A 72,089-nucleotide genomic window follows, 5' to 3' on the forward strand; every position below is an offset into this window, starting at 1 on the left:
TGATTAGTGCAGGTTGGACAGAGAGCAGTGATGCAGATATTAAAGCTGGGAAATGAGGTTTGAGCCCTGCTGTCAATCGCAGGTGGGCTGTGCTCCTGTGCCACGAGGATGCCATGGGATCATAATGGTTACAGCCATTGGAATTGGGCTCTTTCAGAGAAAAATGTAGCAAGCTGGATAAGAAGGCTGAGATTTATTGCCTGAGAACATCCTAATTTTGGAAGTTCTCATTTAGAGATTATTCAGGATCCAGAATCAGACAGAAATCAGTGGATGCAGGTCCCTGGAGTAGGAGCAGTATCCCCTCCAGAGCAGGTTCAGTCACTAACCCAAACACAGCTCATCGACCGGGTTGTTTGCAGAAGGAAATAGCTCACCAAAGCTGGCATCTGCCTGGTGTGCTCTAAAGATCATGGCATTAGCAGTTTTCCATTTTGCCTTTTGTTGTTTAAAGCAAAATCCTAATCCCAACACAGATGCCCTCTTTGTGCTTAAATATCTCCACGTGAAAGAATACACAGAGCACCTATATTATTAGAAGTATTCAAACTTTAACTGCTGCCTTGAGCTATTTTGAAAACATGCTTAGATCCTGCTGTTGTCGAAGTGCTGTTTTCTAAACAAGGATTCCTGAAAATGGGAACAAAGTCAAGAAATGCACTCTAATACAGTCAGGAGGATCCTGGTAATTACAGGCTGGTTAGCCTGACCTCAGTATCCAGTAAGGTCATGGAACAGTTTATTTTGGGTGTCATCACTTACAGGATGGCCAGGATAACAGACCCAGCCAGCAGGGCTTTAGGAGGGTTAGGTCATGTTTGGCCAACCTGATCTCCTTTTGTGACCAGGTGACCCTCCTGGTGGATGCAGGACAGGCTGTGGATGTGTCTACTTGGACTCCAGCAAGGCCTTGGACACTGTCTCCCACAGCACACTCCTGGAAAAGCTGCAGCCCACGGCTGGGACAGGAGCACTCTGTGCTGGGTTCAGAACTGGCTGCATGGCCGGCCCAGAGAGTGGTGGTGAGCGGTGCTGCATCCAGCTGGGGACAGTCACCAGGGGTGTCCCCCAGGGCTCTGTGCTGGGCCAGTTCTGTTCAATATTTTTATTGACCACATGGATGAGGGGATTGAGGCTTTCATTAGTGAATCTGCAGATGACACTGAGCTGGGAGCCTGTGTCCATCTGTTGGAAGGTAGGAGGCCTCTGCAGGGAGACCTGGAACGGTTGGATGGACGGGCAGAGTCCAAGAAGAAGAAGTTTAATCAGTCCAAGTGCCCAGTCCTGCATTTTGGCCACAATAACCCCCTGCACTGCTATGGGCTGGGGACGGTGTGGCTGGGCAGTGCCCAGGCAGAAAGGGACCTGGGGGCACTGGTCAACAGCTGACTGAACATGAGCCAGCAGTGTGCCCTGGTGGCCAAGAAGGCCAATGGCTCCTGGCAGGAATGGTGTGGCCAGCAGGAGCAGGGAGGTCATCCTGCCCCTGTCCTGGGCACTGGTGAGGGCACACCTCGAGGGCTGTGCCCAGCTCTGGCCCCTCGGTTTGGGAAGGACTTTGGGATGCTCGAGAGCATCCAGAGGAGGCAACGAGGCTGGGGAGGGGCTGGGAACACAAACCCTGTGAGGAACCGCTGAGGGAGCTGGGGGTGCTCAGCCTGGAGAAAAGGAGACTCAGGGTGACCTCATCACTCTGTACAGCTCCTGAAGGGTGGCTGTGCTCAGCTGGGGTTGGGCTCTTTCTCCAGGCAGCACTGACAGAACCAGAGGACACAGCCTCAAGCTGTGCCAAGGGAAATGTAGGTTGGATATCAGGAAGAAGTTTTTCACAGAAAGAGTGATAAAGTTCTGGAATGGCGGCCCGGGGAGGTGGTGGAGCCACCATCCCTGGATGTGTTTAACAAAGCCTGGATGTGACACTGGGTGCCAGGGTTGAGTTGAGGTGTTGGGGCTGGGTTGGACTCGATGATCTTGAAGGTCTCTTCCAGCCCAGTGATTCTGTGATCTGACTGTGCTGGTCCATGATTTGGAGCATTTGGAGCACCATCTCTGGTGATTCAGCTAGGTCACATAGAGCTGCTGATATTTTTGTCTCCAGAGGCCACTTTCTGAGCCTCAGCCTCAAAGCACATCAAAGGCACTGGGATTCACTGGAATGTGCACCCTGGTACAACTGCTAATTTCCCATTAGTGAAGTGTCCCTCAGTAACTGGTGCTCTTTAAGAACATGGGTTCATTCATTCAAAACCTTGTGCTGCAAAAGAATATTTGAATTTATTTTTCTTCCCATGTTTTCTTTTTCTCATTATTAAATTATTTAGTTGCCTTAAATTTATGTAAATACTGTCTTTTATATTTCTCCAGCACCTGCAATTCTAATTTAAAAAATCTTAGCAAATTTGGTCCATGTACCTGCTGCAGTACTTTCTTTTGTACATTTACAGTGTAAAGCTTAAATTTTTACCTTGGACTTCTGGGGCCAAACTATCAGCCAGTAGAAGTTTCTGTGACTGCCCCTGTCTTGTCCTAGTTCTACTCTTCCACAAAGCAGGGTCACAATCCTAAGGCAATTTCCCAACAGAATTGGATGCTTTCAGACAGTAATTGCAGCACGTAGGTGACAGGATAACATTAGACAAAGGGGAAGTCCTGGGTTGTCCTGGTACCATTTGGGTTAGCTCAGTTTGCAGCCTCACCTGAGGTGTCTGAATCAAAGGCTGTGAAGTGAAAATCTTCTAAAAACGGTTCTTGTGTTCTGAATTGTGGTGCTCCTTTCTTCTGAGTCAGCTGGGAGAAAAACACAGGGAAAAAAAACCTGTCTTTTTTCTGCCTTATGATTCTGGTTCCTCTGGATTCAGTAAATGCAGAGACTCTTGAAAATGGAAAATAAGAAAAGGAGATTTTGCCCTTTTTTGTATATCTAAATCAAATAAGGATTGTCTTGCTTCTGGGAGTGCAGAGGAGACCCTAGAGGGCCTGGGCTCTCTCTGTGATGGTTTCCAGGGTAATTCAGCAGCTCCAGTTGTTCCTGTGTAAGGTTCATGTTGTGAATACTGTGGGCTCAAAGATGCAAAGACAAAAATTCCTCAAATACCTTGTGCTGCTATAGATTAGCAAGGTTTCACAAGGAAATTTATAGTAAATTCTAACAAGTCAGGTTGTCTTCCAACTGCTTTCCTTTGTGGGTCTGGTACTTCTGCAGCTTGGTTAGATTCAGAGATCTGTGCTAGATCTGTTACCTAAATCTGTGCTGAGACCCCTGTTTCTCCTCATTGTACTGATACACATTGTGTGTCTTCTGGTCCTTTAAAAATAATTTCCCTGTTGCATTTCCAGAACTCTCTGGACTACTAATGCTTTTCCTGTTGCATTCATCTTAAATTTCCACTGAGCCTGCAGCACTTAAATGTAATAATTTGTGGGGTTGACATCTGAACCTGAGTCCTAAAGCATTTGAGTTCACTATATTTAGTGTAGGAATGCCTGCAATTTATTTGAAACTTACATCCTAATTATCAAATCCAGTTTATTTTCTATTTCCCAGTAGTTTTTCATCTGTGCTTGTGTGGCAAACTTTAAAGGAAAAATAGAAGATTAATTTTTGAAACATGTTCTTCGTGTTCTTTGTCTTTGAAAGTCAGAAATCTCCACAGATTCCCTCACTCATTTTACTTATGTCTTTATTTATACTTTTAAAATATCTTTCCATCTTTTAGCTGTAGTGACAACTTCTGGGCTGTTATTCTCTGCCCAGAGATTTGAAGCAGTTGCCAATAGCTGCTATTCTGTTTACAATCTTTCATTTCAACCCAAACCCTCGGCTACTACAACCCAAATATTTGTATAGGAAGAAACGGTGGCACACTCAAGATAGATTTTTTTTTTTTTCCCCAAAGCAATAATACAAAATTGTGTGTTGGCCAGCAGCAAGGGAAGATAAGCAAAGTCTTTGCCTGACACTTCTGTGAGTGTCAGAGTGGCAGGCTGGATGGGCTCCTGCTGGTGGGGAAATGAGGGAGAGGCGTTGGAAAACTCTGCCTTTGCTGGAAAAGTGACAGAGGGCAGACACAGCTGCTGTGCTCCACACAGGGAAGAGCATTTGTGGTGTGAGGAGCATTTCCTGCTCTGTGGGCACACAGGGAGAGATGGATTTCTTGTGGAGCCTCAGAGAGTGCCTTGTGGGACACAGGGGAGGATCCACAAGCCAGCCCTGCAAGCCCAGGGAATAGTTGGGAGGCTTGGCCTTGCAGGTGCCCTCCCTGCACACCTGTGCCACGGGACATGGGGATCTGGGTGTGGGTTTGACATCTCCTGCTGCTGCTGTGCTTCCAGCACACCTCACCTCCACACACATCCACCCCTGCCTGGAGCCCAGCTGCCCACTGGGATGGAGGAGTTGCTTGGTTTTTGTCACCCGTGGCTCCAGTGAGAGATGTAAGGGTTTAAGCCCTTCATAGATAATGATCTACTGGATCAATCAATTGGTATTCTCAGTTATACAGAGAAAAAAAACCACTGAGTACTATCCTAAATATGTACATTCCAATGTAGGTCTGCTGTAACACTTGTTTTGTTCTTAGCAAATGTCTTGGAAAATGGCATCAACTCATGTTAGTAATGCCAGTTCCTTATAAATTTTGGTTTTACAATGAAATTTCCTTTCCCTTGCCAAAGAAACTTCAATGGAAATCAGGCCTTCTCACATTTAAGAGAAAACAAGTTAGTGATAAATAGTTATTCAAAGTAATTATACAAAATACTCCTTTAGAACAACCTGTTTCCAGGCCAGGAGTGAAACCATCTCCTTCTACTACCTGAAATTATCCACAGGAAACATGCTCCAAACAAGCTAATCCATCTGTCTGTGTCAGAGTTAAAAGCAGGGGGGAAAAAGTACTCTTGGAGGTTGAAAAGTGCAAAGCAAATGTATGTTACAAATTAGCTTGGCTCAATGTACTTAACAAAATTTTGCCTTATTATTAACATGGTTTATTAGATATGCAGAGCCACTGATTGCTTTCTGATAATGGAAAATACTAAACATCATTGAAACATCTTGGTTTGGAGTATAAGACAAGACTTTTCACTGTCAGTCTCTTCAGATGTTTTTTGTTTCAGCATTTAGATTTATAAAGAATTATGTTTACTGGGGTGTATTTTCTAAGGGTGTCTGCAAATTTCTATGAAACTTTTAACACTACTAAGAGTAATTCACACAGATTTAGTGCAGCAAAACTTTGTGTATAAAGACATCTAAACCTGTCTTGTTCAAAATCACATTTCTAACATTGCTCTTGAGAGAAATATTTTGAATAAATTTGCAGAATAAGTGAGTGGTTATTGAGGGATCTCCTCTAGGAAGGAATTACATGGAGCAAAACTGAAACTGGTCAAAATCCCCCTGAGGGCTTCTGGCAGACCAAAGCCATGGCAAGGTTTAATTCAGTTACTCAAGTGCTCCATTGCAGCAGCAGAGTCACATTCCACAGGCAGGTTGGACAGGGCTTTCCTAGGATTTTAGGCTCAGCTTTGTCCTTTCTCCTGTTTGCTAACAGTTTGGAGCAAATTGGCTCTAATTACTCCAGGTAATTTGAGTTAATATGTCACCTCCAGGCTGCTAATCAGTCAGCTCTGTGTGTGCTCCTCAATGATTACAAGTGTAAGTAAGAGCCTGGCTTTGTTGCTCATCAGAATCCCTTATTTTCAGCATCTGTGCATTGTTTCATTGGGGAGTAGAGGCTTCTGTCTGTGGGAATTCATTTATGGTAGCTCTTGAAGGATTTATATGTCAGGGCATTGATTCAGCCAAGATACTGCCTGATTTTAGACCATCTGATTCCATTTTAGGGCAGGTATTTTTATTCTGAATAATAGCATTTGATGGGAAATGTCAACTGTAGTTATTCCTTCTTAACATAAGTCTGAGTTTTATTTCCCTTTTGGCAAGTTCTCTGTAATCTCTCTGCAGAGATATAGGCAGTGTGAGATGGGTACTTGCAGAGTTTTGGGGGAAAAATTTAATTTGGGCTCAATCATGCAATCTTTTCTAACAGAAGTGATCTTACTGAAGCCACTTACTTGTTAATAAGGGCTTTGAGTCCAGCCTTCAGATCATGAACAAAGGAGTGTTTTGTTTGTTTGAAAAACCCTCCACAACTCCAGAACAAAGGGGAAATGAAATGGGGAAATGTTCCCTCTTGCAGGTTTGTGTCACTTCAGCTGACACCTGCACAGCACCAACTGGCCAGACTGCAGTGCCTGCTGTAGAGGTGAGTGCAGTTCAGCTTTAGACACGCACAGAAATTCCAGATCAGAGGCTTTTCATTAACGTGCCTTTCATCATGCACTTCAGTAAGTCAGCATTAGCTGCAACCCTGAAAACACTGGCAAAAAAAAGCAAAAAGATCCACTCAGGAGGGTTTCTAGGGGTGTGTGGCCAGGGAAATGAGGCTTTGCTGGGTGGGTGCTTTGCTCTGGTGCCTGGCTGAGCTTGTAAATCCCTCCAGTCCAAGTCCCTGACATGTGGGAGGTATTTTGGGAGTGGTAAGAATATTCCTGCAGGAAAAGATGTGAACCAGCTGGCTTGAACCCAGCCACAGAGGGACCCTCACAACTCAGAGTCAGCCCCAGTTCAAATCATTCAAGAGGGTGACTCTGCCTCTGGGCTCCAGAATAGAAGAGATGAAACTTTGCTCTGGGTGGTTTTTATGCATTTTGACTCTCCAGAGAGCAGGGGAGAAGGGAATGATGGCAACACAACAGAAAAGGAAACTCTGGCATGTTAAGGTGGTTACAGCTGAAAGCAAAAACCTGCAGAGCAATATGAACAGTATTTTACTGGGAGACAAAACTCAGGTGCTTTGGTGGAGGAGGGAAGGGTGTGCCTGGGATGTCAGGGCCTTACACTGGACTGACATGAATTCTCCTTTGATTTTTCTAGAGCTTTTTCCTGTAGGTATCTGCATGTCATTAATTTTAATTGCTTACAAACCTGCTGGAGGAATCAAGCCTGGCTAGAATCACACTGGTGGAGGTTCACAGAAATGGTGTTGAAGTCCCAGCTCAGCAGCAGTTACAGGCTGCAGGGCAGCACTGCTGGCAGGGTATTGCTCATTTGTTGTAGAGCCATTGTATTGGGTGGGAAGGGACCTTAAATATCATCTTGTTCCAGCCCTGCCATGGGCAGGGACACCTTTCACTGTCCCAGGCTGCTCCAAGCCCCGTCCAGCCTGGCCTTGGACACTTCCAGGCAGCCACAGCTTCTCTGGGCAGCCTGTGCCACACAGATCCCTCTGGATGGCATCCCCTCCTCCCTGTGTGTGTCAGCACAGCTTGGTGCCCTTGCCAGGCGTGCTGAGGGTGCAGTGATCCCCCTGTCCCTGTTGCTGGTCCCAGTGCTGACCCCGAGGGACAGCACAGCTCCCTGCTCTGCACTCGGACATGGAGCCACAGCTCCGAGTGTGACCATCAGCCAGCTCCTTCCCCCCCAGTGGTGCCTCTGTCAGATCCATGGCCCTCCAGTTCAGAGACAAGGGTGTCACGTGGGATGGTGTCAATGCCCTGCACAAGTCCAGGGAGGTGAATATCACTCACTCTCCCCTAATTTGCCACCTCATAGACAGCCAGAGGATGTGCCCTCAGTGAAGCTGTGTTAGCTGTCACCAATCACCTCCTTATGCTCCTTGAGACCTGCCGTGCAAGCTCATCCAGCAGCTAAATGGGGTCGAAAGTTTTGTCCCTTTCCAGAGCAATAATAAAGCTATAATGTGCTCCTGAATCTCAGGAGAGTGTAAAGTCTAATTTGCTTCCGAGCTCGGATCGAAGGTGGAACCTTTGCTGAACTGAAAGGAACTGAACAGTTACACTCAGCCATAATAAATCTGGCTTTAGTTCATATTAATAGATTGAAAATTGACTGGTTTCTGAGGGAGAATGCTGCTCTGGTGTTGAGTCACCCTGAGTGTTTGTATGAAACCAAATTTCAACAAACCAACAGAACCCCGGAGCGCCTTAAGCTGGTATCAACAGGCTTTATGGCAGATCAGCCATCAATGTGACATCAAGTTTCTGCTGTTTATCCTTTAGCATAAATTCTTACCCTATGTCTGGGTATTATGGCTGGTTCTGACCAAATAAATCCTGTGAGTGATTCAGTATTGCCCAGAACTGGCACCCATTACTGTGGGATCATGGCCTTGCTGTGTGCTTATGGTAATTGATGTCTGGCTTAATTTTTGCCTTCTTGGCCTTGTCCAAGAAGGTTTTCATTGCTGCTTGTGGTATGATGAAATGTATGTTGAACTGCATATTGAAAAGATTAGAATTCAAATTAATCAAACAGCTTTGTTAGTATATCTGTGGGAAGGAAGAGAGTGGAGGCAGAAAAACCCCAGGACTTGAGTGTGACATTAAGATGTATAAAAAAGGAATTTTCCTGAGTGTTGCAAAAGTTGAGAGAAATTGATAGCAAAATCAACATTGAAAAAAAACAAAAACAAAAAAAAAAAGAAGGCTTGGCAGTCCTTTCAGTGTCAGTATTGCTTTAAAATTAGTTTTGCAAATCTATATTTAATTAGACAGTTATTGTACTGTGTGCTAAATAAACACTAATTATTAAACATAGGATTTATTGAAGTGTAATAGGAATTTCTAAAACTCTTAATTTACTTAGCCTGAGTAAACAAATTCTAAATGATCAACATTGCTTCCTGTACAAGAGCTACCACTGCAACTAATACATGCCAGCATTCAGGAGCCAGGATTACAGAATATTTTCCAATAGGTATTTTATTCCAAGGCATATGGAATATGCAGGAACATGGGCTTGTCTATGTGATTCATTTTAAGATCAGAATTATTAATTATTTGTAGAACCTTGTGCCTTACACACTCAATTCCAGTTGCTACCTAAGTCTTGAATGCAACAGGTGAACCCATAGGGGATAAACTCAGGATTTCTTTAACTGAGCACCTTGCTTAAACATTCTGGTTAATAAGGTTCTAGGCAACACCACTGAAACTGGAAAACAATGACCATTTCCCTGTCCTTTCCCCCCTCTGCCATCTTTGCTGGCATAGAGAGACACAATTTACACAATTACAATTACACAATGTGATGTAGTGCAGTACATTCCAAGCCTGTCACATTTTTGTTTTAACTGTCCTCAGAATTAAAGGTCAGTCTGCAACTCAATAAAATGCACTTTTAGCTTTCATGAATTTGGGAAAATTGAATGTTGTTTAAGCGAGCTCTTCAAGTCAATGCACAATTTGATTTGAAAGCTACAGCTCAACTAAACATGCCCAAATAGCTTGATTTCTCTCTTGAGTAATTTGTGTTGCAAAAGCTTGTTTTGGGTATGAACCCTGAGGAAAATGTCTGGACTTACAAGTGTGTGTTACTGATGGGAAATGGAAGCTGCTGTTCCTGTTGGGAGCCTGGCAGAGAAGTTTGTGCTCAGGTTTCCCCATATACTTAAATCCTTCATGGAATATCACCTGCTCTATTAGGTGTCCACAAAGGATCACGAATGCAAGTCTGGGAAAATATATGGAATATGTTGAGATCTTTCTAGGAGCAGCATCTGGGCATCCATACTTCCTGCCAGAGCATCCAAGACTTACATCCTGGAGATAAAGGGAAATTCGAGCCTTTTTTTGGAAGAGCTCTCAAACAGTCCCTGACAGTCTTTTATCTTGGGTATAAAAAAGAGCCATCAATAATTAGCAAGCTATATTTGGAAAACTCGATGTCTGATGTAATCAGAAGGCTTGGCAAGGAAGAGTTTGCATTCAGCCCAGAATAAATATAGCATTTCTAAGTGCTTTGCATCTTCTCTTTGCAGTAGAGCTTTTTGTCTTTTAATCCTGCTTTTAAAAAGCAGGTTTGAAGATATTCTCCCTTGTAGGTTTTTTCTTCTCTGTTTCTCACTAAGCTCTCTGAATTGCCTTTTTTTTTGTTTAGTTTGAGAGTGATTTTATTATATCCTGAAATGAAGCATCCTTCTGAATTAGTCAAGACCCAAAATACCATGGAGGTGCCTATAACTGAGCTTGCAAAAAGGAGGTAAGTTACCTGAATAAATGCTTTGCTGATTTGAGACCAAATGATGGTAGTGAGCTCTAAGTGGGTTTGAACTGCCTTGTGTTTGATTGCCACTTTTTTATTGAGGTGTTCAGGTGATGAGCAAGACTTTCAGTGCAGATCTTTGGACCCCCTCAGTCTCAGGCAGTGGTGGCTCATGTTTTTTGTACTCTTCATTTTTTTGTACTCTTTTTTACTACTTCAGTATTTGCTTCAACTTCTTGTGTCCAAGCATCCAAATTTTTTTTTTAACAGATCCCATTGAACATGGATATGAAGAAGATAAGCCCCATCTTACCTACTCTTCCTTTAGGCCAAAGGAGCCGGCTCAGAACTGGTGTAATCTTTAAGAGTTTGAGGCAAATTTGGCTATTATTTCCTCCTCCTGCTAAACTTGAGACTCTGCCTTGTTCTCTTCTGTTCTTAACTCTTTTAAGACTTGGTGTCTTTATCTGGACACAAGACTTTTGCTGGCTGAAGCAGCTTATTAATCTCTTTGGAAGACAGATGCACAATTAGCTTTGAAGGAAAAGGAAAGCACAGCTTTTGAGACTGGAATCTCCTTTATCTCTAGATTAACACAGGGAGAATTCTTGCATGGAAAGGGACCTATGTTAAATCTAGGAGATAAATTAGAGTAGCTATTGCTATATTTTTCAGATGGCAAAGTAATTTTGTGATTATTCCCATTTTTGTTCAAGCCGGGGTGCAGCATTGCTCAAGAAAGGAGGGTAGCAGAAGGGATTTTGAGAACACCCACTTTTCTAGACATTCTACATAATTAGGTGACAAAAAATATAAGAAATAGATTTGTAAAGAATTCTTTAAACTTAGTAAAAGGTTCACATACTATACATTTATATGTAAGCTTTGAGATAAGAAATACTAACTTAGAAATATTATAGAGTAAGACAGACATTATTAAAAAAGAAATAAAATTTAAAAATAGTCTTACAAATAAGATTAAATATTTTAGAGAAATAAAACTATAAGAAATAGATTATAGTAAGACCTACAAGAAGTAATTTAAATGATTAACTTTAAAACATTTGCAACATAATGTAGCTAAAACTGATAAGCCAAAAACCACTTAAATATATTGTAATTAAGAAACAGTTAGCTTCTAATTGTAATAGCATGAATGATAACATCTCTATTGTCTCACCCTTCACATAAAACTAAAAATAGAATAAAAGTTTTTAAAACACCTCTCAGTTGCCCCATCTTTAAATAAATAAATAAATAAATAAAACTTAATCCAACAAAAAAATCCATTTGGGACATTCTACATCCTAAGGTGACAAAAATCCATTTGGGACCTCAAGGGAAAAGTGGGAAATGTGGAATAAGGAAGAAGAGGTGGTGCTGTGAAGGCAGAGCTATCCCAACAACCACAAAGGGTGCACATTGTGCTTTTAAGAGACACTAGAATGGATAGTACAAACAGAGACAAAAGCCAATACAAAGCTGTGTAAATCAAACCAAGTTAGAACTGAGTCTTAGGAGCTGTTCCTGCCAGCCCAGAAGGGCCACAAGCCTGCCCTGGCTGTGCTGGCTGTGCTCAAAGAGGTGACACCACAGCCACAGGGGCTGCAGGAGCTGCTTGTGATACATGGAAAATGGTGCAGGTGTCAAAATAAATATCTGCTGTGGCATTAAACAGCACTTAGGAGCTGAGGGATATTCCTGTTAGCTGTGGGTAAGAGAAATTAGGGGGCCTTATCCTCCTCTGAGCAATCAGATCTCAGTAAATCACCCGACCTTTCTGTGCCTTGGTTTTCCTTTATGTGAGTGTGAGCAGTGGTGGCTCCTTCCTCAAAGTGACACAGGAGGAATGCAGTGCAGGGTGTGGAAATGAGCCTGGCAGTTTGGAAACTTCTCAGAACCTGCATTGCTTGGGAATAACCAGCACTTGTCCCCCTGGGAAATCAGCAGTAAAGAGAATTAAGAAGAAAGTGAGGTTTAAAGCTTCTGTTGGATGAACCAGTTTGCAACATTTCTCCTTGGCTAAATTCTTAACATCCAGCCTTTATTTGATACTCAAGCAACCTTTGTTTTGCACCCTGCCAGAAATTCCTTTAATCTGATGTGGTTTTGCTTCCTGTTGCTTAATGGGGTTGAGTGCAGTGGAGTGGTTTCACACTATTCCACCTACAAGGTGTAGAAAAATGCTGGATAGTGATTTCACTCTTGAGGGATCAAAAAAGCTGAGAAATAAGCTCGTGAGTGTGCACCCTAACTCCCTAAAAACAACAACAACAAAAAAAAAAATCCAAGGAAATTGTTTTTACATAATATGTCTTCAGAGGAGCAGCACTTCAGCAATGTGCTCATGCAATTCATCACTGAGGTGACAATACTCTAAAGATTTATTAGTAATACATCACTGCAATGTTTTCCCCCCAGTGATGTATTGGAGATCATAAAGCACAGAGAGGGACAGCAGACGTGCAGACTGGAGTGCCTGCACAGCCCTGCCCAAGCCTGTTCCAGGTATTTTATTGAGAGAAGCTGTCAGCAAGAATGCCGAGATTTTTCCATTCCTGGAAAAATCTGCTGGGGAGGGGGGTCTTGCCATGAAGATTCCTGGATGTGATGACAGCTGAGGGCTGCAGGCTCTTGATCTGTCTTCACATAGTGCAGAAACTCTTGATAAATGGTTTGTTGACTGATAGTCTGGGCCTTACAGCAACTGTAAATGCTTAGGGTTATTTACTTTTGGTTTGTAGTGCCTCTGGACACTGAAAGGCACCAGGAAATGTCTTTGAGCCTTGACATCTCAGTGTGCAAAGACTGGGCCATGTGACATTCTCACAAATGTCACAATAGGAAAACAGTTCTGTCTCCATGGCAGTGCTGCTGTTCTGCTGTCAGCATCACAGGCTTCCTCTCCCTCTCTGGAGATCACCTTAGAGGTTGGTCAAGAAAACTAAAATACAGCCTTTTCTCACCATCCTGATTTCTGCTACTTCATGTACCTTATCCATAGTGCCAAGAGTAGAGGTGCAAATGAAATAGATTTGATTTGATTTGATTTGATTTGATTTACCACCAGCTTGCCCATCCTTCAGCAGTCCCTCAGAGCCTGAGCCCAGCCTGGGTAACCTTCACCATCACCCAGGAATGAGGCTGCCCTGCTCCAAGGGCAGCGTGGTGCAGGGAGGTTTCCTGCAGCAATTGCACAGCTGATGTTGTGCTCAGAGCCAGCTCACTGCTACCTGATATTGTTCCAGTTGTTTGTTTTCATCTCTCTGCAATTACCTCCTCACTTCCTGGAGAGGCACCAGCTTTTCCTTTGTGTGGCAATAGGAACAGGCAGCTGCTCCTGCTTGCAAACACTGCAACAATACAAATTATGGCAAAGCTCTGCCACTGGCTAGAATTCAAATTGAGTTTGACTTCAAATTTTTGCAAGGCTGAGTTGATGCCTACATTGAATAGAAAGTGAAGGTGGTGTCTATAATATGAAAATAGATTTTTCAGTATTTTGTGAATCGCTTTGCTAGGATGAGATGTGTTGTGAACCTGGGACTCCCAGCCATGAACCCATCAAGGAGGCTTTAAACCCTTTGAAAACTTCCTGGGCCACTCCTCCTTGGCTATTTCTATTTCTGATAAGAGTATCAAGGCATTTAATTGCAACAAACACTGCCTGAAGGCAGTAGTAAAGCATAACCCACTTTATGATCAAGAACAGAACTCAAAAATGGCTGGAATTTTATTAGGTTTTATGGAGGCTTCACCAGCTCTGCAAAAGGCAACTGGGGGCAGAAATACTCAGCTTGAAGCATTTTACAAATCTAGAACCAAAGGCTTGGCTCTGCAAATGCAAAAACCTTTCCACTGCCTTCCCTGGACCTTAGCTATTGATGAAGTGATGTTGAGTGAGGATCAGCATGAGCAGGGAGGAGTTTTGTTGCTTACAGAGAAATCAAAAAGCCCAGAACCACCCTTTGGTGTTTTTGGGAGTTAAGAATGCAACCAAAATCCTGCTTTGTGGCCCCTCAGCTCCTGCTTGGGAGCTCATGATGATGGATACAGTCTATAATCAACTAATTTGTCCTTTTATTGGAACTTCCATGTGCAATTTAATGCCATTTTAAAAACCACATGTCTGTGGAGACTGAGCTTTGCTGGTTTGGGTTTTTGTCGCTGCTTTGCTTGATTTTTATTGTGCAAATGCATTTGGATGGAGAATTTCTGGCCCTTCTCCTGCTGAGCAGCCTGCCCTTGTCTCTTTGGCACTGTGGGTGCTGTAGATGTGTTTTGCTTTCTGCCTTTCTGAGCAGATTAATTATCTGTAATTCAGAGTGGATGGACTCTTAAAGCACCAGCTTTATTGGAATGAACCTGCTGGAAGCACAGCAAAGTGCACTTATCTCTGTGCTAGTACCAGAGCTCCTCAGGGCATGGAAAAAGAGCTGGGGTTCCTCAACCTGATCCAGATCAAATCCTTCCATTTCAACACTTCTCCGAGCCCTGCTGCAAAGGAAGCACCTCTCACATCTGTCTGCAATCCAAGCACTTTTTTAGTATCCCAGAATGGAAGTGAAATTGTATGGGTTGGGCTGTGAATGGCCTCAGAAGCCTTTCCAGCCTCACTGAGAGGCACTTTGAGCACTAAAGGCTGTACAGACTATTTCCTGCAGGTGCTACATAAACAGCATCTGACATTTGTCTGACATAGCTTGATTTTTCAATGTGTTGGTTCACACCTGTGGCTGTGAAGGTGAACAGCAGCTGAACTGGGGAAATAAATGGAGGGTGGTGTTTATTTTTTGGCTCAAAGACAGTCTAATTATAATATTAAAAAAGAAATACAATATTATATATAAATAATATAAATATATTTATATAAATAATAAATATATACCAATATAATTATCGTCTATATAGTATAAAATATAAATATTTTAGTGTGCTGAGTTGCATTTCAGCTGTATCCAGAAGACAGAACCAGGCAGCCTTTGTGTCCCAGACCATGTCAGGCACTCTGTGCCAGGCAAGTGAGCCCCAAAAACAAAGAGGCTGCAGAGTAAATCAGCAGGAGTGGATTAGGAGAAAGGTTTCTACTCAGAGGAAGACAGACAAATGAAAGGATCAGCCTCAGGTTGTGGAAGGAGGCTGAAGCTGGGAATTGAAGTCAGATCTTTGGCATTATTGGCACATTCACTGGTTCAACAATGGTGCCTAGCACAGGCTCCCTTTCTTGCAGCTCTTCCAGTGTGGAAGATGTTAGAGAAAAAAAAATCTCTCAATTACTGTTCCTTCAGTTTCTCCTAAGAATTCCTGAAGTCCCATTATAGAGAAAATGCTGAGGCCATCATTAAGGTTCTAGAGAGAAGAAAGAAAATGAACATGCATTTCACTCTTAACAACTTCCTGCTTTGAATTTTTCTTTTGAAAAAAGACTTTTCTCCTTGCCTTGGTGGGAAAAATAGAAGCTGTCAATTGCCTTTTTTTTCCTGTGTATCAAATGAATTTATATCCAAGTAAACCTTTTGCATCCTGAAGCAAAGAATTCCACAGTGCAATTGAGGGCAGCATGAAGCAGAATTTGTTAGCTGATAATTTCATGCTGATAATTTTACTACTTCCTCTCTAGTTCTTGTGTTAATGGACAGAGTGAGCAACCATTTCCCCCTTGTCTCTGCTGCTCCCAGGTTTATATTCCTCTTTGCTTTCCCCTCCTCCCATGATTAAGTGAATTTGATTTAAATATTCTTGAGTAATTTTGATTATCATCATTGTTCTGCCCTCTACTTTAATTTTAGTTGATTCTTTTGCAGAAGGTGAAGAACAAAGCTGCACAAAATGGTGAAATTGTGGACTCACTGTGGATTTATTCAATGCCATAATGATGATTTCTGTTCTGTTCTCCATTCATTCCTAACAATTCCTAACATGCTATTTTCTTTCACTTGAGCATTGAACTGACACTTTAATTGACCTATTATAGCTTCAAGATATCTATTATTTTTCCCCAAATGCTAACAAGGTGCCAGATTTTGTCAATCCAGGATGGCTTTTCCTCTTGTGTGCATCACTTCCCATGGATCAGCACTGAATTCCATTTTTTGTTCCCTCACTCTGGACCCCTCCAGTCCATTGCTTGCCCTGTGCAGTCAGATCTCACCAGCTTGAAAGTCTTGCTAAAACCAGTTCTCTTTGTCATCTGGCTTTTCCAGAAACACAGAGCCTGAAGCCATAAGGGTTTAAGAAACATAAATTAGCTATCCAGAAAACTCGTTAATTCAGAATTAAGGTTGCTCACCTGTGATCTGTTCCATTAGCAGCCCAATCCTTCTGTGTTTTACACAGAACAAATGCAAGTGGATGAAATCTCTTACTCAAATTAGCAGGCAGCAGCCAAATATTTACTGAGTCACTTATTCAACTTGATTAAATGAACAGAATATTAAAAAAGCAAGAAAAAGGGGGAATATATGCAACAAAACCATCCAAGCAAAACAATTCTATTAGCCATTCAAGGAACAGGCTTTTGGCATTAGGGGTGTTGTTTACTAATTGGATTTTCTGTAGCAGTGATTACTTAGTGTCTCACAGTTTTCTGTACTTCAACATTCACCTCCTGTCTGAATAAAATCTCTTGTGCTTATGGCAAGATTCCCATTTCCTTCAAAGACACTTGGTCTGGCCTCTCTTTTGTAAGAGGTTTTTAAAAGATCTAAGTAGTATAATCTTGTTTTCCAGCTGATGTTAGGGCTACTGTGATAGTTCTTTGTCTGTGCTTTTCAGGAGATAACAGACAGATCATGCAAAAACCAGTTTGAGAATTTTCCACTCCATGTAGAGTAGCCACAGAACATCTGTGAAATGATAAAACCTGCCACAGTAACCCGAATTTTCAGATTTCAGATGTGAGTAGCTCAGGAATGAATGAAGAGCTGAGATTGTGTTATAGAAGCTACAATGTACTGGATAAAACAATATTTATTTCTCCAGAGTAGCTTACAGTAGGTTCTTCTTCTCTGCAAGCTTAAAACCAAAAGGGAGTTTTCTCTTTCTTTGTGTTTATCAAGTTTAGTGTAGGGACTGATTTGACTCTTAAGTCCTTCCAGGACCACCTTGTCTAGTTTGTAAGTGTTGCTTTGTTTTTTACCTTTTCCCCCTCAGCATTCAGCCTGAATTTCACTGCTCCTGATGGTTCTCCCACCACTTCATAAATCTCAAGTATGAGACTTGTGAATTTTGAGTGGTACTTTGATGTTTTACAATTATTCATACCTTATATATTGATATTGTATTTCTCATTCAGAGCATCTTCAATTCCTCAAATTCATGTTCCTGTTTCCCTTTGATCTGTATCATTAGTGAGTTCTTATTCTGTGTGCTGACACTTTTTTCTGTCCTCTTTTACAGATCTTGCCACTTCACTATTGATTTTCTTTTCTCTTTTTGTTTGAGATATCTTCTTTATCCTTTAGGTTTGAGGTTTTTTTCCAATTTATGGTAATTGTTTACTTTTTTCCATATATTTGATCTAGTATCTTTCCCCTAAACCAATGGTTTCCCTAGAAAGCAGCCAGTCAAAAAGAAGCAGAGAAGAATAGAATTAGATCCAAGAAAATTTTGATTTAAAATGAAATCACAGGAAAATCCAACCTGTCTCTCCATCACTCTCCCTCCTTAGTGTCTCTGTCTCCCCTGTCCCCCTGCTCTCCCTCCTCTCATTCCCTCAGGACAGCAGCCCTGCTGTAGCTGTCTCCTCTTGCTCTAGCTGGGCTTTAGGTGCTCTGTGTCCCTGATTCTCTGGGCAAATTCTGTCCCCGTGGTGTGCTGCTGTCTCCAAAGGCCATGCTGGTCTGGCAGCTGTGACTGTTTCTCAGAGATGGGTTTCCAGGCACAGAGAATTAAGCAGATTACAAAAATTTGTTTTCTAGCCTGGTGCCCAGCAGACAGGGGATCTCAATTCTTCTCTCTTCCCCAGACTTGAGTGGATGACTTTGAGACTGCTGTGTAACTAATACATGCCAGCATCCAGGAGCCAGGAGTATAGAATATTTTCCAATAGGTATTTTTATTCCAAGGCATACCTCAGGAACATGGGCTTGTCTATGTGATTCATTTTAAGATCAGAATTATTAATTATTTGTAGAACCTTGTGCCCTATACACTCAATTCCAGTTGCCATCTAAGTCTTGAATGCAACAGGTGACCCCATAGGGGATAAACTCAGGATTTCTTTAACTGAGCACCTTGCTTAAACATTCTGGTTAATAAGGTTCTAGGCAACACCACTGAAACTGGAAAACAATGACCATTTCCCTGTCCTTTCCCCCCTCTGCCATCTTTGCTGGCGTGGAGAGACACAATTTTCACAGTCACACAACCACAATTGCACAGTGTGATGTAGCTCCTGTGTTTCACCAGAAGCCTCCTGAGCTGTGCTGAGATTGCAGCGCTGGAGGCCACACAAAACCTCACGTGGCCTCTGCATTAAGGGGTTCTTGGCTTCCTCTCTGGGATTGTTTTATTTTATGAGGGCTGGCAGCCTTGCCAAGAGTTACCTCATGCTCTGTGAGCTGTGCATGGGAGAAGCAGGGGCTTCTCAGGCGTTGCTGACCCAGGGGTGGCACAGAAAGTGTCATCCCTGCTGCAGCAGCCACTGCAATAAAGGCTCAGGGCAGGACTCAGAGCTGCATCCTGCAAAGATCAGCAATGCCAGCCTTGCTTCACACTCTCCAGATTGCCTCTTTGACACATTTTTCCCTTTTTTCCCCTCCATCCTTCCATCTCCTTTCTTTCTCATCAATCAGAGCATTCGTGGTCTGCTGATGTAATTAGGAAAACAGGGTATTCTGGCCAGAGGTATTGATCCAGTACTTTATAATAAAAGTTAGTAATGTTTAATTTCTTGTTGTCAGCTTTCATTGTGCTAAAGAAATCAATTCACTATTGTCTCTTCTCCATTATTCAATTGTCTAATAAGCTACTTTGCAGTCCCCTCAAAATCAAATTTTAATGATAAATCACTGTAGGAATGGAGAGCACATGAACCCATGTACATGAGGATTATCCCAAATCCATAGTAGGTGGGATGCACTTCTTTCCAATTAGAAATAAATGTTTTCTTGTCTCTTTTTAACAGTCAGTAAGACAGGTTTTCTGTTCTTTAACTAAACTCCACAAGATGGTTGTTGTAACTTTTTTTCTCTCTTGAGAAATATGCTATCAAACCCCCTCTGAATGTTGAATTTCACTCTCAAGGTGATACCTCTCCTTTTTCCCTCCCCACCTCTCTCATCCCACATCAAATTAGTGATAAAAAGCAGAGTCAGAGTGGCCTTGGAGGAAAGAAGAATGTGCTCAAAACCTCTCTGCTCTGGCTCTACCCCAGCTCGCAGGGAAGCAAACGCTCCCCTCTGAGAGCGGCCACCAGAGCTGTGTGTGTGTCAGGAGTGCACAATTCCCAAACCCCAGAGCTGTGTGTGTGTCAGGAGTGCACAATTCCCAAATCCCAGAGCTGTGTGTGTGTCAGGAGTGCACAATTCCCAAATCCCAGAGCTGTGTGTGTGTCAGGAGTGCACAATTCCCAAATCCCAGAGCTGTGTGTGTGTCAGGAGTGCACAATTCCCAAACCCCGGAGCTGTGTGTGTGTCAGGAGTGCACAATTCCCAAACCCCAGAGCTGTGTGTGTGTCAGGAGTGCACAATTCCCAAATCCCAGAGCTGTGTGTGTGTCAGGAGTGCACAATTCCCAAACCCCGGAGCTGTGTGTGTGTCAGGAGTGCACAATTCCCAAACCCCGGAGCTGTGTGTGTGTCAGGAGTGCACAATTCCCAAACCCCGGAGCTGTGTGTGTGTCAGGAGTGCACAATTCCCAAACCCCGGAGCATGGCTCGGTCAGGAAGGGCTGGAGTTCTGCTCCCTGAGGCTCCCAGGGCTGTTTTTATTTCCTGCTGGCTCCGAGCTGGCTTTTGCTGCTTTCCCAAGCTGGGGTCTGTGGGTTCTGCTTTCCATGGGACGGGGGCTGCGGCTCAGTCCTGATCCACTGCCTGAGCAATAAAGCTTAAGAGAGGGTTTAATTGAAACAGAATTTTAAGAGAAATTAAATAAGTGTATTATCTGTAAGGGAGGCTGCTCTGAGAATTCTGAGGAAGGTAAAGGCACTAATTTTTGGTATTTACCTGGAATAAAAAAAAAGCTGAATCTGTCTTTCACGTTTATTAATACATGAAACTGCTTTAAAGCATTGTGACCTCTTTGAAAATAACTTACATATATATTATGCCCAACAATTATCTTGTAAAATTCATTTTCATGGCAAAGGGTGCTGCTTGGACATACCCAAGTTTTAACTCAGACTTGCCCTACCTCTATCAGCTGAACACAAACCCCTCCCTATTCTTGGGCCCACAGATAAACGAACCAACTTTACAAACACCACGAGATTCAGGAAACAATGTGCCTGAACGCTTGAGTTTGTGCATGAAGTCATGAATCATTTTTACATTAGGGAGGCTGTACCATAGGTCTCAATAATGCAATGCACACTGAGCTGCTGCTTTCCTCTGCTCATAAATCAGGTCACAGGGCAGCCACCATTCCATTTTTGCACTTGCAGGGCAGTAAAGTAAGAAGTTTATTGCAAGTTGGTAATAAGAAAGGAAATAACAGCCTGGGAGGCACAAGGGTGAACGAGTTAATGAGTGAGCAGTTTGAGTTTTCTTATTGGTTTTAACCCTCTATAAATTTAATGGCTTCCTTTTAAATGCCTCTTAATGAGAAAAAGCAAAGTGTGAGTTACTTAATGGTGTTATTGAAGGCTTTCCCTTGTTATTGAAAGGGAATGCTGTAGTTTATCCAGGGTAAATCTAGAGAAAAATAACTTTAGATCAGGGCAGGGATGCTCTGTGGGCTTGGTGTCAGCAGGAAGGACAAACTGCAGGGGTGTTCTCTGTCAGGGAAACTGCTGGAATAGATAATTAGTGATCTTCATTAGTTTGTGGAGACTGTAATGAGCTCAGGAGGCTTGGAGATGTCTGTGTGCAGAGGAGCTGCTTCTCCTGAGCTGGGCTTTGCAGCCCTGACCCCCTCCTGGGCCCGGTGCTTTATTCCACAGTCTGTGCCTCTCCTCACCTCCTCAGCTGCTCCTGGGACACGGGGAGCTCTCACAGGAAATTATCCCCGTGGGAATACTTTGCAGGAATGGTTGCACGGGATCTGTCAGCTGCCATAAACATAATTCCAGTTCTAGACGTTTATCAATAATCCTTCCTAAAAAAACAACAACAACAAAAAAAGAGAGCGAATTCCTGAGGGTTTAGTACCAGAGTGTCTGAGGTTCTTTGGAGGGGCTGGTAAATAATATTTTTACTAATGCAGGATATTATGGGATATAACTCTAGAGGTTAAAGCATTGCAAGTTTCTCACTATTTACAAATAAAAGCAAGGTATTTAAATAAATGGGATTTAAAATAATGGTGTTTAAAAATATGTTTTCAGTCCATTTTGTATGTGAACCAAATCAACTAAAAGCAAGTAAAAACTATATGGAGAGAACACATATTTTCCTAAATTTTTCATGGAAAAAAAATTGTCATTTTTTGCTTTTTTCTAACCAGTCATATGTTGCAACTGCAAAGATTTTCCAAGGGTAAAAAGACAACTTTTCTTATTCCAGTTAGGAATATAGGAAAAAAAGATTAAAAGAGGGCTATGACCTGCTTTCATTAACACCACTATAGATCAGATTTAAAATACCAATTTAATTAGATTTGGCCCGATTTAATGTTTAAACATAAGAGATTATGGAATGTGCTGAGGACAGTGGTGATGTTCCTTTTCAGGACACTCAGAATGGGGGATCCATGTGTCTCTCATAGAATATCCTGAGTCAGAAGGGACCCACAAGGATCCAAATGGCTTTAGAAAAAAGTGGGGAGATGTCAGGGAAAAACTCTATAAATGTTCTCTGCTTTTACCACAGCACATCTCAGAAGAATTTCTGGGGATGATGTCCCACCTTTCTTTGCCTCATCCAGCTGTGCACAGGGCAGATGTTTCCTGTCCCCAAAGTGCCTCCTTTAACAAACCCTCGTCCATAACTCTTAATTAATCTACAAGAATCTGAGCTAAGCCTGCTAATTACATTTTCAGTGAACACTAATATTAACAGTAAACATATATATTTGTATGTTTTGGTGATTCCCCTCGTTGTTAATCTTTTAGCTGCTCCAAATGAAGCCACTTTCCTACACAGTCATAACAGACCTCTTATCCTCAGAAATCTGAGCACTTGGTATGGCTAACCATGCACTGAATATGTAAATGATGCTCCCAAAGAGCAAGAAGGTTAGATACTAATTAGATATTACACTTAGGAGACAGCAAACTCATAGAAATTAAATAGTCCAGTGGCATTTCTGTTCTATGGAGGGTTTGTCCCCTCCTAGGCATGGAGCAGGAGATGTGATGCCTCGAAAATTGGCTGGATTCTACTTGACAGCTCCAATTCCTGGCACTGTTGGTCAGGTGGTTGTGACACTGTGGGTGCTGAGCTCTGGCATCTCTGCTGAAGTGGCACAGCTCTACCTCTGCCCACAGCAAAATGCATTCCCCTGGTAAAAACCACATCAGATAGATTTTTTTTTTTCTTTCCTTCTAATCTTTTTAGAAAGTATTTGCTGAAGACATGAGGGCTGACCTGGAGAGACCTCACTGGCACTTCCTGGCTTTTGAAACCACCCCAGTACAGAAGTGAGGTGGAGGTGAGCTGGGTTTGAGGGTTTCTTGGTCAGGAGGGTGCTGTCCCATGGCTGCTCCCTGCTTTCTCCTCTGGCACCCATGGGTGTGTCACCTGTCAGGGCTGGGACCTGGAGGCAGTGAGACAGCAGGAAAATCTCTGGGATGTGCTGTCTGCATGCAGGAGAAGCCTTACACCTGCTGTTAAACCAGCCATAAATGCATTCCTGGGAGAAGGAGGAGGCTCAGCAATGCTGTTTCTATCAGCTTCCTAAGGGCACAGGGCTGCAGGACAGAACCTACTGTGTGTAAATCAAACCAAGCTAACAAACCTGAGCTCAGGGATGTGCAATGTGCACACAGAGCTCTGGCACTTCAATCTCCTGCCTACAGGGACTGGAACTTCAGTATTTTATAAATCAGTACATCAGAGATGAATATTTTGACCCGGACTCCACTCTTATTAATCAAGGCAATATGGGGATGTGTAAGATGGATTGTAAAGAATTGCTGTTCATAAGCTCCTGAAGCCAGAAAAGACCATCATATGTATCTTGTTGACCTTCTGCCTAGCACAGATCACAGAATTTTACTTGCCATATCAGGGCCCAAATCCATCAAAAGCTCAGGAAGCCTTGCTCCAGTGCACTCTGGCCACAGAACCTGGTTGTTTCTTCAAGAAGGTTTTAAAGAAAACATCAATTACACTGAGAGCTGTGGCTGTCATCTTGTAAGTAAGAATCATAGAGTGATTTGGCAGTGCAGTGTACCTTTGGGAGGGATTTTCTCTCCTCTTGGAGCCTTTAAAGCTGCTCTAAAGGCCATTTAATATGCTGGGGGGGGACATCCTTGACTGCAGGCAGTGTCTGGCCTGGCTCAGATTGTGCCCTCAGCAGGGACAGCCAGGGGGTCTGAACCCTTTGTAGTGTTTATAGGTGTGTGCCTGGGCAGCTCCTGGAGGCAGCAGAACAACCATCAAGCAGCACTGAAAGGGAAATGTGCTGCACTTTAGCAGAATTTGGGGTTTTCCCCTGTTTCACTTTATGCTGAAGATCTTACCTGCTCTTATAAAAGTCCAGACTATGATGTCCAAGATGGCTCAAAACAGTTTTTATTCCTTCATTCCTCTGAGGATAAAAAAGGTGTCCTGTCTTTTTTCCCTTTGTGAATTAATCTATTTATCTTACTGCAAACAGTACACTAGAACCACTCCTCTGTAGTAGCCCACTAAAATCTCCCTTTAAGCAAGAGTTCCTTTGAATTGCAGATTTCCCCCTGCACATCCCCAGGGTTTGTGTGCACGGTGCTTTTCAGAGCTCAGCTGTGGGTGCCTGGCTGTCTGCAGAGGAGATGTCAGTGCTGTGCAGGGAGCAGTTTCGGGCTCCCATGCCATGCTGAGTTGCCATTCAATTCTGCACTGTCCATTTTCCTGATCACAGCCCATTTGGAAGAGCAGGTCCCTGGGTGCTGGATCTTGGCTTTGTTTTCCTTTCTCTGTCGAGGTTGGGATTGAAGGCACCTGAGATGATATTTCACATTCAGGCTTGGATGTTTATTATTTCTTATCTCTATTACAAGTGGTGAGTTCCTACAGCATTCTACTATCAAGCTACAAAATGGCTAACTATCCTTCTCTACAAGGTCTTTTAAGGCTAAACTACCCAATTAAGACTGACACCTAAATGATTTTCACTTTTAACCCAATAACCAACCACCTGTGTCCTGCAATGCGGACTTTTCTGTCCAATTACAGAATACTACCCAAACCCATGAGGAAGAAGGTGGAGAAGAAAGCCCTAAAACCTCCACCTTGCCCCATATATATTTCTATATTCCAAACCCCCAAACTCTAAATTTCCCACCATGTGATTTTACACACTTCTAATCAAACTACACACCTGCAATCCCAGTGCTCTCAATCCATTTTGGAAGCCTTTTCCACACCCTCAGGTCAAATATAGCATTTTCCTGTGGGTCTGTGCCCTTCAGCACAGAAAGTTTAAAATTCTCGGCGTCCAGGATTCCAACACCTGGATGTAGCTGGCATTTCTTCTTTGAAAACCAGACAGTTTTTAGCTCTGCTCATTGCTCAGTTCTGATCAAAATGCAGCACTGTGAGGCTGAGCAGGCACTTCCTGCACCTCTGAGTCCTGCTGAACCTAAGTTGGGCAGGTGGCCCTGGTGAGGGGCGCAGGGGACCTGGCTTCACTCTCCAATCCCGCGCTGTTGCTCCTGGGTGACAGAAAAACTGTGGGAGATGGAAAGATAGAAACTTCTACAAACACTGAAGGGTTTGAGCTGCAGTTTTAAAAGAAGCTTGGATTGATGTTAAAATAAAATACACAGACATCAAGTAGAAAAACCATAAACATATGTTTCTATAGTTGTAAGTAAGAATATGCCTTAGGTAAGTGAGAAGCTGCACTGATAAGATGGAGAAGGGTTTCTAATGTAGGGGTGTGGTTGTATAGAGTAAGCTGAGGGTTCAGAAGTTATAATAGAAGCTTTTGTGTGTATGTGTGATAGCAGCCCATTGGATAAAAGTGTCTGCAGTGCAGTGGAAGTAAGTAAAGGTGTGTCTTAGTTTGCACAGACAGGTGTCTGCTAAGGAAGGCAGGAGTCTTCCTTGAAATGGAAAATGTAAACCCCCTCCCTCCAAATTAGGAAAATTAAAATAGAAATGCAATAGTACAAAGAAAATAAACCACTGCCAGAGCCAGAATAGGAGGTGACACCCTGTGGGTCAGGGTGGTGGCAGCAGTGCCATTCCATGGGGGCTCAGCCCTCCTGCAGTGCCAGCTGTGCTTCTGCTGGAGCAGGATCCTGGACAGGGCTGGAGTTTTCCTCTGGAGCTCCAGGGCTGCTGGAGATGGGCCTGGGCTTCCTCTGGGAATGCAGTGGGGCAGAAAGCTGCTCCTCTGGGAATGCAGTGGGCAAAGGCTGCTGTGGTGTTCCCAAAATCTCAGATTGTATCCAGGTAGGAATGCTTGGCTCCTCCCCTGGGTGGAGCATCTCCCCATGGGATGATGGCATTTTCTCAGCCATGCAGGGACACTCAGTGGCCATGAACAGAAGAGATCTCCTGGAGGGAGGATTGGCTGTGGGAGAGATAAAGAAAACTGCCCAATGAGCAGAGATAACTGCCCCAGCTCTGACAGATGGGAACAGAATACACACACACATTTCAAACCTAAGACGCAGGTGATAGGTTAGAAAAGCAAAATAAATTTTGTGGCAACTTTCCATTGGGTTAGAAAGTTATATCATGCCTTGTAACAAAGAACTTGTGTCTACTTTGAGCTATGGCCAGCTGCTTGCTCTCATAGATCTCACGGCCTCTGAGACTGATGTTTGCCTGAGCAATAAATCCTTCTTAGCCCGATGATGGTCCCATCCCTTCATTAAAAGCAGTGATAATAATAATAAAAAATAAATAAAAATAACAAATGGGTATAATAATAAACCACAAGCAGGATTTGGTTTTCTTTCCTAATTCCTGGCTCCAGCTGCCTGATTTGGCTCAGCTGCACCCAGCCAAGGGTCAGATGCTGAGACAAGAGGTTATATCCTGCCACTCTTATAGACTTTCCTGCCTTGTCCAGAACCTGCTTCTGTCCTCAGTAAAGCTGAGGAGAGTTTTGCTGCTGCTCTAAGCTGTACTGAAGAGTTTGGCTTTCAGATGCTGGTATTTTTCTCAAATGGAGTGATGCAACCAGGATATAGAAAACTGCCTGGATTTAATATTTTTAACTTGAGCAATGAAATAAAACTTTTAATCCTCTGTGTGTATGGAGAATTTAGGTTTTCTTGGATATCAGTGATGTCTACATGGCCCTTGGAATGAAGATATATGATTCCCAGAGTTGAATTCAGACACAAGATGGCAGAATCAGAAAGAGGAGAATGTATCACTGTCACAAATACTGCTCCTCTGCTGCACTGACAAGGGAAGATAAAATGGAATCATTAAACAGGGAACCACTTGCAGATTTGAATTTGGATCTCCTGTACTGAGAATAAACATCTTTTTCCCTCAGTACTCAGTGGGTTGAGCATGTTTTGCCATTGTATTCCAGCACTGGGCATTATTGCATGAGTAAGTGAGTAAATACAGAGAAGAGGGTGTGAAATGTCACCTTACAGCAGCATTCTTCTAAACTGCAGTCCTCCTTGCATTCTGAAAGTAGGTGTTTCTCAGTGAAAATAAATTGTTGTATTTCTTTCAGCAGTGGAGCATAATTAGAGCCATGCAGGAGGTTGATTACATTCGGTGTGTGAAGACCATTTAGAAACTGGAGACAGAGGGAGGGAAATAATTTAGACTGATGACAGTTTAGGCAACTTGCCTGGTTTTGGACAGTTGTAACACCTGTAAGCAGGCTTGGGTTTCTGATCTTTCACCTTTGCAGGCAAAGGCATGAGGTGACACATCCCCTAATCCTGCAGCTCAGGGTGCAAAGGAGGGGAGGATGGGTCTAAGGAGCAGCTGGGAGGGAAGGTCTGGCTATAATCACTGGGTACCTGAGTGATGGTGGGATATGAACCTGAACTGCACATTTCCCTTAGACACGAGCCACAGCATATTTTCCAAAGGCTTTTCAACCCCTTAATGTAATTCTAATTTATTTTACAAACAATGACTGTGAACAAAGACTGGGGACTTGTGCTGACTTTGCCACAGCTGATTGAGAACTCTGAATCTTGAGCAGCCTGGTGAGCAGAGCAGGGCTGTGTAAGGTAACTTGCTGTGCCTTCTTCCTGTCCCCCTGGGCCTAAAAAGAGGGGAAAAAATATTTAGAAATTTTGAATTAAGTCACTTCATCAAGTGTTTTACCTTCCTGTCCTTTTCCTTCAGGTTAATGTGGTTACAACAGGTACAACTGTTTATTGTGCATGTTTCTCTTGCTTGTTTTTTTTTGCCAAATGCATTTTTTCTGATTTTTCAAGGAATGTTTTGCTCTGACCAAAGCCTGTCCTGTGTTTGTATTTTCCCTTTTCCTCACTGCAGTGACAGGGATGACATGGAGCAAGGTGCAGCCCATCACACAGGCTATTTTCTGGACAGGATGCTTCTTGTCCTCTTGGTGTTCATTTTCCACCAGCCTCATAACAGAAATCAATAAAAAAGCAACATGATAGCAATGATATTGTAAATTATTAGAAGGAGGAAAGGTCTTGGTGTTAGAACTAGGGCAAGGACTCAGCAGAGAGGCTTCAACTTCCTCCAAGTTGCCTTTGTAGAGCTGTGTTGTACTTCTGTTTATCCCTCCTGACGTGGTAGTGTGTTTTCCATGAAGGGCTGGAATCACAGGGATGACCTCTGCAAATGCAGGGAATGGATTCTGCCCCGGTGGGTGACAGTGGATAATTATCTGTGCTGGCACAAAAGGACAGCCTGCTTTCCTGCATCATTAGCTACAATGTGCAGTTGAAAGAGAGAAATCTTCTGCTCCTTTTCATTCATACACTTGATGCACACTACCCTGGCTTTGTATTCAGGATGAGGTGTAGTTGTGTCATTCTCTGAATGACATTGTTCTTCTCTGAGTTTCTTTTTTCTCCTTGAATTATTCCAGTCTTTTAAAACCATCAGTGCATATATATCCTGCAGCTGGACTTCTCTGCAAACATGTGTGGAAAATAATTTTTTCTCTCTCAAACATGATGATTACTCAGTGGTAATGGCTGTAATAAAATAGTTCATCTATGCAGGCCTCTGTGATCCATAAACATTATAGCCCAAAGAACAGCACAGGAACAATCAGTTGTGAAAAAGGTCAGAACCAAACTCCTTTTTAGGGCTGTGTAAAACAGGGCAAGAGAGCATGGCTGGCCAAGTGCAGGTCATGTAATAGCTTACAACAGAGCTGAAAAGTCTTTAACTGACAAAGCTTCTGAGTTGGAAGTCAAGGTTACAGCCTAAGGTGTCTCTGGAGCACATTGGTATTGGATATGAGCCCATGCTGAATTTAATGTGTGCTGTTTGCAAACTGACCTCTCTGAGAGGAAATCTTCTCCATCAGGTGTTGGGAAACTCTTTGACATAAACCCAGCCACAAACAAACAAGGCAATTCTTATTTGTGCATGAGAAGACAGACAGCAATAACTGGCTGAAGTTAATGAAGTGCTCTGAACAGGGAACCTGCCTCTGCCTGTGCTTGTCAGCGACAGGAGCTGGTTGGAATTCCAGCACTCCATCCCTGCTCCTGCCAGCATTCAGCTCTGCTTCTCTCCCAGCCTCACTTCAGCCTGCTGCCCTCAGCTGTATTTTAATTGAGGCCCATAATATTTTAAGACGGCGTTGTCTTCCCAGATCTCAGAGCAAATGGGTTTGCAGGTCCCTTGGCTCCTGTGCTATACACACAAGCTGTCTTCCCACAACTTGGGGAGGGGTAAAACAACCAAAATGTCATTCACACAGGGCTCAGCATCTGAAGGAGCTCAATATTAATTGCCTAGAGGGCATTTTCTAGGAAAAGAGACTTAATACCATGACATTCTGTGCCTTTCTGTACAGGGTGAAAGAGCAAAGGGTAAAGAACCTAAAGCTGTTTAAAGGATTTTAAACAAAGTGAGTCTAAAACATTGAGGCAGGTGCGTTTTCATGAAGTACCCACAGAGGGTGATACAAAATCACTGCAGGTTGCTGGGCTGCAGCTGGACCCTTGGATGTTCAGCCAGTTCTGAATCCAGCTCAGTCTGCTCACCCAGCCCCTTTATCAACAGCTCCTCTGTGAGGATCTGCTAGGGACACGGTGACAGAAGTGCTGCTGAATTAAGGCAGGCAATACCCACTGCTCCTCTTGCCTGCCAGCCATCCTTCAGCCCCGTTGGCCAGCATCACTTTCCCTTGGTGAATCCATGGCTACTCCTGATGTCCTCCTTGTCCTCCATGTGCCTGGAGATCTTTTCCAGGGTGCTTCCCCCACCACCTTTCCAGGTGATGAGGTGAGGCTGTCCAGCCTCTCACTCCTTTGGTTCTGCTGCCTGTCCCTTCAGAAAACAGGAGTGGCACTGGATTTCCTCCAGTTCTGCTGGTTGGTGTGTTTTCCCTCGAGGTGTTCTGCAGTCAGCCTAGGTAAATTTTTATTTCTAAGGAAATAAAGAAGAAACAAGTGGCTTTCTGCAAAGTAAGGTGCTGCTTTAGTAATGCTTCCAACAAAGTGGGGAGAGAGGCAATTAGCACTTGAATGATTCACCTAATCCTCACTGTGTAAAAGATGCAGCAACCTTTTACAGTGACAAAGAACAGCCTGAACACTTGATTATAAAACAGAAATGCCTTCCTTGTATTAATAAAGCAGCATGTCAGGGTCCCAGCTTGCACATGTAAACTCCAGGTGTTAGACAGTGATTTTCCTTGCCCTGCCATGATGATATCTGTTTTCCACAGTGGCACAGGAGCAGCTGAGAGCAGGGATTGGCTTTTGTGCAGCACATAGGAAACAGCACAAGGCACCCCTGCCATAGCCAAGGTCTGTCAGACCCAGAGTGCTGCAGCTGCAGCAGCTTTGCTTCACAGCATCACCGTGTGAGATGGAGAGACCCTCTGGATGTGCTTCACTGCCAGGGAGCGTGGCAGGAGGCTCCTGCAGCTTGGCAGGATGGAAAAGCTCCCCCTGACTCTGCCAGTCTGGGGCATACAGAATCATCCCTTTCAGATCAGTGGTGTGTGTTTTCCCAACTGTGTAAAGCTCCATGGGCTCCTAGAAATAGAGTAATGCTTCCTAGTTGTTAAAAATAAAACTTTTTTGAGAAAGAGCCTTGGATTCTGCAATTCTTTGGAAACACAAGATAAAAGTTTCAAAGGTCATACAGACAGTAGACATCTGAATCATACAGGTATCATGATACAGAATCATTCTGCATCATACAGACAATAGACACCTGAAATCCCCTTAGCAGGCATTCATTTTCCAGGCTGTATGACTGCAATTATGATGTTACAAGGGGAACAGCGGGAGTTAGGAAAACTGGAATTTTCTCCCCACCACGGGTTGTTAGTGTATTATGGGAGAAGGGTTATGGTGTTTCTGAGGCTGTTCTCTGCATGTTGGGTAAGGCACACTGAGGCTACATCCCTGCAAATGGGCTGAAGAACACACATGGTGCTGGATGAGGAACAGGGCTTCTCTGCAGAGGGAGAATTCATTCCTATTTGCTGAGGCAGGATGCTGGCATCAGCTGATGTAAAGGCTTATGTGCATAGATAAGAAGATGGGAGATTAAGAAATATAAAAGGAAAAGGAGGAAAAATGAGATTTTCATCTTGATCTTCTTTTCATACCCTTCAAAAAACAGGCAGGTCCTTGAAGTCAGAGATACAGTGGTTGGCCATTTTGGTGGCAGCTGTCATTGAAAAGATAAATATTAATCAAGGTTTGTATTACTCAGAGTAAAACTGGGAGTAGAGGACTGGTAAGAGAAGGGGCAGGATTCATAAAGTCAGAATCTACAGCACAGTGATGCTGTGATCTTCTTTCCTTAAAGAAACCAAGCATTAGAAGTTGTTTTCTTGCTCTGTTCATTATTTTTCAACACTTTCATTTCCCTCCTACACCAAATGCTGCAAGCTCCTCTCACTTTCCCCACCATAATTTTGGTTTGAATCCTTGTGTGATTCAGCGTGGTCACTGGGGAAACATTGCTTTAATGATTTGGTGTTTAAGTGCTCAGTGTTCCTTGCATCACAGAGGAGTGGCAGTGCTGACAAAGTGCAGGCTGCCCATGGGGAGCTCTAGATCACTGCAGAGACGAGTTGCTATGGTAATACATTACAGAGCAATGAGGGATTTGGGAAGATGCATCTGACAGTTCGAGGTATAGAATCATCATTTCCTTGCAGCTTGCAAAAAGTGTCATCATCGGAATTTCAGTTGGCTTATTTTTCTTTTTCCTTTGCTTTCGTGAGGTGACATTTCTGCATAGCCCCGAGCATGCTGCAGCACAACAAGGAAAAGGCTCTGTCCTCATGTAGGCAAGAGCTGAAATAAAACCAGAGGGGAGAGGTCACTTCTGAGGCAATTAATGAAGAATATGGTTGAATAACTGCACAGGTTCTCTGTATGTCCTTGCCTCTCTCTCCCTTGAATACACAAATCTTTGTTTTATAGGCATGAAAGGGAAATATGGAATTTGGGAAAAGTAGTTTCTAGACATAAGACATACTGCAAGATAGAGTCAGTATTCCTGAGAATAAGGGCCAAAAAGAGGAAAGTCAGCAAAGGAAAAATTAACAATAAAACCCCCCCACCCTCAATTTGTCTCTCCAATGCGCATGGAATTAGAAAAAGAAGACTCAGTAATGGCACAACTTGAAAAATAACAGTAATATTTTCATTTGAAAACTGAACAGTAACACAAACATGTGTGTTTTGTCTTTTCAACTTTCTCTTCAGATATTTGTCTAAGTATTAACACCTACATTTTATCTATGCATGGAGACAGAAGTGGGATATTTTATGTAAATAGATAAGGGACAGTAAAGGAACTCCCTCCAGGACCAAGACAATGGCTCTTGGGTCAGGTATTTATATACTTTTTGAGCAATTGCACTCCCTGTCTCTGAGAGGTGTAAGAACTCCCCAGAATCTAATTAATCCTGAGACTTCCTTGTTTTGTACCTTTGGATAGAAATTTGTCTGTGCTGCACACCAGAGGAGTATTTTCACTGGAACATTTGGCATGTAATTTTTGCTTTCAGTAGTTTTGAATTCCACCAAACCTAAAGATGTTTCTCTAGGGGAGGTGCAGGTGCAGGCACAAGAATTGCATTTTAGTGTGTCTCTTTGGCACTCTAGAAGCTTCTGTGGTGATAATTTTAATTCATCTTCTGGATAGACACCTGCAAGATGTGGCTTTCCAGTTCTCAGCCATCCACAGGTTTATAACTCTGGAAGTTAAAACATCCATGGGCTGTAGGACAGGTTTTGTTTATTCGGTTTTTTGGTTGGCTTGTTTTTGTTTGTTTTCAAAAAATGACCCAGCACTGGTTTTAGAATCCCCAATCTCAGTGCCCGAAATCTATTAGCTTTTAAAAGGACTTGTCTTCCTGAGGGCCTTAAACAGTTCTGAAAAACACAAGTCATACTTCAAAGGTAGAAGGAGTACTGAAGTAACCCATTCCCAACCTCAGGTAAAGTCCTTCTCTTAATTCAGATATCAAATTAAGGGTTGCTGTTCAGCATCTTAGCTCCAGGCAAGATTAGAAGCTTGAGCTAAGAGCAGACATCTGCTGTTAGGGGAGCTACCAACCTAAGCTGTGTTGTGTAACAAATAATTTCCTCCTATTAGATTTGTCACAAATGCATGAGGAATGGTAATTCCTTGATCTAATATCAACCCTTTGGGAGCAATGTGTTTGAATGATGTCATTACATCATGTTTGAAGCTGTTAATGTGATTACCTGGAATCACTGGAGAAACACGAGGCTTGAGGAGACTGCAGAAGGGTTTGGCTGTGCTTGTTCTCACAGCCCTGCTGCCCTGAGAGCCTGTGTGGCACAGCTGAAATCCCTTCCTTTTCTAGGATTGGTTTTCATTCTTGCTGCTGACACTTGTGGCAAATGCTGGTTTAAAAATCAGGAGAGGGTGAGTCAAGGGGTTGAGCTAGGAATGCAACTAAGAGAGTGAAAACTATATGAGTTTTAATTACGGGTTTAATGAATTAAGGGTTAAGTTAGAAATGTAGTTAGCAAAGATCATATACTGTGATTAGAGGTTAACAAGGAAATGAATTGATACCGGGGGGATAACTGAAACAAAGTTGGGAATGACAGGTGATATATGAAATATTGTAAGAGTGCAGGAGCCATAAATACCACTGGCTTCTAAGAATGAGAGGAGGTTTGGGCTGTGACCAGCAGGCCAAGGAGTCCTGCCAGCTTGACACAGGTGAAGAGTTTACCATGAGGAAGAGGTCTTACTTCCTCCCCAGAAGCCCACCAACCCAATTAAAGGGGACAATTGCACAGCCATAATGGACATCCAGCTAATTATAATATGAAATGAGAGGTAATGATTATGTATTAGGTGTTGTAGAAACCATCCTGGAAATCATCTGAATATGTAAAACCTTCTTGGATAAATAGAGAGCAGGAGTTTGTGACTCTTTGCACATGCCTTTGGGAGGTGACTCTCCATGTGTCCAGTGCTGTAAGAAATAAACAAACCCTCTTTTCAGCTTTAATTTGTTGAAAGTCATCTGGCCATGCTTCAAGGGGAGGAACCCAAGTGTCAAAGCAAAGGATTTTCAGGCTGCAGAAAACGGCACAGGGTCAGAGAACTTGGCTGTGGTCAGCCAGATGAGCTCTCACTGTCCTCCTCATGATGTTTGCACTGCAGGGCAGTCACCTCTGGAGGCTGGGCTTGGGTTGGATTTTTTTGATTTTTAGCAATTTCTGGAGCTGCCATAGAGGATGATGCAGCTCAGTTTGTGCACAGAATAAAGGGGGATCCCTGCAGGCAGAAGAAGTGTCCATCAGAGCCTCTTTGTGTTGCAATGAGGCTCTTTTTCTGCAAATGTTTGATTGCTGCTCATTCTGCTAAAAATGCTGACAAATAAAAGTAATTGTTATTTTCACTTCCACAGACACCCTGTTTTCATTTCATACTTTTGTCCTGATTCCTACACTTTAATATGGATTTCCTGGTTCTTCCACAGAAGTGTTGGTTTGTATTTTAAATAAGAGAAAAGGAAGAACACATGGGTTTTTTTCTTTTTCCTTTTTCATGATGTTCTAAAGTGACTAAATCTGGCTTTTACAATTTCTGTCTGTGTGATTCTGCTTAAAAATGCATGAGCTGTTCTAGGCATATCTGTAAAACCCTCTGAGCAGTGCCTGGAGTACAAATGATGTCATGCGCTCCCAGTACTTGTCTGGTGAAGATCAGAGACAAATTAATTAAATTATGTGTTTATCAAAATAGAGCTTTTTTCTTCCTTACCAGACAATTTTCAGTGAAAACGTGTAGCACATCTATTGATTAGGTGTGATCTTTATGACAATAGAATCTGAGCACATTTTAATTTGGGGGGACTGGATCTGACTGAAGTTTTTCTTACACATTGTTTATGATGTCCTCTGGTCACAGTGCTCTTAGGTCTCCATCCCAAATGGAAATCCCTCTCGTCTGAAACTTTCATACAGAGCATACATTACTCAAATATTCCTCTGCAGACCCCTGCTGAGGCACTGGGGGTGTCCAGCCTCTGGAAGAGGTTAGAATACATGTTTGCTTCCTGGAATATAAACCCTGAAAACAAAATATTTGACCCAGGGCTTTATGTGTAGTCAAACAGGTACTTGTATGATTTCTTTTTCACCATAAGTTCATTGCCCACATTTGAAAACTGCTGAGCCACTTTCACTGGTTCCTGGTACTTCTGCTGAGAAAGGGAAGAAGAATTGTGCCCCTCTCCCCACTTTGGTTCTTGGCATGTATGGATATTCTCAGTTCAGTCCGAGAGAAAAGGACAGGTTTCTACAAGGCTGGGCCTGGGAAGGAGTTTCAAAGGAATGTAAATAATTCATTCTCTCTCTTGTTGTTCACATTGTTTATAGATAAGTTCTGCCACCTTGAGTCATTCACAGCGCACCAATGGCGTGAGATGTTTTTACTTTAAGACCAATGAAACTGGTCTGCACGATGTTCTCTATAAAAAGAGCGATGTATTTGAAATAAATCAGATGAGTTCAGTTCTCTTCTTGCCTTCTGAATTGGAGTCTCTCTGTTCCTGTCCTGCCTCAATGGCGACAGGCATGGGCTGAGGCAGGGCGTACACCACTGCCTCAGTGGTCAGGTGCTTGAGATACAGAACAGAAAAAACGCTGCTCTGTCCCTGATACCTTTGCTCTGTCTCCTCTCTAGAGCTGCTTTGCCTTTTTCAGAGCTGTTCAGAACCAGGAAGTGAGGTCTGGGACACTGAAGCCTGCACGTGCAGCACAGATTTCTGTGACCTGCTGTGGCTGTTTCACTGATGAGGATCAAAGTCCCATAACCTACTGTAACCAGCTTTAGGCTTTCTTTGGGTTGACATGCAAACACTTTCTTTGCACTTAACCATGATTTCAGGTTGATCAAAACCACTCTGAATGTGGTAAAATTGATCTGAATTTGTAAATGGCTGCTTATGGTTAAAGTATTAGAAGAGATTTTTAAAGGCAGATGTAATAGTAAGAGTTTGTGTTCAACAGGAATTCAACACTTTGCCTTTTATGACATTTGCATTAAATTTCCTGCTCATTTAGATGGCATATTTCAAAAATATTTTGGTCTCCTTGTTGGCATAAAGAAAGCAAAAGAGGTTTTAGGTGTTACAAGTGTTAGGTTCTGGCAGTGTTAAATCTGGTTTAGATATTGAATACATGGTTGTCTTCAGGGACAGCTAAAAATACATCTTTTGTTCCTTTTTAATGTGGGTTTTTTTGTTTGTTTGTTGTTTTTTTTTGTTTGTTTGTTTGGTGTTTTTTTTTTTTTTTTTTTGATTGTTTATGTTCTGGGCAACAAAGATGCCTTAGCTTATCAATGAAGTATCAAGTATCAACAAATGGGTCAAAAAATTTTCCCACCCTGATGATAACTCCCTCTTGACTCCATATATATGCCTTTGTAGACTGAGATCTTAAGGCAACCTTTCATTAAGGACAGTCTGCTTTATTTATGGCACAATCTAAAAATCAGGTGGAGAGAAATAGCATTGACCTATATATAATTATTTGATCTAGATATTGGAGGCTGAGTCAACTCTGGGACATTTCTTTTCCCTTCCTTCCTTCAATTCACTGCTACTTATCAAATCCAGTCAACTGTAAATTCAGGAGGAGACAGGAAGCAGACTAGAGATCCACCTGAGCATTATGAGCTCCTGACATTAAACCCTGATGATCTGAAAAATCCAACAACCATTAGCAGAATTGTTTCATCTCTCTTTGGGTCTTAAATCCAGAGAGAATCTACCAGGTTTGTCCTGTTCATCCACACTGCCTTCTGTTGTAGGTTCCTTTTTTTTTTGTACCCAAGAATTTCTGCTCTTTAAAGGTAAGGTAGAAGTTCTTTGGTTTCCAGTGCCATCAGCTATAGGTGTAGCTCCTAAAAATACAGATACAGGTGTTGCAGGCTCCTCTGTAAAGTCCTTTTCTGATGTATGGTGGGAAATGACCTCTGCAGGCACAGCAGAAGATATTAATTTATTATTTACCTGATTTCTTTAGATCAACTTCCACTCTCTGCATCCAGCTCTGCTCAACTTACACTTCCCCTGTGCTCTGGAGCTCTGCTCTTGCTTTGGCAGCTTTTCCACGCTCTATTTCTTGCTCCCCTTGATGCTGTGACAGGCACAAGGATGTTGTAGCCTTCTGCAATGCTGTCACCAACGTGCCAGGGTGTGTGCAAACTGGATCTGAGCTCCCTGGGATTGCACTGGGCAGAGGGGGTGTGCAGTGGCACAGGGCAAGGACAAGTGTGAGAGCAGCACTTCCTGTTAAAACTTGGTTCAATCTCCACGAGGCTTGGAAATAAGGATTTGTGCAGAGTTCTCACAGAGGGAGAATGAAATGATGCCTTAATTTTAGATTTTATGTTTTTCAGATTCTGTGCTGCTTTAGTGTGTGGGTCTGGGCTTCACATTAGGGGATGGTGAGCTCTCTTCACAGAGCAGGGAGACAAAACAATTCCTGCTCCAGCTGGGCACCAAGGACAAATGATCCAAATCTCAGGCCCAAGAGCACAAACAACGTGGGCTGGAGAGAGAAAAACAAGGAGGGGATGGGACTGCATGGGCTAAAGCTGGAATGGGACAATGAACTGCAAGGTGCAAATGGAGCAGAGCTGATCCCAGTGAGAGCCCCCGGGAGCGCTCGTGCATTTTGGGACCATTTTGGTTCCTCTTGGGTGCAGCCCTGGCTGGGCTCTGGTGCTGCCCAAGGTGGATCCATGGAGGAGATCCTTTAATAAATCCCTGCTTTATTCTTTAGCTCTGTCCAGCCTCTGTTCTAGGTCAGCCTTCACAGGGCATCAGTTCTGGTGACCATGAAGGGACAGAAGGCATCTGGACACCCCCTGGACCAGAGGAACACCCAGCTCCTGTCCCCCACTCCTGCCACCTGCAACCAAAGCAGAGAGCATGAGTGTTCATCTTTAGGGATACAGAAAGAACCTGTGGGAATCCTCAATTAGCACAATTACTGACCACCTAATTTAGACCACTGGTACCCTGTAGGGTGCCCTGTCTTTTGGAGATGATTTCCACAAATTCACCTGCTGAAGGATTTAAACAGACCCTCCTTTAAGTGCCCAGCTGCTCCTCAGACCTGGGTGCTAAATGCTGTCAGCTCTTGGAAACCTGAGTTTTAAGGAACTTCAACAGATGAAGGTGCTGAGAAGTCTGTACTTTATTTCTATCAGCTTTAAAGGCAATGAGCTCCAATTCTTAAGATCTTTGTTTCCAAAGATGTTCTTGGATAGTCTCAGTAGAAGCCCAGTGGTGCATTTTCACCTGTGCAAGACTCTTTACCCTTTTATTTTCTTTTTATAAATAAATACATTTCTAGTCTCTACTTTGTGGCTTGCTGTAGAATAGTCTTACAGGAGATGACCTGGAAAATAAAAGAAACGAAAAACAGATTGTGGCTTTTAAGAACTATCTATGGATTCAAAATACAGGGAAATTGTGATTTGGGAGCTCTTTTCATTGCTTTTTCTTTTGGCAGCATAAGAATTAGCAGCATTAGCAAACCTGTGTATGAAGTCTGAATATTTCTGTTCCCTTCTGAGGGTAGAAAGCACTTTTTCTTCCCACCCTCCCTATGTCATATGGGGTTTGTGTGCTGTTTCCTCTCTACACAGCAGCCTCTTGATCAAAGAATAAAGAAAAAACAACAAAAAAAGGGAGACATTTATAGGCACTCCATCTTTTTAAGTGAAAAGTGAAACAGGCAGGCTTTCAAGGTGCATTCAGTATTCATCAGGCTACAGAAAAATAGAACAATATGGGGCCTAACAGATAGTGGGGAAGTGTGGGGGTTGAAATCATAATTGAATTCAGACTGCACCGATCAAGGAAGGGAGAAGAGAAAGGTATGAACCCACTAAAGCAGAGGTGGGCATAGAAGTTCCTTTGCTTTGTGCTTCTTTCCAGACTACAGTGGCAGGAGGCTTGCACTGACTGCAGCAAAAGAACCAGCTAATGACAATCACATTTTATTTTTACAGGGAGAAATACTTAATAGAGAGCGTGCTGCTGTGACCAAGGACTCTGTGAGCCTCAGAGAACTCCCTAAGCATTCATTCCTAAACAAGCCTTTTCAAGTTTCTCCTCACCTCGAGAACTCTGCAGAAAAGTTACTTGTGAGGATAAATACAGAGGTTACCAGAAATTCACAAATGCTGAGGGACAGGGACAGCCCCAGGAAACTTAGAGGAAAAGTGCCCTCCTGTCCAGGCTTCTGTTTTCAGAAATAAAACCCCTTTTTCCTAAAGTTAGGAGTGGTTTATCCATTGTTTCTATTCCAAGAGCTCCAGATTCCAATTCCTTTTGCAGTTCTGTGTGTCAGGCCCAGGAAATCCTTGAGAGGTGTAGGCAGCTCACACTGACAGCTGCAGCCCTGATGTGAAGCACTTTTTATTGCATATGGAAGTTCTTTCAGAGAGGTGTTAAGCTCAGGGAGATGCAATGTTTCATGTGCATTGATTTATTTCTTTTAAAAACACACATTGTAAGTCCTTGTTAACTCAAGGCAGAAGGACCAGAGCACACAGAGAACTCCCCATGAGCTGCAGACTCTGCTGTGCCTCAGGCTGAGCCCCAGAGCCGCGTCAGGCTTCTGGGGCTCCTGGGAATGCTTTGTTGAGACATGATTTGATTCTTCATGGCTGACTTGTTAAAAAAACATTGCTTTTCAGAAAAGTTTCAGTGTTGAAGAACCTTTGTTGGGATTCCAGCAGGTTTCTTTTAGCTTTAGAGCCTGGTTTGTGATTTAGGCAATTTGGGAAATGAGAGCAATCATGACATTTTCACCCCAGCAGCTTTAGAATAACAACCCTGATTCCTGAAATATTTTAGGAAATATTTTTCAAGAGTCAGAAAACTATTTTGCAGGCAACATTTGCATTCAGAAAATGTAAAAACTTCTTCTAGAAAATCAGAATTGCTAAGATGAATTACAAATTAAAAAGAGTCAATGGCAGGCTTGAAAGATACTGAAGGCATGCAAGATGCAGAGGTGCACATAGCAAACATTTGTTAAGCTTTGTAAAGTGAAAGAATAAAATAAAAATACCTAAGACATCTTGTCAACTTGGGCTTCTGCATATTTTTGTGTTTGTTTTTTAGGATTCATGTCTCTCTACAAGCCAAGGTTTCTCCTGTTTACTTTTGATTTAATAACATTGCATAGCTAATTATAATTCACTGAAATCGCCCCAAAATACTTTTGATTTACTTATGTGAAGGATGGTATTTGATTTGTGTGTTTATTTTGCATCAGAGTGGTCAATGGATTAGAAATAAATGTTCTTTCTGGAGAACAGAGAGTTTTCTTTTGCCCTTGAGAACAGCTACACTCACTCGGGGCTATGTGGTGAAACAGGAGAATCTGGAGGTGTCATTACCACAGAACAAGGAGCAAACACGAACTGCTGCCTCAGAGGTGACAGAAAGATCCTTCCTGGAGCTTGAGAAGGGCTGCTTAGAGTTTTCTGTGAATTGGAAAGCCAAAGAATTGCTGGGCTAAATCAGACCTGAATAAAGAGGCTTGTGAGGGCACTGGTGAGGAGTTTACTTGGACAAAGTAATAATGAAAGCAGAATCTCCCTGAGAGCTCTGGCAAACTCAGGGTCTTGTCTAAACCTATCCACGGGCTTAGGAGAACCTTAACTAAGGGATAATCTTGAATTTCTAAGAGAAGGGAAAAGATTTGCTCTCTGGCAGTTAGATAATTGTGAGTTTGCGGGCCCCACGTTGGGCAACTCCCTGAGGGCTCCCCTGGCAGGGTGAAACGCCCTTGAAGCAGTTCTTTGTCAGGAAAAGCAGACACACAGGATTTTTTCGGTCTTCAGGTTCTTGTTTTATTGTTGTCTTATCAAGACTTCAGCACACTGTCTGCACCAGACCTTACATGTGTGAAAACAGCACAAAATGGCTAACAAACTGGCGCTGCAAGGTCTTTTTAAGTCTAATCTAAAACTAAACTACCCAATTAAAGAGTGACACCTAGATTATTTCCCTTTCTAACCCAATAACTGACCCCTAAAGGCCCGCAATGAGGATTTTTCTGCCCAATTACAAGATACCACCCAAACCCAAGAAGAAGAAGGAAGAAGAAAAAAGAAAGGAACTCGAGACAACACCCTGCACCCTCCATATTGCATCTATCTACACCATACTAAAAATCCTAAAATCTAAATTTCTCACCCATGTGACATACTAAACTACTCTCTACAATCTCTACAATCTATTTCACACTTTTGTGGTCTCTGGTTTGCTTTGAGGCTTAGGAGGCCTCCTCCATGAATGAGGGTCAAAGTCAGTGTTTTCCTGGGAGTCAGAGCACCCCAGGGCAGACAGGGGGATATCCCCCTTGCCCTGGGTTTCCACAGATAATGGCACAGGGAAATCTCGTTGATTTGGACAAATACCTCAGCAGCACCAGAAAAACGTGAGGTGTCTCCTGATCAGCCTTGGGTGGTTGTCCTGGTGCACAGGGTGATTGCCAGACACAGAGGGAGCAGATGGGTGGAATGGAGCTGTCGTGCAGCACGGTGTGCACGCCTGACTCTGAGCCTGTGTGCATGAAGTAGGTCAGGTTTAAAGGCTGTGCTGGCTCCCCAAACACCTGATCAGCTCCGAGCGTGGGGGCACATCAGGTACAGCAGGCTGGGAGCACTTTCCATTTTCAGTCAATTAATCCTCTCACAGCATGAAATAAAAAGATCAGAACATGATGTTAAACCTCGTTTTGTATTTTCAATTACTAGAGGATAATTATTTTCTTTTTAAGTCCTGGAAGATGACATGATCTGAATACTTGGCTACCTGGCACTTCTGCTTGTGTTCCTGGAAGCAGAGAGAGTTCAGCTGGGGCAATGCACGAGATAATTAGGTTTTTTCTGTATCTACCATCCTCTGGAGAGAAGTGCAGCACTTCAGTCTTAGGTTTGGGGATTTTGGGCTTCGTAAAGTAGGAGTACAGCTGCACAGAGTGAATTTTGTGTGGCCTGGGAGCAGCAGAAGGTGGCTGAGGTGCTTTGGATGGTAATTCTGTGCTAAGTAAACCTGATAGAACAAGGCTTTGATCTTGTTAGCCCTGATTTCTGCACAAGTGAGCACGGGAGAATAATTCACAAGAGTTTTCAAAGAGAATGGATGTGGTTTTGAAAGTTGTTGTGGGGTGGAATTTGGAATATCACGGGTTTCCCATTTCTTTGAGTGGAAAATAATGAGATTTTAATTGTGTGTATGTGTGTGCTGGGTGTATAATTCCCTTTTATTGTACAGGCCTGCTCTTCTCCTTGCAGATTTTTAGTGGATGAACTCCAGTGATTTCAAAGAAGAAATGTGAAGTAAAATGTGAAAGGTGCCAAATATGAATGTAACAGAAAATAAAAGTATCAACAAATTTGGCTCAGGTAATAGGTTTTGGCATTGTTAAGATTAAAAAAAAAAAAGCTGTATGAAAAGTACCAGGAGTAGCATAACTTAAAATAAGTAAAGCTTTACTAATGCCAAGTCAAAGAAGCACTATTTAAAAACATATCAGTGCAGTGTAATCGCTTTCTCTTCTACACAGAGTCTCTGGAGATGTCCAATTTGTATGCTGATGCTTTCCTTCTCTGGGTGCAGTGAATTGCACCTAATTTGGCACAAATTTCTGCTTCTCTAACTTCTTTACTTTGGATTCAATTGAAGTTAAGAAATGCAATGGTCTAGGTGACTCACGATGCTGTTAGCATTTCAGAAGGCATCCCTGTGATGAGCTTCACCTTGGGCAGGACATGGAAAGAGGTCAGGGAATGAACATATGAAGAAACACATTAAGAAAACATCATTCCCTATTAACAGCCTTCCCAGTGAATTTTGTACATCAAGGTGTTGTGCTGGACATTGCATTTCCCATGCAGGTGTTTTCCTTATGCAGTAAACAGTCTCTGTAAAAGATTATTCCTTCAGAGCACAACAAACTCAGGACTCTATATTTTTTTGGGATGCAGATATTGATTATGTTTTATCTTTTGACCTGAATGAGCAACAGCAATGTTTATTTTTTATTGGCAGCTGACAAAACCAGAGAAATATATCTATTATTTTCTTATGTACCTTCAGTTGCATCAACCATTAGCACGGGAGATGCAATACAGTGTATTTTTTGTCAACTTCAGTGGGCTTTGCACATGTGAATTTTGACTTAAATATTTCCTCTTGAATGTTTTTTTCCTAAGAGGGTATCCACAAGAGAAGTTACAGGGAAGGAAATGGTCAGTCCTTGCTTTTTGTGGAAAATGTTTCTTCAAGTATTGAAACTGTCAAGAAATCTTGGTCAGTCAGCTGTTCAAGATGTGAGTGTTTCATGTCAGGTCTGCATTTTCAGCCAGTGACAATTAACAGTAACAGCCTAGTGCATTATGAAAACTGTCTGTAACTCATAACTAACCCTGGGGGCTTCTACTGGGAGGAGAGCTAAAGCTGTCAGCTAGATTCTGTAGTACATTGAAAGTTGAAACTGGGATGATTTGGGATAAATTCTCAAAAATATTGAAGCTTTTAATGACAGCTAAGTCTAGTAGAAGTCCTAAAATCCATCAGCCCCTTTCAAATGCAGCTGAGTCCATCACTAGAAAACTGGAAGCAGTTTCTGTTACTTTAAAAATGGAAGGAAGAAGGAATGAAAAGCAGTTGAAAATTTGCAGAAGCCTTTTCCCTCATGCAAAGAGTGACAGAGCAGTTAGATAATTAAGATGCATGTGCCACATGACATTAAGAAGCATTTTCTGAACTGTTAATTCAGATTGAATCAGTTACATATTTTATTCTTGTTGAAGCAGAAGGTCAGTGTAAAGTCCTTATGGTGTTTCCCTGTTCCATGTTGAAGAAAGTCAATATATCTGAACATATTTGTGGTGGATTTGGCAGTGGGAGGGTAAAATGTGTGGATGTGGCACTTGGGGACATGGTTCACTGGTGGACCTGGCAGTGATGGGTTCATGGTTGGACTCAATGATCTTAGAGGGATTTTCCAGCCTTAAGGATTCTATGATTCTGTCCTTAAAGGTCTTTTCCTACCAAAATGATTCTGTGATTCTGTCATTTAGTGATCCTAGCCTGGTGTGGTAACCAAAACAGACCAGGGTGACCTTCTGAATAATGCTATGAGTGTGATTCAGATGAGACAATGATGAATGAAGCTGCAGCTTTTGCTCTAAAATCTAAAATCTGTTATGCAGATGTGTATAAAGCTGGCACAGGTTAGCTGGCTGCTAATGTAAGAAGAAATGTAAATGTTTTCTGTCAAGTTCTTCATTTCATGAAGCACCACTTGGTTTTGTGCTTCCTTCATTGCACTCAAACTTCAGGATTCTCAGCTCAGTTCTACACCACAGAACCACAAAGGCAGGTATAAGCTCTATGATTAATTGAATAATGTTAAGCAAATAAGACAGGTTTGGATTTAAATACAGTTATGTGGCTTTCACTAAATGTGTTCAACATACAGAATTTGATACATTTCTTGTTCAAAAACATCTCCCCCAAAAGTATTTAAAGCAGGTGCCTATGAGATGACCACATGGATATTGCTCCTTGGGGAGGTGGGATGACTGAGGTTTAGCAGCATTCTGTTTTGTGATTGTGAAAGAACAACATTGTGGTTTACCCACTGTTCCATGTTAACAACCATAGCTAGATTTACAAATCAGAAATGTTTTTTATGCCTTGTTGCATACGATGTTTTTCATGTTGTTTGATATTGGCTGGAAATGTAACTCAGAAGCCTTGACTAGAAATTTTAGGCTAAGAATTTCCTAAAAGACAGATTTTTTTTTGTTGATGTTGTTGTTACCCAACTCCTCGGTGTTCAATTTGAGATTCAATAGATGTGTGATTTTCAGATGAGAGAGTTCAGTGTCTTCTGAAAACAAAGACCCTTAAAATGCCTTGAGGTGAGCATGTAAAATGAGTGAGGTCCTGCTTAACAGAGCTGTCTCTCACCATCCACTTCCCCCCAGTGTTTGTAATTCCAGGTCATTGTCCCCCTGAAGGCACCAGGCCCTGTGCCTGCCCTGGCCTGGAAGCACCAGCACTTTTCTCTGTCAGACTTTGAGGGCAATGAGGGAGAATACTGAGGAGCAGATGATCCTCTACACAGATCCAGTGATTAACAGAGGAATGGGATTCTGCACAAAGCCTTTACCTGGTGCCAAAGAAGCTCCAGCACCAAATTACCCCTCACTCTCCCTCTCTTTTGATCAGCATCTCGCTCAGCTCTGAGCAGCTCACAACCCTTTCATGCAGAGCCACAGCAGCAAAAACAGACACGAAGAGGTGACATGATCAGAAGCTTTAAAGAAAAGGAAAACCTGGAGAGATCTCCCTGTACACCCTTGTACCTGAGTGTGCAGGTTATATCTGCTGTGTGTATGCAGGAGAGAGAACAAGGCACTGAACTAATTAATTTTCCCCTCTCATCTGTTCTTTGTTCATGCTGAAGTGATTTGTGTGGTGAAACTTGGCTGAGGAAGAACGCTGGCACATTGCTGCTAATGATGTCACTTAATAAACGCTGCCACTGTGGGGATGATCAGAGAACTCGGAACCACCTAAGCTGCACTAGATGTATTAGGTGGATCTGTGCTAATTTAATTCTGGTTTTGGAAGAAATAGTTCACAACCTTGCTAAGTGTGGACAGTACACTGCAGTGATATCTTTTCCCATGAATTCATGAAAAGAGGATTATTGTCAAAATCTGTTTCTAGCAATTTGCACTGTAGAGAATTGCTACAGTATCCATTAACTTAGTTTAAATCTTTATCAAATGATCCATTTTTTAACTGTTCTATAGTTCATAGCACTTAAATTCTTCTTTATCCCATTAAAGTGCTTTAAGCTCCTGCAGAAGCCTAACACATAGAATTGTTCTAATTCTGCTGAAGTACACTCAAATCTCTTTCACTCTGTTAAAGTAGTTAAAACGTCCTTGTTCAAGAGGAGTATCAGCTATTCAGAGTAGGCTTGAAATAATATATAGAACTTTTTATCTCTCTGAAGGGCTTTCAGATTTGATTTCTTCCTTCTCAAGAGTGCTCACTCTGCATAGGAGAGCAGAGAAAGCTCTGAAGGTTATATAACTGTGGAGTGTGCATATGGATGTACAAAATCCCCAAGCTGCCTCCCACAAGTCCAGCTCCTGCCTGTGTGTCCTGCTGCAGGGGAAAAATAAGATCCTAAGAGTCCACTGACTTTGTATTTTTCTCTTATTTTGGTAAACATTTTGTTTTCTTTCATCATTGTTCTGCTTTTTTCTGTACTGATGTCACTGCTAGACACTTGCTGTTTATCCTTTTTCACACAATAAGTTGGTAGAGTTTCTATTTTTCTAATTTTTGTCTTTTGGTTTTCTTTCCACACCTTGGTGATATGTTAGGATGTCCCAGTTTGTAGGTAGCTCAGATGTACTTCAGAGTCCAGATACACTTTATGAGGATGCTCCTGTTTTCCAGGCTGGCAGGCATTTCCTTTTGTTCTGTAATTCATTTTTTTTTTTACCCCTCTTCTACCAGGCCACCTTTCTGACTGCTCACACCGCTTGGCTGCTGTAAGTTATTATTTCCTTTCTAGAATATTAAATGTATTCTGCATTCAATCCAGAGAGTGAAGTCTAAGGCTCATATATCCAACCTTTCTAAGGGAATAGAATGGATAGCAGTGTCTGTGCCCAGCTGAGCTGGGTGTGTGCAGGTGGACCCTCTTTCCAGAGCAGCTCTGCAGGGCTGTGTGTGACAGGCACAATAAGTTGTGCATTTAAGATGTACTGCTGCTTTTCCAGCTTTGCTTCTGGTGTATAATCTTTAAAAGCCAAGGTCTCCTGTTTATGGACTTGTATCAATTGAGGTTTGGAAGTGCACTGGGGTTTATTTTTCTTCTCAGGTTAGAATTTGAATATGCTCAGGAGCCACGAGGTGCTGCCTTTCAACGGCACGAAATATTGCTGAATATCTGATCAGTGACACCTTGCCTGTGAGCAGGGAAGGCTTCCTGCCTTCTGCTGAGCTGCTTTGGGAAGGAATCACAGCCCCTGGCTTTGCATGAGCTATGACAGGTACAATTCAAGGCTTTCCATGTTCCTGTGTGTAAGGATTCACTCCACAGTCCCCTGGCTGTGATGCGTGGCAGTCCTGGCACTGTGCACTTCGGAGCTGCAGACAAAAGCCACTTGTCAGAAGTTGTGCCTAAACCTGCAATCCAAGGCTTCAACTGAAAAGATTTGCATCTTTTATTTTGGAACTAGATATGTCTTACTTCCCCCATTTTACATTTAGGGAAGAAGTCAAAACCTTTGGAGTTTTGATTTTCGTGCCATCTTGTTGGATTAATTACTGGTGTGTTTAATTAACAAATATTGTAATAACTATCACAAATATCATTGCGGGAGAGGTCTGTTAGTGTTGTTGGATCTACTCCAGGATTAAACTACGAGCACCCTCCTCTGTCTCAGTGATTTGCTGCTTGGTTGGGTTGGGTGCTGGCTGTTGCTTTTAAAGCAGCCTAACTCATTACATTAATGAATATGCTGCCCACTACACAACCCTTGTATACTAAAATAAGTGGTTTGAATGTAATAGGAGATATAAAAGGAGTAAGAAAATGACTCACCTGCAAGTTGATATATGGTAGGATTAGAAAGACCAACTAAAACTCCTTGTCTATATTCCCCAGTACTAAGCTAAAGATAATTCTCCATAATCATATAACCTTTCCCCAAATGCCTCTAATTGTGTTAGTAAACTTATTTCACTGAGCAGCTTCTCCTACTCTCTGAACAACTTTAAAACAAGAGGTCTTAATCAGCCCTGTTTTTATTTTCCATTATGATCTTTAGCTTGCTTCTTTTGGTGTTATTGGTTCTGACCAATGTGACTAATTTCTTATTTATCCATTTCTGTGCTATGAAGCTTTTACATAATCAGTTATAATCTGTGCAGAACTTTTATTGAAGTGCATTTCAGAGGCTTTTTGGTGGGAGGTAGGTTTATTATTATGAAAACAATCTTTATACTAATTCAGACATCAACTAATCTCTCATTTATTCAAGTGAGGTAGTAAGATTGAATTATGTTTCTATAAATTTTCTGTGCTTTCTCGGGAACGTATAAATTGTTTGGAGCTTTTTGTCATCATTGTTTTGCTCAGACAAAATGTATTATGGTAAATTTACTGCTTTGTACCGTGCTGTGTTTCTTAATACTTCACCATGCAATGTTTATTTTGATTGAAAAGGAAATTATTTCTCTGTGTGTAGTAACATGATTCTGCAGGCCAAGTAACACTTGAACATGGAGAGATATGGGGCCCTGCTTGAAGCAAGTGTGGAATTCAGTTTGCTTCTGCTACACAATTAGGGCTTGCCAAAGAGAAAATAAGCCTGGCAGCACTCAGCAGGGTGTTAATTGACATAATGTTGATCACCTGGGCCTGATTAGCCAATTAGACTTAAAAAAAAAAAAAAAAAAAAAAAAAAAAAAAAAAAAAAATCGAGTTAGTCGTCTACCTACCCACCCCACCTGAAAGGCCCTGTTTGGGCACAGGGACCCCGGGAAGGGGAGGCAGTGCTAAAAGCCTTCCTGCAGCTGAGGTGAGTGAGAGTCTCTCCTCTCCCCTTGTCCACAAACGCTGTCATTTAATTGTAGAAATCAGCTGGGGTGGTCAGGCACCACTGGCAGAATCAATTCGGGTGGAAGAGCCCTGTGAGGTCATCGAGCCCAACCTGTGACCCATCCCCACCATGGCAACCAGCCCTGAGTGCCACGCCCAGACCTTCCTTAAACACCTTCCAAAGGTGCCTCCAGCGCCTGGGCTGCCCATTCCAACAACCAATCACCCCCTCTGGGAAAAAATCCCTCCTAATGTCCAACCCAAACCTCCCCCGGTGCAGCTGAGGCCTTTGTCCTGCGGCCAGCCTTGGCCAGACCCCAGCGGGCTGCTCCTGGTGAGGAACAGCTCCGTGTCCAGGTGTCCCCGCACATCTGCATGGCCCTGTCACTGCTGGCTGAGTTTGTCACACCCAGCTGAGCCCCAGGGCCCTGGCAGTGGAGCTGAGGAGCTGCTGGCCCGTGGTGGCTGCTCTGACCCTGCAGGTGTTGCCAGTGCACGAGCCCTGCTCCTGGCACAGGTGGCTCACGTTTGGGGTGATTGTGCTGTCCCTCCTCCCAGGGAAGGAATCCTGGCAGCTGCAGGGTTTGGTCAATGAGCCCACAGGTGCTTCCAATCAGCCAGGTGCCCTGAGGCTCTGGCTGGGCAGCAGGAGCCTGTATCAGGATCTCAGCCTCCATCAGAGCTGTAGAGTGCCTGTGGAAGCCATCACATAATGGAGGTGCTTGCTGCTGGTTCTAGGAAACAAGGTATTTGTACATGAAAATTCTTTATTTATCAATGGGAAATCTCCCTGGGTTTGTGTTCCTACAGAGTTCCACTTTGGTTGTTTTACTGGGCAGGTCTGTTCTCAGTGTTGCCTTTTTTTAATGCCAGAAAAATTATATGATGGGTGAAATTAATATTATTAATTTCCACGTTTGAATAATGTTATGAGACCAGAATGGCATGTGACGACTCAGTTTGATAACTGGGAAACGAGGCCCTGCAGAACACGTGGCTACTGGGAGCACCAGTTCCATCTGGAAGTGTTGCTCCTGTGTGGTGGCTGCAGATCTGAGGCCTGTGGGTGTCCCACTAGCAGGATTCTTGGAGGCAGTAGGGATTTGCTTATTTTAAGGAAAAGTAGGGAAGATATTGGCTGTGTATGGCAGGGAAAAATGTGACAAAGTAGAAAGCAAAGATGATTTGTGTTCTGAGATTGGACTGGATGCAGGAAGCACTTGGCTCTTGCCACTAAATGCCTGTTTGATCTTGGGCAAAGCATTTAATTTTGCTTTAATTCTTTTTGTCAAGTTGTGATTACAGAATTTTTGTTATCCTCTGCCATTCCTCTTTCAGTTAGGAGCTCTCAGGGCCTGTGTGTGGTTTTGAACATGTAGCACTGGATGTGCAGAGGCTGCCTTGCCTGCTGGAGTGTCTGTGAGAGCACCCAGCTGGTTCCAGCAGCTGACAGTGCTGGCCCAAGGTTATGTGAGCTCACAGGGGGACTTGTCCAAGGTGATGTGGATGGCAATTGATTGCTCAGGCTGTGGCTTCTTGGGGGCTTTGTTTTTTCCAGCAGTGCTGGCAAGTTAGGCTTCAGGCTTTTTGCCCTAATTTTAGATGTTGCTAGAACTACAGAAGAAAGAACTTGTGTTTTATATAGGCTGATGTGATAGAAATAAAGTATTCACCTGGCTAGCCATACGGGTATTGAGTTTACTTGCCTGTTCTATAATGCTCATTATGTTGCTTTACTTGAAATTTTGGAAGTGTGAGATGAAGGGCTGGTTGTAAATAGTGCAGTGCAGGTGCCCAGGGGTCAGATCCTGGGCTCTCCAGAGCTTTTAAAGTTCAGCTCTGCTCAGTCAGCTGGAGATCTCAATGCTGGGTGGATTTGCATTCTTTCAGCTTTATTTGACCCTTGTGAAGTGGGAGCACATTCACAAGAGTTAAAATGACCAGTAATGCTGTGGTGATTTTGTCACATTGTATTTGCAGTATATTGAGGGATGTTTGGTATCTACCAAAGTGTCAGCAGGTATTTGGTCCCCTTTGCTTCTCCCACAGATATTTGTGTATTAAGCCACTCTTTTGGTCCAGCTGTCAAATGTTGAGGAGCTGCTTACCTGCTATTGCTGGAAGTAGAGCTAATGGGAAGGAAGGGTGAGGGATGATGAGTTAGATTTTTCTGAGGCTTATTTCAGAAGTCTGAGGGCCATGGGTGTCTTTCTCTTAAGAGCTCAAAGTTTCCTCCTTAATACATGAAGGAAACTCTCTTGGGAATTAATTATCCTGAGTATCATGAAGGTCTGGGAGACTGCAGTGTTAATGAGCACGAAAACTAGGCAGACTTCCTGAAAAAAGTCAGAAGCAGCAGCAGTTACCTTTGATGAGTTCACAAATAAACCATTCTAAATGTGCAAGGCAAAATTGCCATGTAAAATCTTCTCAAATTAAGGAAGTTGCTGTGATTTATGGGATTTGAAATCCTAGGGAAATGTTGAAAGAAGATTACGTTGTCCAAATTATGTCATCTTCTGGATTTGAGGAAAAAAACCTCGCGATGAGGTCTCTGATAAATAGCCACATTTACTTAACCTTGAGGCCTGGGTGCCCTGCAGTGTCTCAGGCAAGAAGAAGTTGTAAGTCTTGGCAATGCTTGGAGGATCCTTTGTGTTTCATGACTTTGAAAATTTAAGAAGCAGGAGTGTATCTAAATTTATTCTTTTAGGTCACAAAAGGAGCACACAGTGTAAGAGGAATGGTGCCCCTCATTAATTGCATCATCATTTGATAACAGGATGTAATTAGCAGATTTGAATGAGGGCAGTGATAGTGGCAGCTGTTATTTACAGAGGACAGTGTGTGCCCCAGTGCTCTAATCTGTCTGGAAATGATTGTGGAACTCTCTCCTATCCCTGCCTCTGCACTGGCATTTTGTGCTGTGAAATGGACCCCTATTTGTTCCACCTGGTAATTAATTTTGTGCCTACTTGTTGGACTGACCTGAGACAGTGTGTTATTCGTTAATCTATTATTGAATTTAAAAAGCCTGGTTTAACATTAACTGAGAAATTGCACCTTGGTGAGATCTCCTAAACAAGACTGAAGTGAAAAAATAAAACCCTGCTGTGGGCTTTCCATTACTTTTGCTGCATATACCTGGGAGACAGCTCCAAATGGAGCCCTCTGAGGTCCATCTTGGGACTGGGAGGTTTCATGTCTTTGTCAGTGATCCAGAGGAGGTGATGGAGTCAGGGTGGACCATCCTTGTGGATGTTGTGTCATTGCAGGACACCAAACTGGGGTGCAGGTAACGACCTCAAGGGCTGTCCTTTGGCAGGACTGAGTAAGGAACAGGAGGAATAAGTATCTCGTAGAGATTTACAGGGCAAATGCAAATTGCTGCTGCTGAAATGGTGCTGGGGGGTTCTGCTGGGCAAAGCAGGGCTTAGCTGTGTCCTGGTGACAGTGACAGGGGTTGAGCTGTGTCCTGGGCTCAGCTGGTGGCTCTGGCAGGGACAGAGCTGTGTCCTGGTGGCAGTGGCAGGGTCTAAGCTGTGTCTTGGTGGTGATGGCTGTGATAGTGGCTGGGCTGTGTCCTGGTGGCTCTGGCACTGTGTCCTGGGCTCAGCTGGTGGCTCTGGCAGTGGCAGGGTCTGAGCTGTGTCCTGGTGGCTCTGGCAGTGACAGGGCTGAGCTGTGTCCTGGTGGCTCTGGCAGTGACAGGGCTGAGCTGTCCTGTTCTCCATCAGCTCAAGCCCAGCCCATGCCTGCGGGGGAACCAGGACTCACCTGCTGCTCATTGCAGCCAGCCTGGAGCACAGTCTGGTGTGAGGAGTGTGGATAAACTGGAGTGAGCCCAGAAAAGGGGCCACCAAGAGGACTGGGATACCTGAGCCACGAGGGGAGGCCGGGAGAGAATTGGGTTTGGTTTTCACCAGCTGTTAGTACATGAGGAGTCACTGAGGAGATGGAGCTGGGCTCTGTTCTGAGGTGGGAGGATGAGAGGCTGGCCAAAAATGGAAAAAGGATGATGATCCCACTGGGCAGAAGGAAAAAATAAACAAATATCATTGGAAAACGTTTCCCAGAGAGGGTTTGGAATCCCTTTCTTGTGGGTTTCAAAGGTCTGCTTGTTCTCGCCCAGCTTTTGGAGTTCTCCTCTGACCTGAAGGGTTTTATCTTTGCAAGTCCTTAGAAATAGTAATGAATTCCTGCTGAGCTAATTTCTGTCTGATAAGTGAAGCAATGTAGTTTAGGATCATTTCATCTCCCTGCTTATGTTTTGACTGCTAGGTACCTCTAAGTCCTGAAATTTGGAATGGTTTTTGGAAGTTAGACACTTTGCTGCAGTTATTTTTAATCAAAGTTTCTAAGCAAAACCATAAACTTGTCTGTGGACTCCCTCCTGATATAAGCTTCTTAACTGTAATCCAGATTTTTAATGTAACCACAGCCAAATATATCTCTTAAAGGATGCTTTTTTTCCCTTTTAACCAGTGCTTGTGTGCAGTTGGTGCCTCCCAGGTGTGATATTAATCCTAATTGACTGTAGTTAATAAATTCACTGATTTCATAGGCATTGCTTGCAACAGCAGACTGAGGCGTTGGTGATAGTTGTAGAATATTTCTTGTTCACTTTCTCTCTTTACCTCTCGAGCTCTGTGTGTTTGTACAACAGTTTCATTTTATTCAGTTTATTCATTATTATTTCAGTTTATTTAGTGAAATTATTCATTCAGAAATCCAAACCAAGAGACAACCTAAACCCAGATTTTAGGTTTATTTTTAAATACAATTTATTTCAATTGAGCTTAATAGCTTGCCAGATGGAGTATCTAATTGTTTGCATTTTACTGTCAAATATTAGGGTTAATTTGGTGTACTACAGTCCATTATTTGATATTTTAGTCCTAGTCCTGTTTGACTTTCAAAATACTGTTCAGTAGTTGTTTGTCTGCATCCAGAGGACTTATTTTACACTTGTGTGCTGTGGGAAGAAAACAAAGCTCTGGTGTGTAACTTCATCAAATTTGGAGTGGGGAAAAACACGTGTGGTGACAGTCACAAAGTTTTGTACTTCTAAATTTTGAATTCAATGAACTTAAGAACTCCTCTCAAACATGCAGCAAGCACACAGTGTTTGATTTTTGTGTGGTGATGTGAAAATGGTATTTTAAAGAATCTTTGGTGTGTTTTCTTGCTCAGAGCTGTGGACTGCCTGCTCTGTGCTGATAATAGGGAAAAGCCCGACCTGACAGGCTGCTCTATCTTCCCTTTTCAAGTGGTCCATCATGAGCAGTGCTCTGCAGCAGCTCTGACCTTTCCCTGGCCCTCGCTGATGGAGGCAGTCTGTACACACAGATTTCAGACCCTAGTCTGCAGTGAATAATGGGAATTGCATTTTTCTCCCTCAAAGCCAGTGGTGTTTGCATGGGGCAAGGTCTGTGTGCTGTTACACCTCTGCATAACACTGATATTTGTTACTGCAACACTGAGAAATAAACACAAAGTCCACCTTGATTATTTGGGTTTTTCCAGTTGAAGATGAAAGGCCTCATAACTGGGGAAGTTGTTGGGTAATCCACCTGTGAGTCAGCTGACAGTGTTTAAGACAACAGAAGGAAATTTACAGTAATTAAAACCTCAAAATTAGGGGAACAAGCCCAAAAGGGCACAGAACTTTCTGCTGGCACAAGGTGGGTTTCTGATGCCTCACACATTTCAAGAGGAGTATTTTGATACCTGATCAAAGATCAGTTGAGTTTGAAGTGCAGGTTGCTTCAATAATAAGCACAGGTCATGTGCTTTGAGGAAAATCTAAATCCCTGAGATGCATTAAAAAAAATTGGAAAGAACAGATCCTGGTCCCAAGTATCAAAAATAACATAAATTGACAGGGTTTGGCTTGTAAACTCAGAGCATAATTTGACAGGAAGGGTGTGCTGATGCCTCTTTCAATAATTATTATTAAATAATATTTTCCTGCTTTTCAGTTAGGTTTTACTGATAGCAGAGCTTTTTTTTGATCAGCACTCCAAGTTTCAAGACATTTTTGTTTGCTCTTGAATTAAGACCTGCTCTAACAGTTTGTTCTGGGGAATCAGACCTCTCCAGAGTATTTTCCTTTGGGATAAGTTTTGTTGTTTTAAGTAAATGAGCTTTTGTGTGTGTCAGGAAGATTGCACAGTGATTTCTCTGTAGAAACTGATTAAAAAGGAAGGAATTGCTACAATTGCAGATTCATAGTATTTTTTAATTTCCAGTATGATTTACTGAGGTGACAAAGACCTGGATTCTCTCTGCTCTTCTTTGTCTAATACAGTAGTGCTGATTCTCTGCTCTGTGTCCTTGAGCAAGTCCCTTCCTCACACTTGGTTTGGCATGTCTGGTTAGATTATGAACCCATCAGACCAAGGCTGTGTCTTGCCATGTGGCTGGAACACAGGGTTTGATCGTGTTCTGAGGCTTTCTGAGCACAAGCAGCACCCTCAGAACATGTTTGTGCTTTTTCAACCCATGTATTGAAGCTGCTGAGCTGGAACATGAAGATGCTGAGTCAAGGTGGGGAAAACAGTAGGGAAGTGGTTGGAAGCACAACACTTTAGCATGTGTTGTGCATCCTGAAAACATCCTGTAAAGCATCCTGAAACCCTGAAAACATCCAAGGCTTGGCTTCACTGAAGGAAACCAGGTCACTGGCACTTGGTTAATATAACTATTTAATATTTCAGAATTTGAATTGGCAACCCTTGGTCTGTGGGCCTGCTCAGTCAGCTGTGGGGATATCTGAAAACCTTTATTCTATTTGAATAACACAGAGTTACAGGCTGGTTTGGGTTGGAAGGGACCTTAAAGCTCATCCAGTTCCACCCCTGCCATGGCAGGGACACCTTCCACTGTCCCAGGCTGCTCCAGACCCTGCCCAGCCTGGCCTTGGGCACTGCCAGGGATCCAGGGGCAGCCACAGCTGCTCTGGCACCCTGTGCTGGGGCTGCCCACCCTCCCAGGGAGCAATTCCTTCCCAGTATCCCATCCATCCCTGCCCTCTGGCAGTGGGAAGCCATTCTCCCTGTTGATCTTGTAAAACATCCTCTGGATCTTGATATATTTGGAACTTTCAGATGCAAGCAGTAGGGGATACTGTATTAACAAACACAGTTATTGAATAATCCCAGAACATGGTTTGTCCCTTTTAGACAAAGACTGGAAATCAGAGTTCAGAAACTGAATGTCCTTTGGAAAAAAACATTTTTCTTTTTAAATCACTTTGGTATGGGTGGTGGAAGGCAGTAAGAGAGGAAAAAAGCTAATGAATTAAGACACCATTGAAGATCATGAATGTAATTATTTTAACCATTATAAGTCTCTTTAAGTCTCATGACTTTGAAAAAAGGAATAATGTAGATTTTCACTATTACTCTGTATTACTCTGAGCAAGAAAATCCATGTAGAGCTGGGTGTGGTGGGGCCCAATAGGAAGGGATCCCTTTGTTGCTCTGTTACTTTCTTTCCTTTTTGGTTAATGCTTTTGTTCTTTCCTGCTTTGTTTCCCTTCCCCCCTTTTCCTGATCTACTGAAGAAATGTAATTTTTTTTGAGCCTTTCTCAAAGAAAATAGAGCTAATAGCTATATTTAATATCCAATACAATCCCAAAGACAGCAGCCTGCTGAGTATTAAAGCTACAGTTGTGTGCCTGCACCTCTGTGCTTGTCTGTTAGATTTGGAGGGTTATGAGAATATGAGGCAGCTTCAGGACAGCAGATGAAATACAGCTCTAATTGTCTGTGATCAATTGGAACGATGTAGGTCAAGTAGAAACTGCATTTTTGAGCTCTCTCATCTTGTCTCCTGCCTTTGTCTAATACAGTAGTGCTTGAAAGGAAATATCAAAACAGCACAAACCCAAACCTCTTAAAAATATTCATTATGTTTGTAGAAAAAGGAAGCTTTTTCTCAGCTTCTCCTGACAGTCTGAGTTTATATTGTTGATATCACTTGTTTTTATATTTTCATTGTTTTACCTCTCCCTGTGTTTGTTAACTTGGAACTCACTTAAGCTGTAATAATTGTTGCATTTCAAATGAGAATTTGGTTACTCTCCAGAACTATGGCTTTCGCCATGGTTACCTGGCATGTCTGGTTTGGAACTTTTTGTTGTTTCATTTCCTAAGTCATAACCATTGATGACATCAATGGCACGAAATTCTGTCAGAACATGCTGTAAATACAGCAGCAGCAGCTAAGGGTCCTGGTTTGATTTCATCCTCGTTTATGGCATTGTCAGTCCTTGTTAACTCCAGCACCTCCCTGAAGGCTGACATATGTAAGTCTGTAGGTGTGTTATTAATTTTGCATCCATCAATACACTCAGATGAAAGAGTGTGAGGGAGATGTCACAGACACACTGCAGTCAGCCCTGCCAGGACAGCCTGGAGGGGAGATGTTACTACATGACAGCTCTGGATTTATTCAAACAGCTAGGCAGGCTACAGGAAGAGGGAGAATCAGTTTGCTTCAGATCTTCCCAGTTTTGCAGTTAACAAAGAAAATATGTGTGCAGAAAGCTGGCACATGTAAAATTAAAATTGGTCCCTCCCATAGTGCAGAAGGTCTAACAACACAAATATTACTTAGCACTTTAATAAAATGAACATGATCTAATACCCTCAATTTCCTTGCTTTCAGCTTTTGATAGATCCCACTTCTCTCAAAAAACAACAGCCTGATAGGCCATGAATACCTTTCACTTGTCTTCTTTGTGGGATGCAAGAGCTGTGTCTTCTTCCTCTGCCAGTGTTCACCTATGCTTAATTTTATCTGTGGTTTGCAGCCATCTCTGAGTCAAATATTGCATCTTTAAATGCAGGTGTGTGGTGCTTCAAGCAGCTGGGGTCTGATACAGGTTGGTGCCCTGAAGGTGCTGCTGCAAAGGAAAGACTCAACAATAAAGTGAACGAGGAGAGGGGAAAGTGTAGTTGCATGTAATATTTGACAGCTCGTGCTTGGAGTTATATGAAGTAGCAAACTGTTGGTGAGATTTATTGGATTGCAAACTGAAGCTGAGCTGTTTAAACATCCCACGGTCTACTACAAAACAGCTGCAGGAAGGTTGTTCTTTTTGAAGTGCTGCATGTTTGTATGTAGAAAAATGTGTGTTTTTCTTTTCACCCTGGCAGCCTGGGAAGGAAGCTGGTGTCGTTCTTTCAGCTGGCACAGCCTTGCCTGGTTCCTCAGGTACCTGTGCAAAAGTCAGGCTGAACTCTCCCAAAAGGCTGTGAAAGCTGGATTTATTGTTTCTCTTTATCTTATGTTGATTGTCATGTTCCACGGTGGGGAACTACAAGGAGTTATATTAAAACAGGTGGTCTAGGATGAAATTAAGTAAAACAAGAAAATATTGTATCTGAGAACTGTTTAATGGTAACAAAAAAAAAAAAAAAAAAGGGAGTTGCCCTACTAAACAGGACGAGAAAAAACAGAAGGAGGAAGGAAAATGAAAAAGGATGAGGGAGAGAAAGAAGGGGACTAGAGAGGAAAAGCAGGCGTTACTACCAGAGGGTTGGGGAGTGCTGTGTGATTGGAGAGCATCTCTGGAGGGCAGTGTCCTGCTGGCTGCCTGTGCTATGAGGTGTGAAAGGGTTGCCAGGCAAAGCCTCCTCAGGGACAGAGACAAGGCTTTCTCCCATCTTCTGGTTGCCTCCTGCAAGTGCCACACGTGCCACCCATGCCCTGCATGCCTCTGACAAGCGGTATGGAGACAGAAATTAAGGTTTCCTGGCTCCTCACATTGAGGGAAACCATCTCTGTTGCAGGGAGATTTGTCCTACACTGGGAGTTGTGTGGTTTATTTCTCATGGGACTGTCTGAGCACCTTCAGGAGGCCACTGAGCAATGTGAATTCCCAGGGGAATCCTGCAGTGGGGTGCCTGGACATGCTGGCAGGGAGGAGGGCTCGTGGCTGTGCAATGGAACATAGAAGGACTGGCCAAGTCTCAAGCGATGTCACTGTGTATGGTGTGAATCCCAGGATCACCTTCAGGGATGATCCTTGTCTTTCTTGGAGCTTGGTTTAGGCTTGGTTACAAGTCTGTTGTTGAAGCCAATGATAAATCCAAAAGGACTTGTAGAGAGGAAGGAACCTGGCTGTGTTACTCTTAGCCAAATACTCCCCAAAATGCATGATTGCAGGAGAAGATAGCAAGTTACACCATATTTCTGAGCTTTTCACTCACTTGACAGGAGAGATTTAAAGGTCTGCTCTGATTTGTGTAAATGCCTATTTTGTAAATAAATTCCCAGAAACCTAATGTCACTGAAAATCAGGGAGAAAAGAAAACCTTCTAGCACTATTTTTGAAGTGATAGAGAATCAGGCATTACTTTATTTTCTGGCAAGGATGTGCCAAGGAAAATATTCCAAATACACATGTTCTTACAGGATTTTGTCCCAAATTTTATCCAGCCAAAACCCATAGAGGTGCACTGGTTCAAAGTTCATTGGTTTGGAGCTGAGCAACCCCCAGTATTCAGTTTCCACTGGGTCTGAATCTCCTCACGTCTGATGTTAATTAGATCTTCAATCTTTGATTTCTTATCAGTCTTTTGATCTCATCAATCTTTTCCAGACCAGATATCTCCAGCTCTGCCAGAGGTGGCATCTGAGGGCAGATGTTTGTAGGTGGTGTTCAGTTGATGATTTTTTTTTTCTGGGTGTGTTTGGGCTGCTCCCAGTCTGTTGGAGTGTTAAGTCCATCTCCTTAGAGTGATGCTACATCTCCTAAAAAACCAGCATAAACTCCTTTCCCCAAGGGAAAGTCAAGCCTAACTAGAGAGACAACATAACACTTTAAAAGTTGTATTGTTTCCAACATTAATGCTGTAGGTTTTTTGGATTTCCCAAAAAAAGGTGCTGCTGTGGGGTCAGATGGTACAGCCAGGGTGCTTTGTTCTGTAGGGGGGAATCTCAGTGAATTTCCATTTCCTCTTCAGAGCTGACAGAATTACCTGGGTTGTGTTTAGTGGGGCACTTCTCTTAACGATGCGAGTTCTTAAAATGGTGCAAGCTCCTAATTATTAAAACTTTGCTTGGAGGATGCAGAGCTCTGCCTGAGCCTGTGCATTTATTCCATTGCAATCTGAATCTGTATTACTTGAAATAAAAAGACATTTCTTAAGCATTGCATAAAAGTTGGAGGGTTTTTAATTGTGAATCCTGAAGTATTTAGCTTATGAGAGTATAAATGAACCAAACTATTCAGCACCTTAGGGCAATGTATTTTTTTATTGATCCCAATTCTATGCTATTATTGTTGCTTAATGAGGAACTAATGTAATTTTTAATGAAACCACATGGTTGTTAAGTAGAAGAACTAATGTTCAGTTTCCCCTGTGACAAAATATACTCTCTTCAATTAAAATCCAGGAAGTAAAATTAATACCAATGTAAAATTCTGCAAGAATTAATGTCAAGACTGAAGCATTTTATTATGTATATAAATTACTTGGATAATGAGATTGAAAGCAAGTTATTGAAGTATCTGGGCAATCCACAAGCTCAGTGGAGACCACTTAAATGGTGAAATCTGTACAGGCAGCAGAAAGAATGGGATCTCCCTCATCCTTCTACCTGGCATTTTCTTTTCTATTTAGTTCCTGCTAAGAACAGGTCTGAACCCACTAAATGTTGAGCAGACCAGCAGCAGAAAGGAAGATTTACACAGAGACAAACAGCCCTTTTCAAAAATTAAGCTCAGATGTTCTGTGTTCTAGACTGAAAATCATGAGAACAAAGCACCCATTTCTGGCTCCTGCTCATTACAGAATTACAGCTGAGAGGAAAGGGTCTTTGACACTGCTTGGGTGGATCCCATTTAGCTCACAGAGAACAAACCTCAAGCATGTGGCCTGCAGTTGGAATGAAAGAGTCACTTGGGTTAGAAACAACCTGTGCTGGGCTCTTGCCCTTTGACAGGACAGGACCCTGTCTTTTTCCCAGTAATTGGGGCCTTCCTTTGTAACCATGGATTTTCAGAGAGGATGGAGAGCACCCTGAGGATGATTTTGGCCATTCCCACAGCACTTTGACCCATCCATCTGGTAGCACAGGCTTGTCTGAACAACTGACTGCAGTGCTCTGTGTCTGCTGTGGGAAATGCCTGACTCCTCCAGCCCTGCTTGGAGGGGAATGAGCTGAGCTCCTGCTGCAGGGCACTGCTGCCTCTGCACAGCCCTATTTCTATCCCAGCTGGCTGCTGTGGGGTGGGTGGGCAAGGAAAAAATGTCTGAGTCACTGTGTCACATCAAGTGCCAGAGAATTGCAATGAGGGGACCTCAGTCTGCTCACTGCCCAGCCGTGGTCACCCAGAAGTTAAAAATTAAATACTGTAGGGGAATGAAATATTTATTAAAGAACATAAAAGATAAGTCTCTCTGTTATTTAATATAAAGAATTAAACTTCATTAGGTGCAGTAGCAACAGCTGTTCTCTCCACCCTTCATGGTCTGTCCTCTTTTTGCTTTATTTGCTTGGCCATGGTGTTGTTTTTTCTTGCCCTTCTGATGTGCAAAACAGAGCAGCTTTTACAGCAGCAGGGGAGAAAACCTGGAATTGCCAATGGCAGGCAGCATGAGGAATTGCTGTTTCTCAGTGGGAGCCTATTCCCAAAGTGGTGTGGGCTGAGAATAAATACCCACATAAATTTCCCTGTTTAAAGCCACTTAACCCCAATGACTCCCTGAGCTAATTGAAATGGGGGTTGCCCAAGTGTGGTCTAGCAAAATCACTGAAAAGATGCTTTCTTTTCCCACGTCTGTCAGTTTGATCGGTAATGTGATTTCCCCTCTGCCTTGTGCTGGAGTAATTATTTTTCTAAAAGTAAAATGAATAAGCCATAAACAGTGGTGAAACTGGGTGCCCAAGTCCATTGGGAAGCTCAAAAAATCTTGGAAAAAAATTATATGCCTGGAAATTGTCCATTTTCTTGCAAGATTGATTTTGTAGCTGTTCTTTCGAGAAATGGTGTAAAACAATGGACCTGCTGGTTTTCTTTTTGTTTTATTTTGTATTTTTTTTTCTTTGTTTTGAGGTATGCTGGTATCTGTTTATTTTAGTGTGATTTGAGAGAGGGCACCTTCTCAATGGAAATCAAATCCAAATAGCAGGGAGGATTTGTATCCCTGGTCAAACTGTGAGAAATGGCTACTCACTTTTCATAATTCTAGAAAGGTTTATTAAACTGTACCAAAAAAACAACAGAAGGCTGAATAGAGAAAATATTACAGTACTGGGAGCAATGGATTTTCCCCACCATGTGCTCATCCTCACAATGAAGGTTTCACCTTTTAACCCTTTAACTCCTCCCAAGGTTCTGCCCATCGACCCCTTCTTCACTGTCCAGTGGTGGAGATCACATCCTTAAATCTTGATTGGAGGTCAGGTGCTGCCATAGTGAGAAGCCAACACTCCCAAATATCCCAAACCCTGATAACAACACAAGGGGGTAAAACATAACTATAAATCTATAAAACTTAAGTAAATCATCATATATACATGACATTTGCATTTAATTGTGAGAGTCAACCTTGGCATTACTCATCTATCACAAAACTGTCCTGGTCTTGAACCTCCTGAAACAGCAGTAGTGCAGAGACTTGCTCTTTTTGGCTGCTTCAGAGAAGCCCTGATAGATAATGATGAGACTTGCAAGATTACCTCTGTCAAAAGGAAAATTTAGAGTTTAGTTAAAAGGTTTCCTAAGTTCAGAGGTGGGCTGAGCTCGAAAATGTGTTTATTTGTTTGTGCTGAAAGCAGTAATTGCTCGGCAGTGTTGTTCTAGCGAGCACCTACAGAAACTGTAGGACTTGCAAGAATCACTCACAGCAATACACTGCCACATTCTAATTTTTAAATTTTTCCCCTTTATTTGTACACTTAATGTGCTCAGCAGAGCTCCTGCTCATTTTCCTGCTGACTACACTGTGTTTTGGAGTGGCACTCTCCTTCCATGCATAATGGGAGATGCCCATTGTGGATCACTTGCAGGAGAATGTAATGACTCATAGATAGTGTGAGGTGCTTTATTGCATGCTAATTCAAATTACTGCAGTGTAATGATAATTGCTCCTTTATGAAAAGGACCCCAAGTGCAATCTAAATGAATTCCTACCCTCAGAAAACAAAGGGTAGTGCTGATTGGAAGAAAAAAAAAAACCCATAGCAAATTTGAGTTGGCGGGTCATGAGTGGGATTTTTTTCTTTGAAATTCTTAAATTGAAAATAATTGTAATTACTAGAAAAAATGCCCTAGTGCCAGGATGGAAATTTTGAGCTCTGCTCAGAATAACGCAAAAAGAGTTGAAAGTAAAAATCTTGTATATCCAAAAGCTGCCAATCATGCTTTTAACATTCAGTTTCTCTCCTATCTGCTCTTCCTCAGAAATTATCTATTTACTGCTGAATGCCATTTTCTTGTCATCATCCCAAACAGTTAAGAGCCTGACAAATCATCCAGTTAATTTACTTGGCTTTGAGATGAGCAGCAGATAATGCAGATAGTCACCACATGCCCCTGTCAGTGCATCCCATCAGGAGGGAGCTGGAGAAGCAGCAGCCTGCACAGGCACCACAGCAGGGCTGTGCTAACACATGTGGGCACCAATTCTCCTGCTCAAATTACCAGCAGCTTTGAGAAACTGTCCATGTGAGCATGGCTAATTGAAGTTGCAATGATTGAGAACTCCTTTATTGTATTTTGTGTTATATTAAAAGTAGGTGTAAATTAGGGTGGCTCAAGTTCTGATGAACAGCTTGGAAAGGGCAAGAGCGGTGGAAAGGAGCTGTGAAATAACCAGAGTTGTTATTATAACTGTGTTATTGGTAAAGTAACACTGAGGTGCTGTGATCTGACTGAGTGCCACCCTTTCCATGTGGGGTGTCAGGGGCACTGGGCCAGTCTGACTTCTCTTTCTCACTGAGGATGGGCACTGTGAGTTTATCCTGTCACAGCTCCACACTGGGATTTCCTTGTTTGCCTTTCCAGGAAGTGTCTCCATCCTTACCTTTCTGGCATAGCTTGTCTCACTGTTAGCCCAGTTTTCCCCACAGTGTCTGAAAACCTTTTGGTACTTGGTTTGCTCTTTGGCTTTTATTCCAGATTCCCACCTTTATTTCTGCTCTCTTCTTTTCTTCTTTCCTATTTTTTTTAAGTAGCACACTGTAATTCCAGGAGGTGTAGCTGTAGACTAAAGCTGCTGTATCATATTGCTGTATTTGCTTTTGTCACAAGTCTCAGCTAAAATCTGTGTGTATACACGTGTGAGTTTAATGAGTTACCTCTCTGCTGCTTGCCTGCCTCAGGGTATCCAAGCCTCCTTTCCTTCTGTTGGTTTTCTCTTTCTGAGAAGTAGCACAATGCTCTTTTCTTGAGGGACTTTAATCGTAGCTGTGGTGAAGTTGGTATTTACCCAGTATTAGCCAGAAGAAAACCCTGATCAGTGACAGTGCAGCCACGAGTGTGGTCAGGCTGCTTTTGCCCATTTTCCCCAAGGACCAAAATCTTTTTTGGAAGTAGAGCACCTTAAGAAGCTGAATGTGTTGGCCTTTACTAAGGGCAGATTGCTACATTTACCCTTCATTGGAGAAGATGGGTATTAGTGTTAGATACTAGTGTTTATCTCACATAGCTTTCAAATGGGCTCAACTGACCTGATGTGGGGAAATGCAGGAATTGTTCACAGAGATCCCTCACGTTTGTCTCATTGTATAAGCTAGTTTTACTTGTTTTAGTGGGCCCTGTCTGTTCTTTCTCCCTTATCCATAAGCTGTGGTTATCCCTGGGATCTTTCTGAGGCGTTTGAGTGCTCCTTGCACTGGATTGCAGCTGTGGGTTGCTTATTGACACTGGCTCCCAAGCCTGCTGTGCTGTGTGTGCTGCCTTTGTGTTGTGACTTTGGCATTGATTTTATTTTAGTGACAGGCTGTGCTTTGGTCTGGGAAATGGCATCAAATGTCAGGCTTCGCCTTTTCCCCATACCTAAGCAATCATACCTGGAATTCACAAAAAATTTCAGATTTCCTAGTGTGATCAAGAGATTTAGGCTGTGAGATCCTGTAGTCTCCTGATTAGCTCTCTAACTACATTATCTTTGCTATCTTCCAGTGAGGGAGAAAGCCTTACAACAACTAAATATCTGGTCCTTAATGCTATAGGAGTGATTCCCCAGTCCTGGAGCTGGCCCAGGTGGCATTTGTGACACCAGCAGCCTTTAGTGTTACTGCTCATTTTTGTGACCTTTGTGTGTGTGTGAGTGGCGCTTGCAAATGACTAAAGTTACCTTTGATTTTTCAAAGGACATCTGGAAAGCAGCCTGAGTGCTGGCTGATATTGCAGTCACTTTTGTGAAGCTTAGGGATGTGTAAGGAAGGCAGGCACAGCACTGCCCAAGTCAAACAGCAAAACTGATAAGATGGCAAATGGAATTAGCAGAGGAAATTGAGGAATGTGCAGGGAGTGATGCAGCTCTTGAGCTCAGGTCAGCCAGATCCCAGCTTTGTCTTGATGCCTTGTGAAGGCTGACCTAGAACAGAGACTAGATGGAGCTAAAGAATAAAGCAGGGATTTATTAAAAGGCCTCAATGGATCCACCTTGGGCAGCACAAGAGCCCAGCCAGGGCTGCACCCAAGATGAGCCAAAATGGTCCCAAAATGCACGAGCGCTCCCGGGGGCTCTCACTGGGATCAGCTCTGCTCCATTTGCACCTTGGGGTTCACTGTGCAATTCCAGCTTTAGCCCATGCACTCCCATCCTGCTTGTTTTTCTCTCTCCAGCCCATGCTGTTTGTGCTCCTGGGCCTGAGATTTGGCTCATTTGTCCTTGGTTCCCAGCTAGAGCAGGAATTGATTTGTCTCCCTGCTCTGTGAAAAGAGCTCACCATCCCCTAATATGAAGCCCAGACCCACACACTAAAGCAGCACAGAATCTGAAAAATAGAAAAGCTAAAACCTGAGGCATCAGTCTGACATCCTTCCTGCAGCTTCCTATCCAAATCCTACAGGTGCATGCTTCATGTCTTTCTCTGCATTCAGTCACACTCTCGCAGTTCCTCTGGGCACTGGTGGAAGGTGACTGTCAATATCATAAACTGCTTGGAAATCTGTCATTTGTGTCCCAAAACTCTTGAACATGATCAGTGATACAGCTGGAGATGGGCAAAGAGGAAGGTGAAGACTGTGGCCATGAGAAAAGAACTTAAGAGGGAACATGAGGAGCCTGGCTGTGTCCAAGCTGGCAATCCAGAGCTGCCCAGCTGTTCTGCATGAGTAATGAGATGGTTGGCTCCCACAATTAAGGAGTGAACATCATGTGTGTGTTAAGAGAAGTTCTGTAGATGTGTAGTTATGTTACTGTAATGTCTTCCTCCCTTGCATTGTTATCCTGGGATGCCCTTGGTAGTCGGGGCATTTGGGAGGGGTTGGCTCGTTACTATGGCAACACCTGACCTGCAACCAAGGTGTGAGAAAGTGATCTGCACCCCTGGACAGCAAGGAAGGAGCTACAGGATTTTAGGAGAGGCTACAGATATAAAAGGGGGAGCATCCATTTGAGGACCAGCACGTGGCTGATAGCCACAGGGGCTCCCAGTGCTGTAATTTTTCCTTATTTAGTCCTTTTGTTGTATTTTTTGTTAAGGTTTATAAGCTTTTAAAATTTTAAGAAGTGGCAGTAGTTTCTCATACCAGCCATGTCCAGAACTGTTCTAGTCACAGCAATAACAACCTCCTCCCCATCCCCTGGTGGGCAGCTGCCTCATTCCAGCAGCAAGAAACTGTTTCCTCTTTGCCAGCAGTTTTCCTCTGCCTCTCCCCATCTTTCCCTTCCCCGTGCCAGTGACAGCAGACTGGCATGCAGGCACAGGAGGCATTTGGATGTTTGGCAGCTTCCAGGGTTATCCTGTTTCCATGTGCATCCCACAGCCAGCCTGGAGTGCAGGATGTCCTGGGGGGATCACAGTGAACTGTTTGCTCTCAGATTTCTCAGATTGACTGTGGGAGATGGAAAGGTAGAAACTTCCACAGACACTGAAGGGTTTGATCTTCAGCCTTGGGAGAAGCTTGGGTTGGTGTAAAAATAAAAGTACACAGGCATTAAGCAGAAAAATATTAAACTTTTGTTTCTATAGTTGTAAGAATATGCCTTAGGTAAGTGAGAAACTGCATTGGTAAGATGGTGAAGGGTTTCTAATGTAGGGGTGTGGTTGTATAGAGTAAGCTGAGGGTTCAGAAGTTATAATGGAAGCTTTTGTGTGTATGAGTGATAGCAGCCCATTGGATAAAAGTATCAATAGTGCAGAAGTAAGTAAAGGAGATAGGTTAGAAAAGCAAAATAAACTTTGTGGCAACTTTCCATTGGGTTAGAAAGTTCTATATTGCCCTGTAGCAAAGGACTTGTGACCGTTTTGAGCTATGGCTGACTGCTTGCTCTTTTAAATCTCACAGCCTCTGAGACTGATGTTTGTCTGAGTAATTGTTTTTTAGCCCTACTGTGGTCCCACCCCTTCAATTAATGTGGCAATAATAATAGGTGACATCTCCCCCAGGCCTGGAATGGAGTAAGAGCCTCCCCTAAGAGCAGCAGGTGCCAGTGGGGCCCAGGTGTGCCAGGACAAATGGTTCTGCAGTGGTTGGCAGCACACCCAGGGCTCTGGGAGAGGCACTGGGTGATGCAGCTGAGGTCTGAGCTGGACAAAGGGAGGGGAAAGCCTTGGGAACCATGGAGGGAGGCAGCAGGGCAGATGTGGAAGTGGTGTTTAACATTGGCATTGGAGTGCTGTGGGACGAAGAGAATGCTGCATGCTGCTATGTTTGTAGTGAGATTTTTAAATTAGGGGTTTAGCTTGTTAGAGAGCAAATTTCTCAAGAGAATAATTGGATTTTTGAGCACTTTTCTGCTTGTTCTGTGTTGAAAGGCATGAAAAATGCTGCAGAGTATGTCTGACCTTGGTGTAGCTGTCTTTGGGTCCCAACAAGCAGTTCAGTTGCTGTTTAGGTGTGAAACTCCAAAGAAAAAGGATGTTGTTTCAGAAATTTCTGCCCACTTGAATGAACCACCCAGCTTGCATTGAGGCTAAAAGGATGAGCAAAGACTAGATTTGCTGCTTAACTTGGAAATCTGTCTGTGTGGAATTTTAGTTGTTGATAAACGTTATATGGTGGTAGGGGGAATGCAACAATTATGTGACTCAAAAAAATTGTCTGTGGCCTCCCTGGGTTGCTGTGTTTGCAGTGCAGAACCTGAATGTGCTGTGTTAGTGTATCAAGTCTGAATTTTCTCCTTGGGCTTTTAGCATCCCATAATAAATATTTCCTATACTCTCACTTTTAGCCTGCCTTATGATTTCTCTGGGGAAATGACTCAGTGGCAGAAAAGCCCAGTGAAAATAATCATTATTGTGTGAAGCACACAAGGGGGTGGGTGCACATGCAGAAGGGTAGAGGCAATCCAAGGGCAGCAAAGGCAGAACTGGCTGGGGAATATCAGCCTTGCCAGGGCACAGGGGGCACTCAAGTCTTAGATAAAGGAGAATATCTTTTAACTGGTTCTGCAGGCAATAACTGGGATTTTTAACCTGCATAGAACCACTCACTTCAGCCTGAGAGAGATGGCTTTGGTTCATCAGACACAGCTTTGGACCTGAGTGACCTGGAGGATTCTGGCACTGCACTAAGGTGCAGAGGAGGAGGAAATGTCCTGGAGCTCCCTGGGCTGCCCCAGCAGCAAGTGGATCTCTTTGAGTCCCAAATGCTGATATTCCTCCAAGTGGGATCTGTGCAAGGCTTGGCTGGAGCCATCACACACCTCCACAATCCAGAGAAGTGAACTGAATGAAAGTAGAATTGTGTGTGGGGTTTTCTTATCATGCTCACTAGGCTGACTCTGCTTTTTCTCTGTTTTGCAAGCTGTAGGAAGTTACTGACCATTATCAGACATGAAAAGGCTAAAACTGAGATCAGGGAAACCAGGAACAGCTTATGGGATGAGCTGAGCTGCTGTGTGCCATAAGTGAGCTCGGGTGAATCTCCTCTGAGTCACCTGAGAACTTGTAAAAGCTCCACTCAAACCTGTCAGGAAGCACAACTCCATCACTTCTTTTTTTTTTATTTTTAATTTTTTTTTTAAGGAGGAAGAAGGTAGAGGAGTTGCTAAAAAATCTGGAGACAGGTTTTAAAATTTATTTTATTATTCATCCACTTATTTATCCGTGCCCTGATACTTCCTGATTCCAGAAAAGATCAAGAGAGGGGAGTGCCAGAATGTGTTCAGAGGGAAGTTAATGTATTATGCAAGAGGTTTCAGCAGACAGTTCAGACATTTAGGAGTCTTAGAGTAGAACTAAGCTGCTAAAGCACACTGAGCTTGCCGAGCCCGGTGGGTGCAGTACAGCAGCCTGTCATACTAAGTGCCACATTAAATTCCTTTGAATTTAAGTAATGGCCTCTAACCTGCACTTTTTAGGTGTTACCACCAGGTTTCCTCAGAGTTATTTTCCAGAATGCTCTGTAACAGGACACGGTTTGGATTTTTATATTGTTACGTAGTTGAGACAGAGATGGTACAAAGCAACACACTCCATGTTCAGAAGGGTTCAAACTGGTTTTATTCTAGCATGCATGCTTTTTATACATTCTTACAAACTCATAAGTTTATATTTTACTCATTGGTCAGGAAACACAAACCAAGTGCTCGTTGGAACAGGCAGTTGCGGGTTTCTCTTATTTATCCTTCTTTCTTTCTTGGTTTCTGTGTCAATGACCTTGGTAGGGAATTCTTTCAGGGGTAGACGTGGATCCTCTTCTCAAACTTCTCTCTGGCTCACAGAAGTCACTGTAAAACCTCTTCCACATGTTATGCAGTGTATCTTTCTTTTTCCATGTCTAGTGGAGTGGGAGAGCCACAGTTCCAGGCCTTTTCCCAGAATATCCATATTCACTTCCTGACTAATGCCTCAGGCTTGCAGGTGTGTGATCCAGGTGCTTCTGAGGGAGAGGTGGCCTGCTGGAGGCAGCCTCTTCACAGCTCTGTTTGATTAGTCAGAGATTTAACCAGGATAAAAACTGTTTCATCCACAAGTTGGGTTGATTTAATGCTTTTGCACACACACATATAAAAGAAAAATGCACACAGTGTATATTTTAACATGAAGTTTCTACAATATTGTAACAATAGTCAACCCTTGTCACTGTTAACACACCTGTATGTAATGAATTTTTCCCATGTGGAGGAATTGAGGCATGGAGGTGATGGTTGCTTTCCCTTGGCCACATCAGGTGTCCAGAGTGTGCTGGAACAAGGACCAGGGATCTGTGGCTCACACTTGGATCATTCATTCTCCATCCTGGGCATTGAGGAAATCATCAATTTTCCTCATCTGACTGCAAATGCTCAAAGGGTTGGAATAACAGCACTGCCTGTATTGTGGGGGGTTTAATTGTGCACTCAATTTGAACAATCTAAGTGGAGAAGAATTCTAATGAACAATTCCATTCTGAAAACTTTGCTCTTCCTCCCTCCAGTTTTGGAGATCAAAGCACTTTGTCACTGGTGGGATAAGGGCTATAAAAGATGACATTCTTGCCATTATGAAGAAAATATTTCCTGTTAGACAGTTTATTGCTAAAATGCAGCTCTAACTCTGTAATAATTGATTATGAATGTTCCTTTTATGAGCTGTTAGAATTGGTAATGCAGACACTATGTCTGGAATGAAAATATTTTAGCATTTCTAAATACAAATCTGGATCAAAATCAGGACTGAAGTAAAGATTTCACTATTCCTCATCACCTTTTATCCTTGGTTAGATTTGTAAAAAGTACTCAGGAATTTTTGGACACAGTGCCCAACCATTAAACCCATTTCTTCCAGTGTTTTATCAGGTGTGGCCATGGTTCCTGTGCTGTGTCCCAGCAATAAGAGATGATAATTCTGATGTCACATTTGATGCAATGACCTGGCATTTTTGGTGCTAGTGGCTGCAGTTTTAATTCCCTGATGCTGCATGGGTACACAAAGTTATTTGAGTGTTTTATGGATACAGCTGTATTTAAATTTTGTGAGCAGGCATGTGATGAAGAGCTGATATTCCTGTATACTTCTAGAAACAGTGGGCTTTAATTTGATCTGTATGGTGGTTGGTTTTTTATATGTAGGGATTGTTTTGAGTCCACTGTCCAAGTTACTGAGACAGTTCAAGAACAGAGTTGTAAGGTTTTTTTTTTTTTGCCTTGTAGAGTTACCATGGATGAAAGGCAGTAAAGATGTGCTTTGTTTCTGGCTCAGCACAGTCCTTTTTCCCCCTGTTCCATTCCCCACATTTCACTCAAATTCACTCATTTGTCTTTCACTTTGCTCTCCATGTGTCCCAGAACAATCCTCCAGTTGTTCCATGGCTCTGGATTCTGACCAGCATGTTCTGCCACTGTAAATCCCTAGCACTTCCAAATTGAAATTTTAGCTGTGCTCTGTGGTGTTCATCCTCATAACCCTTCCAGGACTGTCAAAGATCACCCCAGAAATGATGGAGTTTGTTAATTAACAAAGCCCCACCCTTGGAAAAGGTGGTAGCTTGAAATGCTGGGTGCTGGTTGCGTGGGGAGGAGGAGGAGGCAGGAGCTCCACAGCTCCCAGAGCTGTTCCCAGTCTCATTCACACTGACTGGTGTGGGTTTGAAATGTCTGTGTGAGTCCTGAAGGGCACTGGGGAGCACAAACCTTGTTCCCCTGCCCCAAGGAAAGCTGCAGCTCTTCAGTGTCAGCAGGAATCACTTCTCCTGCTTCCCTGGCTCACTCATGCTGCTGCCTTCCTCGGGTTGTGCGATGCTTATTTGCTGTAACTCGTGTTGAGCAGTTTGTGATAAGGCTGGGAGAAGTGACCATTGAAGGGTGAAGGTGTTGAAGTTCCCTTGTAATGTTGTTTTTTTTTTTCCTGCAGATAAACAAGTCAGTGTGTGGAAGCTGGAGAAAGAAAAGTGTTCTGTTATTGTATTTTCCTTACTTTGTTCAAATTACTTTTGTAGCTGTTCCAAATGCTTCACTGTAGCATTGAAATTATTGGATTTGATGCTACCAGTGGAATAGGATTCCAGTGGAATAGGATTCTGGAATAATTCCCATTTTTTAAAAAACAATCCCTACTCAGGCTGTTTATTTCAGCACTAACCTGTCTCCTCTTTGACTCATACTCTAGATGTACTGCTTATAAGCAATCAACCCAAGAATTGCAGATAGTCTGTGAAAAGCAATTTTCAATGTGAGATTTCTTCTCTCTACCCCAGACCTTTTGACACAGTGCAGGGTTTAATGAACAGAGCAATTATTTATTTTCACAATGGGGTTCCATTATTAATCTAACCAGTTTAATTTCCTGATTTTACTACAACAAGAGAAAATAATT

General features: G+C 42.8%; 1 long non-coding RNA gene across 1 annotated transcript; it reads left to right on the forward strand.

Moving 5' to 3' along the window:
* Positions 1-12,877: 12,877 nt before the first annotated feature.
* Positions 12,878-30,437, forward strand: LOC128815209 (uncharacterized). Its single transcript, XR_008439582.1, has 3 exons — positions 12,878-12,999; positions 22,725-22,818; positions 30,187-30,437. It is a non-coding gene; the product is annotated as an uncharacterized LOC128815209 (long non-coding RNA).
* The last annotated feature ends 41,652 nt before the right edge of the window (positions 30,438-72,089 follow it).

Source organism: Vidua macroura, chromosome 16 (genome assembly GCF_024509145.1).
Source record: "Vidua macroura isolate BioBank_ID:100142 chromosome 16, ASM2450914v1, whole genome shotgun sequence".
Classification (NCBI taxonomy): Eukaryota; Metazoa; Chordata; class Aves; order Passeriformes; family Viduidae; genus Vidua; species Vidua macroura.